The sequence below is a fragment of the Phoxinus phoxinus genome (assembly GCF_949152265.1).
Source record: "Phoxinus phoxinus genome assembly, chromosome: 10".
Lineage (NCBI taxonomy): Eukaryota > Metazoa > Chordata > Actinopteri > Cypriniformes > Leuciscidae > Phoxinus > Phoxinus phoxinus.
The window spans coordinates 5,120,481-5,192,569 of record NC_136885.1 but is presented as its reverse complement, the minus strand read 5'-3'; the positions used below and the strand labels follow the sequence as shown (position 1 = coordinate 5,192,569).

The window sequence follows — 72,089 nt, the reverse complement described above, 5'->3', positions numbered from 1 at the left end:
ATCATTCACATTGTTTTATGCAAATGGTCAAAAAAACAGGTTGCTTGTTTCAATTTTCTGATTGGTGACTTTCTTTGCAGGATCATGGATAATATAGTATATAAAAACTAATTCCCCTATAGGGAAAATTAAGGATGTGGTAGGATATGGAAAACCGCACTAATAAATAATGAGTTGATATGCATATTACAGGTCCCTATCATTTAAACAATTCTGAGCGATTAGGAAAGGAAGTGTGTTTTCTAGCAGGTGGTGTCATTGAGTTCAGATCCCCTCAAACTCTACAACTTTTGCAACTATATTTTAACAGATGCTTTCTTTGAATAGTTTTTTTTTTTTTTTTGCCACCAGACTTTTCATGTTCAGTTAGATTTCATCATTTCCGACATGTTATATTCATCATAGCTGAAATGAGAATTTAGACAGAGAGAAAGAGCAATCAGTTTTTCCATTCTCTCACTTATGCTGAAATTGGCCTGGGCAAACAAGGGGGCACGGGATGTTAAGGAAATGAGGCAAAGAGGGAAGCTAAAAAGAAAATGGGGAAAGTGAACTCAACCACAGTGGCTTTCAGGCTTTTTCTCATGTTACAGATGATCCAAATGGTAGAATCCTGTGTTTTAAAATGAGTAACATCTTCAATCCAATACATTAAACCAGTGGTCATGTGGTTCACAGTGATTAAAAACTATGCTAAAACCACATTTTTAAATGCAACTAACCAATTAATCATGCACTGTTAGGATCGCAAATTAAAGGGACTTGTCAACTCTGGACTTGAGAACACTTCTCTTTTATTTACATAAAAAAAGGCTGTTGACCGACAACACTCTAATCATTCATTGTTAAAGCTCATACAATTTAAAAAGATAATGTACAGACATGGATAGGTTGCCTGCAGTGTTATGTAAGATACTATTATAGTTTTATTAATAGGTTGATATAATAGTTATTTTTTATTTTTATATTTTCTGGTTTAACTGAATTATAATTTTTAACTGTATTTTTAATACATTAAAATATATTTTTTTCATACTGAATGGTTTTGTTCAAAAATATATTTTTAATATACTAATAGTGGGTCTTATAGTACTAATACATTATTAATAACCTTATATTATATTTAAAATATACTGGGAACACATTCATATTATGTTAAAAATATATTTAAGTTGTATTTCGAAAGTACATTTAAAATGTATTAAAAATACAATTTAAAGAAGTGCTATTAAATTACACTAAATGTACTTAAAATAGTTCCATTTTAACACAATTAAGTATATTAAAATATATTACTATTACATTAAAATTGAACTTAAATACATATAAAAGTACATTTAGTATACTTGAAGTTGTTCCAAAATAACACATTTAATACATAATTAATACAATACACTTAAAATACATTAAGTATATCAAAATAAGCACACTTTAAATATATTTCCTTTTCACCTGGGCAATCAGAGCGTCATCTCACATTCCCATTTTTCTGTGCATTCAGGAAGTGCTCTGTCCTTTGTCCTTGTGTATTTATTGTTTGTACATCCCATAGAAACAATACAAACCTTTAGTAATGGGGACAAAGCAGTTTAGGTCATGCGTTCCCTCTTGCTTATGCTATCTTACTGGTGGGGATACATACAACCTCTGTGAAATCTGCTTGGGAGTGGAGCATGCACGGTCAGCTCTCGAGTGGGCTGACTGTGCACACTGAGACCGTCTTCTGAGGAGATCGGTCAGGCTCGCACAGGCTCGTGGTTTGGGTCCGGTGTGACGCCACCTCAGATCATAGGGGTTACAAATGGAGCTTGTGGATGAGCTTGTCCTGTTCTCAGCTCTCAGGTTCCGATGTTGTCGCTATCCAGCTTTGAAGGAGGTTGATATCATCATCTCTCTCCTTTGCTTACAAGGAGCTAGTGGAGGTTGTGACTCATGCCGTGGTCAAGTTAAACATCGATTGGCTGGCTGAAAGGCAGGAACTTTGTAAGAAAAGTAAAAGAAAGTTTACTTTCTAAAAGTTTCCTGCCCAGTAAATCACAGTCTTCTCAACTGGGCCTGCCATTTTTTCAACAGGTGTTGAGGTCCTGGAGCAAGCTATTTTGTGCTAGGCTTTTTAGTCCCATTGACTCAAACTATTCATCGATCATTGAGCTGAATGAGCACAGCTATGGGGCATTGCCCCAGTTTGAAGAGACAATTAAAAGCTATCTCTCCCCTGAGGCTTTAGTGCACCATACTCACCACTCAGAGAGCACCAGAGGTCAATCTCAAGAGAATGATTTCCTTAGTAGAATATTTGGCCGTGTGGAAACTTCTGCCAAACGTTTCTCAGTGAATCCTGCAGATTATAGAAAATGGCTACAGAATTCAGTTCGATTCTCGTCCACCTCAATTCAACTAACTATCAATTAACTATCCACAATAGTCAGACCAGAGCAGGCTCAAGTGCTGGAACAGGAGGATCAGTATCTCTTGGTGAAGGAGGCTATAGAACGCATTCCTCCTCTAAGAAAGACTCCAGGTTTTACAGCTGGGACTTCATAGTTCCCAAGAAGGATGGGGGGTTGCGTCCCATACTAGCTCTTCGGTAGTTGAACCATACGTTCAGGTTCAAGATCATCTTTATCGTGACTCAAATCAGATCTTAGGACTGGTTTGTCACAATAGATCTAAAGGACGCATAATTCTATGTATCCTTTCTCAACACAGGAAGTTCCTCAGGTTCACCAATACCAGGTTCTTCCTTTTGGCCTAGCATTGTCACCCCACACCTTTGCATGGATGCGGCTCTGGCTCCGTTGCGACTCCAGGGCATCTGTATTCTCAACTACATAGACAACTGGCTGATTCTAGCTCAGTGAGAGGAGATGTCACCCTCGCCCACATGAGGTTTCTGGGGTTAAGACTACAGAGGACCACTTTTTTAGAAGTAGTTAGTCACAACTGTCCCCTGCTCGTATCGAGTCGATCCTTTTGGCCGTAGGTAGGATCAAACTAGGGCCTCATCACAAAATTAAAGACCCTTACCATGATGAATTCTGATCATAAGTGGTTGCTGTTAAAGCATTTGTGAGAAATGTTAAAGATGAAGTGTGTATTTTCTGAAGATTTCTAAAACAAATTGCTCCATGTGTCTTTCTTCTTATCAGCTTTCTTTCTTATACTTAATCAAAACGCTGCTGATTTGTGACAAATATGAATCTAGATAAGCTGTCATGCTGTTTAAATTTTTTCCCCATTGATTTCTGTCTTTTTTCTTTGTTTGGAGCAGCTTCCCAAAGGCCTTTCCAAGATGTTCTGCACCATTCACAGAAGACACTGCTTGCCCTGTGGATTGCTGCTCTATATCTCTCAAACATAAACAGAGAAATTACATCACTGGTCAGTAACACAGAGATCAGGACTGTTTTGCAGAGCAGCAAGGCACTCGTTCACCCTGCCTTCATGAGATCTAGGGGGAAACGGGAGGAAACCACCAGACAGAGAGGACCAAACTTATCTTTACTTTGGGGACTTTTGCAGAAACCCGTCGGCACACAATGGTAAAAGTTGTTCCACACACAATGTCCCATGCTAAATAACCTGACAATCTCTCCAATTGTTGATGTTAGCAGATGTGCCCTTTTTCCTTCTCCACAGCTAAATCTCTTTGGCAAAAACACCCGTGTATACACGCACAGAGAAACATTGCATCACAAAGGTTCTCCTTTCTTCCAAATCCTGAGCGAGGGAGGGAAGAAAAACACAAGGGGATGATGTAAAGATATCACAGCGCTCCATGTTGTCTTCATTCCTCACGGCGTACATCAGATCAGATGAGGCTGAGGCAATCGCATAGAAAAAAAATAGAAGGAAAAAAGAAACAATTACTGAGCCTCGTGTGTTTGAAGCCCACTTCTGTTGGTCATAAATGATTATACCAATCATTGGTGTGAAAGGAACATTTTAAAAGCTGCTAATTAAGTCGATTTGAACATAACGTTTGTTATTGTTGCTCAGTATGTGGGTATTTCAGCAAGGGTGTAGAGATTTTGTGATATAAGAGCTACTTTGAACAAAGGAAATACATACAGTGGATCAGAAAGAATGTATCATGTATTGTTAATAATGAGGCATGTAAATAGTTGTACTCTAAATTCACCAACTGTAAAAATATATTGCAGTATTAGGGATCTGTTTTTGCTACCCAGAGCTGGTCTGAACAATGCTTTATTTTAAACAACAGTTAGTTTTAGACCTGCAATCTGATTGGTTGAACAGCGCTCTAAGAGTCCAATTGCACAGGGACTTTTCACTGCTTGTATCACACTGCTTGTGTGTGTTTGTTTCAGACAGACTGGGTGCTTCTCATTTCTTATTTGTGCATCCTCACTTCTAATCTCCAACCCCCTTAGGATGCGAGGGAACGATGCAAGGAAAGAAAACGAGGAAAGAGGAATCGAAGGACAGCTTATTTCTACATTGGAATATTCTTGATCAATCAAGCATCACCAGCTGTGCTCAATGGATCTACCATTATGTTGTTTAAGTTTGGTTATCTAAGAAATTAATAATAAATATAAATAAAACAAGATGCCCTGTTTAAATATTTGAGATGTATGGTTTATTTAAACTGCAATAGTAAAACATAAATAAAAATTATTGTGACAGACGTGAAGTGGAGGAGAAATTGATGTGCAAATTGAGATTGCTTCAAGATGGCTTACTTTGATTGGTTTCCGGGTCACAGGCTGGAGGACGGTGGATTCATCTGAGTATTCAGAAGCACCAAATTTCAATCTGTCATTCATAGTGGAATTTTTCATCATGCCAGTAGGTGGTGACAATCGACCGTCTTTAAGAGTCATTGAATCAATCATTCAACCAATTTGCACAAAAACATGTAATCATTCAGGTAAATGATTCATGTAATCATTTACTCACCCTCATGCCATTCCAAACTTCTGATTTTATTTTTTCTGTGACTCTAAAGATGATGTTTGAAGAATGTTTTTGTTCATAGAATTACATACAATAAAGTCAAAGGGAAATTTTTAAGCTCCAAAATGGACACAAATGTATAGTAAAATTAATCCATGTGATTAGACTGTTATATTTGAAGTTTTCTGAAACAACACATCGCAATACACATGCAGGCTACATCAAACAGCCACCTTCACACTGTGAGCCTTATGTTTTCCTGTAAGATTGGGTTGGTGATGCATGTTTTGGTTTTAACTTAAAGTGACTCCATTCTAATATGTAGCCAAATAATCCCTGTTGTCTACCAAAAAAAAAAAAAGTCTTGCATTTTAACTTTTTTGGATATCCTGTTTGACTTAACAGGCATTGCAAGTAGTACTGTATCATTATTCATAGTAATCATAAAATTAAAATTTTTGTGCAACATAAAACACAAAAAAACTGTTTCATCATCATATCATCAAATGTAAAATTGGCTGAAATGCAATCATTCAAACATACAAACATCACAATTAAAAGACCATCATCATCAATTGTTCCTAGCATTTCATAAGGATGTCCAAATCTAATCTGTTTCTTCGTTGCATAGATTTCGAAAGGACTTCCTGTTCCAAATGACTCTCATCAGTGCAATGCCCTCAGTGCTGATGAAACTTCTCTGCTGGGGTCTGTGATTTTACAGCTCGGACCATCAGTTTTTCCTTCCCCCTCACTGAGCTCTCTCAAATGATGATGGTAGTTATTTGTCCGTTCTGTACGAGGGGTGGGCCGCTGGGTGTTGGGAGGCACTGCGATGGGGAAGCGTCTCTGTGGCTGGTTTTTCTGTGGATCTGATCCAGAACTTTCACAATGGGCTCCCTGATGGAGATCCTGATTGCAGATAAATGCAACACGAGCAATAGGGGCGAGGTTGGATGGAAGCGTTTGCCAAAGCTGTGTACAACACTCTTTCAGATTTAGTCTTCTCATGTTGCAATGACCAGCATCTCATCATTGCCTGTTGTCTTCAGCAAGTCATCATCATGTCATATCAACAGCTTTCATTTAATTCTTCAGTGGGGAATTTTCTGTACTTTGAGAGTGAAATGATTCTGCAAGTCACATTCACCTGAGCATAACACTAACAGAAGGAGGAAAACATTTTGTTTTTCTACTGGCATGATTGGAAGAGGTATAACGGAGACATGCCTCCTGCCCTCCTTCTTTAGAACAGTAACTGTTTTTAAGTACAAGTAATGCCATTATTTGGGATTAATGGACGACTTCCCTGTGCATGGACAAGATCAGTTTGACTGAGAGAGAGAGGCTGCAGCATGAAAGTTCAGTGTTGAAATTTAATTGCAAAACTATTGTAAAGTCTGTAAACAAACTTTGATGGATCGAGAAAGCCTGTTGGGCTTTATATAAAAAAAAATAATAATAATTCCTGTCACTTTTTCCACACAGTGTTACCATTCCTATCACATTTTTGCATGTTGCTGGTATGTTGCTTGGATGTTTAGGTATGATGAAACCAGTTTTTAAAGCAGAACTATGCAGGGTTTTTTTTTAGCATAATTTACCTTAACTGAAGAGCTTCAGAGTCATTGGAATGGTTATATGACTTTTTTCGAGTTGAATGGTGGATGTCTCGCTTCCCCCTGGTGCCTGTGAGTGGAAAAAACACCCTTGCAACTTTGGGCCAGCGGGCCGTCGGCCTCAGCATCAGGAAGTATTCCTGAGCGCAATAATGACAGAATTTTAGCAGATTTTTCTTTGCCGTAAAGCAATTCATTACATCGCGTGACATCAGGTCTCGCGATGTAATGAATTGCTTTACGGCAAAGAAAAATCTGCTAAAATTCTGTCATTATTGCGCTCCCTCACGCTGTTCGAACCCGAATGAAGAAGACGTTGTAAAGAATGTCCCGTCTACTGTGATGCCGTTGATCTACTACTCTCTGGTATCTGAGAGTCGCCAATGAGTTTTTACGACAGTGTTGTCAAATATCTATTCCGAAGCTGTAGGGGGAGCTCTATAGAGAAATCTGCTGAGTAAAAAGCGAGAATACAGCGAAGAAATTGATGTTGATATGTGTTAGCACATTGTTAGCATGTTTCAGGATGTTGCTAGCATGTTTTAACACATCACTAGCATATTCACATTTTCATCTAAACGCATGTGGTTAGCGCCAGGATGTTCACTGTTACGTCCCCAGATTTCTGGGTTCGTTTTATAGTAATTTTGATCTGGTATTGCTTGTGGTTTGTGTGTTTGTGTTTTTTCTACCATTTTGATTGACACATTTGACAATAGTTTTAAACTGTTTTTTGTGTGTTAGTAAACCTAACTTGTGTTACATTTGTTGGAACTTGTAGTAGCAGGACGGAGCACTTGTTTGTTTGTGGATTCTTATAATTTGTACTAATTACCTTTTTTCTCTGTTGTACATAGGGAGTTGGGGAGTAGATTTAGAGCTACCCCGGGGTATACATACATCACCCATAGGGATACTTCTCTGTCTAGAAACACCAGCTAGACCTGGGCGGACCACCAGCTGTAAGTTTGGTTAGGGCGCCTTGATCGTGTGCCAGATAGGGATTGTATTTTTTTTTTCCTATTTTTAGTATAGGTTAGTGGTGGGGTTTTGTTTCGTTTATTTCTTTGTTTTGGTCCGTCCAGCCCTCCCCTTTTCCCAGATAGTTATTATTGTTTATTATTTACACTATTACCGTGGCTAAATAAAAGCTTCATTTTTATACGGTATTTGGTGTTTGTGTCCTTTTCTCGCACCGCGACTCCACACCTCCTTTGCTGGCATCGGCGGGCCCGAGCAATGGGTTGTCAGGCTCTCCTCCCTTTGGGAGCTACAGTAGAATGTAACATTCACTAATAGTATACTGCTGGCAGAACTTGTATTTTGGGCGGGCCAGTGAAAAAGTGAGTGGGCCTATAGTTTTTCCAAGAAAAACAAAAAAACGTAATAATTAAACCACACCGGACGAGAAGCACAGTGTAGCGTCGAGGACAACTCGAGACCGGACCTGCACTTTCTCAGTTTATGGCCAGCAATATTGTTATGTTTACATTATGGAATTAAGATCATGTCTGTACTTTGTTATGATTGTACTGTACAATTAAATACAATCGTTGCTGAGTCTGCAGTCTGAACACTTTACCTCAGAGCGTTCGTTAACTGAATGAATTGAGAAAATCTCCTGAAAATCCGATAACATCAGCAATTTTCATTCTGCTCCTGATTTTTGTAAATGAATGTAAAACTAAATGTCTATTGCAGCACAGGGTGAAGTCAGTATATACATTAACAACGATTTGAGACAAGTGTAAATTTAATATTAAAAAAACTATACATGGCGCATTGGCACTCTGTGGCGCAGCAGGCTTTTGAACAAGGTCCTGCAGCCGTTTCTGGGCGCCGCGGACAGACGCCGAATGGCTCCGCCGGTGTGTACATAGAGAATAATGTGTTCAAATTTTAAAGACGAGGCGCTACACTGCTCTTCTCGTCCGGTGTGTGACCCCCTTAAAAGGCCACCAGAGCCCGCCGCCTTCCTGTCGGAACCCGTAGCAACCGTAGCTAGCAACCAATTACGTTCCGGAGGGAGGCTTTCTACACCTTGCTTCAACAGTTCCATTTTTCAGAAAACAATTTAAACACACACAGACTAGTCAACAATAAATCAGGTTTATATTTATATATATTTTCTTAAATACATTTGAATAATAAAACTAAACTAAAAATGTATTTTGATCAAACTTGCCCGGGCGGGCCAGTGAGTAATGTGGCGGGCCAGTGAGTAATGTGGGCGGGCCAGTGAGTAATGTGGGCGGGCCAGTGAGTAATGTGGGCGGGCCAGTGAGTAGTGTGGGCGGGTCAGTGAGTAATGTGGGCGGGCCAGTGAGTAATGTGGGCGGGCCAGTGAGTAGTGTGGGCGGGTCAGTGAGTAATGTAGGCGGGCCAGTGAGTAATGTGGGGGGGCCAGTGAGTAATGTGGGCGGGCCAGTGAGTAATGTGGCGGGCCTGTGAGTAATGTGGGCGGGCCAGTGAGTAATGTGGGCGGGCCAGTGAGTAATGTGGGCGGGCCAGTGAGTAATGTGGGCGGGCCAGTGAGTAATGTGGGCGGGCCAGTGAGTAATGTGGGCGGGCCAGTGAGTAATGTGGGCGGGCCAGTGCCGCCCTGGCCCATTACTGGCTACGCGCCTGCCCTGAGTACATATCTTTAAAGTAGTAGCCTGTATTGACACCAAAATTTTTGCTATATATTTTTTGTGCCATGCCTATCATACACTAAAACTCCAAATCTCTTTGGTGCCCCACATCCACTTATGGCTGCATGTGCCTAAAAATCATAGGCCTGGGTCCAGACCCAGAAGGACCCAAAAGAAGACTTCAGTGGCCCTATCATTGTCACAAGGCCTGGGAGACGGTTTCCAGTTGTACCCTGAACTCATCAATCCCCCTGCATTTACGCAGCTACATAACTCTGAATTCTACCCCTATTTTGATGGTCGACTACACTCAGCCTTCCTGAGGCCCTGTGTGTAGAAACGTAATCTGACAGCACAGTAAATTGCTGTAGGTAAACTATTCAGTGAATAGTTTCATCTCTATATATATATCTGTGCTCAGTGCTGCTTCTCATTGCTTTGTTACACAATTCCAACATTCCAATGATAACTTGGATGAAGGGCCTCCTCTCCGCAGAAGCTTTGGACCATGGCACAGGCGATGATCTAATAACATTGGGAAAGATTTCAATAGCTGTGTCCAAGGTGAGAGGTCGGTTCCAGCACGTGTGGCTTGCTTGGGCCCACGGGGACAAAACAGGTGGGAAACAGCAACACTGAGAACATTTGAAGTCGTGTCAGCTCAGAAGTGATCTCATCATGACCACACAGCTGAAGAAGCATCCGAGCTGCTGGCCTTATCTGGGTGCTGGTGCTTGTTGGAAGAATATTTGGTAAGACTTTACCAAAAGCCTTTATATAATACATTTTTAATGCATTAATTGTGCCTGTAATGCACCTTACAATTAATTGTATGGTTTAATGAATAGTTGTGTAACCACGGTTATAATTCATTATAGTACTTAACATGTGTTTTAGAGTAGGCTATAGTGCATGTAAACACATAACAAACAACCAACTTCAGATTTAACAAGGAATCTGCTAATATTATAATGCATTTTACCTTTGGTTACAATTATTTATCAGAATATAATGCATTTGTCACGTTTGTTTTTCCTGTTCTGTTTGAATGTCTGTGTTTCTAGGTTATCAGTAGAAAACCTGTAGTATTTTCAAATTACCATGCTTCCCTCCCTCATATCCTTTATTACTTTCTTTATTTCACACGTTATCATTTTGAAGACACATACTAAGTACAATATAGAATGGTTATTGTGTGAAAAAAGGGAGAAACCCCAAAGAAGCTATTAAAGCTTTTAGAAGGGGGCTCAATAACAACATACAACATATAATATACAAACAAAAAACTCAATCCATAAACACAGATAAACAAATATATAAATACAACAAGACACAAACACTACAAACAAACAGACGATATCCCCCTGAGACAAGAGATTTATGTATTTTTTTTGTCCGTAAAAAATCCTCTGATGACGCAAAAATCGTCATTTTGTGTCATCGGAGGCTTTTTTGGCCAGAGGCTAAAAACTCTAGCCAGTAGAAGGCGCTAGATCTGCATGTTTTCAACCCGCCCATAGAGGGATCTCACTCACAGAATGTACAAATAGTGTCAGCCATCTTTTATTTGGAAGCTAAGCTAACAGGTTCTTGTTCTGAGGAGAAAGCTGAGTAGTAGGGGTTACCATCCTCTTTTTCCCGGACATGTGCGGCAGTCGAGATCGTCCAAAATGTCCGGGATTTGGCTTTTGCTTTCTGCAGTCGCCATTCATTGTTCACATGCACACCTTTTGTTTAAATCTGACTGAATTCATGCCGATTGGTGAATATGAATGTAGTGTTTACATGAACGCTAAACAAGTGATCGGTTAATGTGCGTTTTAACATTGCTAAGAATATTACCGCTCCTCCATGAGATACAAGACCGGTGCGTCTCACAGGTGTCGCTAATCAGTAATCACGCCACCGGCCTCGCGTCGTTCTCCCGCGGCCGTCAGTCTCGTCCTGCTCGCCGCAGTGAACATGATGAATGGCGACTGTAGAACGCAAAAGCCGAATCCCGGACATTTTGGGCGGTCTTGAAATCCTGGGCAGACTCGTCACGGAGACTCACTAGTTGCCTAGCCTTGTTGTTTAACTGCGCTCTCTTACCGGTAGGCGTGGCTTGGGAGTGGCCTCCTAGGGCAGTGAAGCAAGTGCATTCTGGGAGTTGTTGTCTTTAATCCACATGAGCCACAAATACATTTTCTGGCTTTTCTCAGTCTAGAAGGCTCCAAATTCAAAAATAATTTCACATTTCTACTACATAAATGACCCATTTTAATAACACATTTATCTTTACAGAGGTGAATTATCCCTTTAAGCCCTCAGTTTCTGTCTGTTTCTTGATTGATGTCTATGTGTTATGCGGTTGTACGTTCTCCCTGATGTGATCAGAATTAGATTAAAAGTTTGTTGAGCATCTCCTTTGTCGTGCGCTTCATTACAGTCACCAATCCGTGACAGAATTATAACGTACATTATAAATATAATGCACTATACATAAAGGCTTTAAGTAAAGTGATTCTGAATATTTTTATGGTGATTATTAGGAGAATGTATGTTTGAATTAGAAATGCTAGTGAAACATTATTGTTTCATTATTGCCGCGTCACTCCCAAAAGAAGTGAACTTTCATGACTTTTTCCTCAACTTTTCTTTAAAAATTGCACCTTGTAATGATGTCAAATTAAAAGATTTAAAACACATTTTTATGTTTTAATAACATTGCTGTTATTTACTGTTAATTAATATCACATTTAAAGTAAATATATAGATATCTTAGATAGATTAACTAGATTGCAATTTCACCATTACAAATGTGTGATAACATATTTATTTGTTGAAAATCAAGCGATGTGGTGTTTTTAATATGCTTTATGACAAACCATGTGCTAATTCATAAGTCAACACTTATAAGTCAACACATTTTCTCTTTAAAACTGCAGTGAAGCAAAGACAGTCTCAAAAACGCGGTTTGAAATCGCTGGTGTTTCTGACGCCACAAACTACCTTGTAACCAATCAGATCAACGTGTGATCGTCAACGAGTGGATCTCTGAGCTGAGTGAGTGAGTTGAGACGGGGCTCATTTACATATTAATTGAACCACGTATAGCCTACTAAATAAAGCAAGGGTGTCGAGTTAGATTCAAGCTTTTTTCAAGCGATCAAATATGAGTTTTAAGGGATAAAATTATTTACAGTGGGACTTAAAATACATGACATATACAGGTTTCAATATAAGTGAAATTAAAGTATATTTTAGTTTACCATAAATGTGTAACGATTTAGTCTAAAGATGATGAAGATAGGCAAAGGATTTCAAAATGGAAGTCTAGTTATTTAAACAAAGAAACTCAGGTAATCTCAAATAAACTTTTTCACAAGAAAGTTTTACACAACCTTCTCTATATCTGTCCATTTACTAAATACTGTAGGTAATATGATTATGATTTTAGTACTCTTATCTCCATTTAACTTGTTTAAACAATTCAGCAGAATTTCCCCCATAAATGTACATATAAGCTGTTTTAATTCCCACCTGTGTGGTCTTTATATAGAGCAGATTATAAAATGTCAATTCCTGTACCTGGCACATGCAAACAATCAATTGTGAAAAGCAGCACAGAGAGTGTGATTCCAACCCGATGCTGGTGAACAAATGCAGCATGTCCAGAGAGAAGACCTGGTGGAAATGACTCTAGACCTCATCAGGATCGGTGCAGAAGAGCTAAGTAGAACCAGGCGTATGAAGCATTTCGGAGCTTCACGCATATATACCAGGATATCCTACTGTGCCTCACAGCGGCTGTGAAAACACATCATATCCACATTATGGAATAGCATGACTGTGTAAATGCAGTCTTCCGCAACAAAATTCCTTTCACTCAAATGTATATATTGCACAAGCACATATACATACGCGTGCAAAATGGACAGTGTGTGCTCTATTGAAATATATGTACATCCATTTTATCTGCAGAGAGAATTGCAATCACAGAGAAGCGAGGAAGGGTCGGATCAAAGAGGAGCAGTAAAAGGAACTGCCGTTTGGAGCAGGAGCGAGCCGTTCCAGGATTGATCGTCCCACGCTGATTATGGTGACCTCCTGAACTGCATTTAAATATACTGCAACTTGAACTGTTTCCTGTGTAAAAGGTCATCAGTGTAAGTCTACGTTTACACAGAAAACAGGTGTCCTGTGGAACATTAGGACATTGGGAATGGATTAGGATTAGATCAGGAAAAGGTCTGTTTTGTGTGGACAGGGAAAATAAACACATTTTCCCATTAAGCTACAAAGGTCATCTTCATCAATCCAATCCAATAATACATAATAAGAATCCATCAAAACAGGTCATTTGTGTCACTCACTTTTGTTTTGTTTTTCTTTATGAGGATGCTTTTTTTGGCTAAATACATTTAAATTATGACAACTCTTGAAATACTTTCAGCATGTTAATGAATAGGGCAATGTTAAAGGTGCAATGTGTATTATGTGTAGAGGATAGATTGACAGAAATGCAATATAAGATCCATAACTATGTTTTCAGTGGTGTATAAAGACCTTACTTAATGAACCGTTATGTTTTTATTACCTTAGAATGAGTCATTTATATCTACATAAGCGCGGGCACCCCCTTCTATGAAGCTCGACATATTGTGACGTCATGTTTCTACCGTAGCCGACAGCGAACACACACAGCGCTACAGAGCGCGTTTCGTCACTAACTTGAATGAGAAGCAGCGATGGAAGGGTCTTATGAGGGAAAAAGGCTTTCAAAGCAACGCCGAAGTTACCTTTTTTTTCTGCTGGATAGGTAAGGTATTCCAACTTCAACAATGCAAATGAAAACTGTTGTTTCATAATGTTAGCATTAGAAGCTAGCCATAGACACCGTGAGAAGTGACTTTCCCCTTGTCAGTGGTGTAAAATATGTAGTTATATTGTTTCATGTAACTTAGTTATTCTCCCTTGCTGTGTTATGGCTTTGCTATGTGGGGATAAATGTGCTGGTTACGTTTGTGAGACAATCAGCTGATTAGTACTCTCTCTATGGCCGTTCATGTCGAGTGCGACGAACTGCTTCCCGTTTTGATCCAAACACATGCACAAATACCATCATCATCCTCATCACACACGTTGAACTGCTCCCCTCTCTTCCAAAAATGACTTGTAGGCCTCCTGAGAGTTCCTGCGGCCGTTGTTAATTGTTGCGCGCCAGTTGGGTCTGTCATTTGCAGGTGCCTCCCAGTTGTCCAGGTTGATGGAGAAGGCCTGAAGATCCCTCTTAATAACGTCTTTAACGTAGATGGGGGCGACCATGTTTGCGGCGGGCATTTGCCAACTCGCCATATAGCAAGATTTTTGGGAGGCGAGTGTCATTCATTCGATAAATATGCCCAGTCCAACGGAGGTGGCGTTCACGAAGGATGGTGTACAGGTCACTGGAACCAGTTCTCTCAAGTATGACAGAGTTTGGCACATGATCCTTCCAGCATACACCCAGTATGGAGCGAAGGCAGCGAAAATTGACCATAAAACACTAACGTTACAGCATAACTTATTAGCCAGCTAAACTTTTACTAATCTTCTCCCTCGCTGTGTTGTGAGTTTGCTATATGGGGAGAAATGTGCTGGTTACGTCGGCCACCGCTTTAGGTTTACTATAGGATATTACTATTTTAAATATGTAATGAATTTGGGTCCACCGGTGGGCCGGTGACACTTTTAAACATAATAAAAAAATACATACAGTACATGGTGTAATATTTGTGAATTTGATTATGTACTTATCTATTTTCTTGTGTCAAGATCACTCTCTGGTGCTGTGCGCTCGCCGCGAGACTCCGCCCACACACTGTTCTGATTTGCTGTTGGTGTCTAGTGTGGACAGACAAAATATTTGTCGCTGAAATCTTATCACATCGCGTCTGGTTATGGACATGGTGTAATACAATACAGATTGTGTCAAAGCAGCTTTACAGTGATAACAGGAAAACTATGCATTTCGGCTGTTGTTCAGCTGAAGCCAGTTCAGTGTTGATTCATTTCAGTTGTAAAGAATTATTCTTTTCACCCATAAAGCAGTTCTGCAAAAAATGTCATTGTCCAGCTCAGTTCAGTTCTCATACAACAGCGTCAGTACAGTCAGATCAATAATGTTTAGTGAATATTAAGTGTCCCCAACTAGGCAAGCCAGAGGTGACAGTGACAAGCAACCAAATCTCCATCAGGTCACAGAAATGGAGAAAAAAAAACTCTGGGAGAAACCAGGCTTAGCCGAACGAACAGTATGTGATTATGATTCAGGCTGCATCAAGTCAGAATTCAGATCTGGATTGGTGGCATTCAAATATTCATGGGTGGCCATTCAGCAAATCCACCTCTCCACCTGCGGACCTTTATTACCCATAGCCACTAGTTCTCTGTGACCGCAGGGATCCTTTAGAAGACCTTGACTCTCAGTTAGTCAGTCTCAAAGGCTTGGAGAACACCTGCGCGCTGCGACTGATCCGCAATGAAAGCAGGACTTGTGCTGGGAACGCTGCAGGTCCGATTGTTCTCACAGACTCAGCCTTCAAAATGCAGTGTGCATCAAATGACGGCAGCAGAACATGTGCGAACACATGCACAAATACCATCATCATCCTCATCACACACGTGCACAAGAACACAGGCCGAAGGAGCCCCTCACATCCTTTATTTAGGATCATGTTCTATATGACTTTGGAACGGCACCAACGCCTGTTTCTTCACTCAGCGCACACTTTTTCCACACAGTCAAAATGGCTTTTACACATTCGCTGATTCCTAAAAGCTGGAAAATAACGGAGCTGAAATTGAAGTCAGTCAGTGCCTTGTTCACACAGGAATATTCATTACCACCAAAAACCTTTTCCCATCTATGCCAAATCATGTTTCTCTCCAATGTAAAGTGAAAGCATATGTTGTTTGTTAGCCGGGAAGTACAGTATCACCATTCATCACATTATAATACCTATCACTTTCCCTTGTCCAGGTCCAGGCCTGGAATAATCTGATCAAGATTTGTTTGCTCTTTGCGTTTGATCTCATCCTAAATCCACATCATGACAACTGTGGAAGCTGCTGTGCCTTTTCTGAAGCCATGCTAATCTTAAGAGCTACTGTAGCATGGGATTTTTTATCAAGCCATTATTAAATCATGGTCACTCTTCTTTTTTCTTTTTCTAAGAGTGAAATAATGTTATAGACATTGCACTAAAGCCTTCTTCCTTCAATTCGCTCACCCATAAAGACTATAGCACAGCAGATCTGCAATATCTACAACTCATATTTATTTATTTCACCCATATTACCCTAACTTTTAATTTTTTCTCTATTAATATAAAGGCATGAACAACACATCATATTCTGATTCTAACAGGGTTATTATTGTTAAAAACTGAAACCATAAAACACTTTTACTTAGTTTTACTAATTTGTTACATTGAATCAAATAAGATAAATAGAAATAAAAAGATTTAATAAAAAGCTTTCAGCTATTTGCCAATACAACATTTCTCATTTTAGTTTAGTTTAAGTCTAAGTACAAAAATAATAAAAAATAATAATAATTGTAATAAATAAAAAAGATTAAATACTATATAGACAGGGTTTTTTCAAAGCAAAAAATACGATTTGACAAAAACAGAAAAAAAATACTAAAACTTTAAAATGAAAGTGAAAATATACAAATAAAATCTAATTAAACATATTAACAAAAACTACAAATGTACATCCAATGATATTAATATATTATGAATGGATTCTAAAAGTACCCATTTTGTGTTATTCTCTTTTATGTGAAACACAAACTTAATCTTATGCAAAGTATCGAAACTACATTTTTCCATTAAAAATGAAAACAATTAGAAATTATATATATATATATATATAAATACATACATCATATGAAGTATTTTCATGATACATCTGGTACTCTTTGAAGCTTTCAAATCTGAGATCTTCTTTTGTGTTGCAGTTCCCAAACATTTTCTCCAATATTAATATACTGGTCATTTATTCAGTGAAAGTGCTTTCCACATAATATTCAGTATGCTTAAACTTAAACACACACACACACACACACACACACACACACACACACATACATCACCTTTATTTCCAAAATAATACACACATCACCTTTATTTCCAAAATAATAGTAATACATCCTTGTGACCAACAGATCACATTGTCCCAAACTGACCCCGACCCCTCCTTTTTGACAGGCTCTTTGACACTTGACCCCTGCTTTACGCACCATGAAGAAATGTGCTGAACTTGAGCTTGACTATATGAGAGTGGGCTTCCCCAGGGATCTCATATGTCAGTGACGCATCAATAACAGAGATTTATGACCCTTCCCCCCCTCCCCCCTCCCCCCTCCAGCCGCCAATGAAACGGGGAGGAAGTTTATAAGCCTGGCACTCGTTTACGAAGAGGTTCATCATTTCATGGGCAAAGACCAGTCACCCCTTCAACATGATGTGAGTAGACTTCAGTTCACAACTGTGCTAATGGTTTAAAAGAATAGTTGATATTTTGTCAAAATGTACTCTATGACGTTCTAAAGCAGATCTTAGGGAAAAGGTTGCTCTTTGCACTTTTCCACACAACAAAAGTGTGTATATTGGACAAAAGTCCATACAACTTGAGTAGTATATTCCAAATATTCTGAAGTATATATTCATATATATGAATATATTCAGCTGTATATTTCTTCAAAACCTAACGAAACCTACGAATTCACAAAATTAACGGAATGCATAGCCGATATAAAAAATTGGATGACTAGTAATTTCCTACTACTAAATTCAGAAAAAACAGAGATTCTAATTATTGGACAAAAAACTTCCACACGTAATAACCTAGAGTACTGTCTAACACTTGATGGCTGCTCTGTTAAGTCTTCGTCGTCGGTTAGGAACCTGGGTGTGCTCTTTGATACCAATCTTTCATTTGAAAGTCATGTGTCTAGTATCTGTAAAACCGCTTTCTTCCATCTTAAAAATATATCTAAATTACGTCATATGCTCTCAATGAATAATGCAGAACAATTAGTTCATGCGTTTATGACCTCAAGGCTAGATTATTGTAATGCTCTACTGGGTGGTTGCCCTGCACGCTTAATAAACAAACTACAGCTAGTTCAAAACGCAGCAGCTCGAGTTCTTACTAGAACCAGGAAGTATGACCATATTAGCCCTGTTCTGTCAACACTGCATTGGCTGCCTATTAAACATCGGATAAATTTTAAAATATTGCTGATCACTTACAAAGCACTAAATGGTTTAGCTCCGCAGTACTTGAGCGAGCTCTTAACGCATTATAGTCCTTCACGTCTACTGCGATCTCAAAATTCCGGTCAGTTAATAATACCTAGAATATCAAAATCGACTGCTGGCGGTAGATCCTTTTCCTATTTAGCACCAAAACTTTGGAACAGTCTTCCTACCATTGTCCGGGAAGCAGACACACTCTGTCAGTTCAAATCTAGACTAAAAACACATCTCTTCAGCCTAGCATACACATAACACATTATAGACTTATATAATTAGGCTGCATAGTTTAGAACAGCCGGGACCGGGAACACTTCCCGTAATCCTGATGTACTTGGTACATCATAAGAAGGACGGCGTCTACGCTAATATTAGTCTCTCTGTCTATCCCGAGGTTTACCGCTGTCCACTGGAACCAGGCCGTATCCAGATCTGATGAAGGACCAGCGCCAGGACACGACGACGACGCCGCTGACCTGAAGTGTCAACCAGTCTCTCCTCCTCTCCACTCTGACTTCAAACAACCGGAACTGGACAAATACTCTGATTCATTCTGAACTTCATACACTGTTTACTCATTGGCCAGAGGAGAACTGGCCCCCGACTGAGCCTGGGTTCTCCCAGGGTTTTTTTCTCCCTTCTGTCACCTGATGGAGTTTTGGTTCCTTGCCGCTGTTGCCTTACCTTCTGGCTTGCTTAGTTGGGGACATTCAATATTCAACAATATTATAGATCTGCCTTAAAGGTGGATGATGATGAAATTATTTTTTGTATTATTTTCATGTTATCACTGTGAAGCTGCTTTGATACAATCTGTATTGTAAAAAGCGCTATATAAATAAAGATGACTTGACTTGACTTGACTTGAAGTCAAACCATTTTGATCGGTTACACAAAGCTATTGTATAAGTTGCTGTTATTTTGTCCTTTTTCCCTTGCCAGTTTAAATCACGATCCGCTTTTGTTGTATGGAAAAGTAAATGGAAATTCTGCCAAGCATCTCCTTTCGTGCCTTGTAGAAGATGAAAATAATACATGGTCAGAATGAGGGTGAGTGATGACAGAATGCTCATTTTTGGGTGAACTATGTCTTAAACACCTGAAAACACAAAACCTCCTTGCCCCATCCAATGGAAATGGATTCTGGCAATTAACTTAAATCTCCTGTCTTAAGTTAAAGCACTTCACATCACACGTGAGTCAGTAACCCGAGAGCACAAACCTCTGTATCTGACAGAACATGAGGCAGATCTTGAAGAGAGCTGCTTAATCTACTCAGAGTGTCAGTTTAGAATGAACATTCTTTCTTCAATGTGATTATGTATCGCACGCTTTGCCCAAACTGGTCTTTCAGATCTCTTCTATCACATAAATTTCCACATCTAGAATATATCTTCGTGGATAATGAGTTTATTTACTTACAAAAAGTCCAGAACAGTCTAATATTTATCCTCCTCTAAATCTGGATTCAAAATACATTTTGGTATAGGTTTTATTCACTAGGGGAGGCCAAAATGTATTTAAAATACATTTATTTCATACTAAGGCCCTGTTTACACGAGAACGCTCGCGGGTGAAAACGTAAAAATATTTTATCGGATGTGCCTTTCGTTTACACGGCGACCGCGTTTTTGGGGCTTAAAAAACGCTAAAAAGTGAAACCACCCTCCAGAGTGGAAATCTTAAAAACGCTCCACCGTCGCGTTCCCGTCTAAAGGGTAAAAACGGTTAAAACGCAAAAGTCTGCTAGACAGTGAAGGGGTCGCGTACGCGTTTACGTCACATGCATGCACCACACAGGAAAATAACAAAACATTATCAAACTAATATATATCATTAATATCATTAATTTCAAGTTTTGGAGGAGGCGAGAAGAGTCTGAAGAGGGACAGGAGACAGGAGGGAAGAGCAGAGAGGAACACCAAGGCAGAACTGGCGGAGGGAGGAGCCAAGGCAGAGTCCTACAGGGCGGAACCTGGGCATCGGCCGATGGCAGTGGAGTGGGACGAGCTGGAGACCATGCCGAAGTCGTAAGGATGACAGTCCAGGGCGACATCGCAGGCTTGGAGGGGTGAGGGGCTATGAGAGACCAGTGGGGTAGGTAGGTCCAGGGAATATTAGGAATCAGTGGAGATTGTGACAATGGGGTGGGCAGGATATTTGGTGGGATTGCGTCATCCATGATAGAGAATGTAGTAGGCTGGAGAGGGATGAGCTCTGTGGTAAAGTTGATGAGCCAGCACTCATTTGAGAACTGTCTCACCGGAACATACTTCTCGCTGGATCTGGCGATCGACTCCAGTCTCGGGACGGGTGCGGAGACCTGCTCAGGCTCCGGGGTGGACTGTGTGGCTGGCTCTGACTACGGGCATGGAGGTGGATCAAGCTCGTGGTCCGCGGCGGACCCTGGCTCGGGTTCAGACTCCGTGGCGAGCATGGGCATCATCATTGGATCTGTTGCGGAAGGTATCTCGGTCTTGCCGGGACACTGGGTTGGGGCGAAGGGTTATCTCTGGAGCGGGGAGAGAGATGGCTACTGGAGGTGTTGATAGTCCTGGGGAGTTGGAGATCATGGTTTCGTTGTCCTTGACGACTCCCACAGTGAGGGAGGATCCGCACACCTACAAGGCGTAGTCGACGAACTTGATGAAAGGAAGGTGATCCCATTCCCAACAGCAGCAGCATTTGGCCAAGTATATCCTCCATCCCGTTCCATAAAAGCTGTTTAAATGAGTTTTATCGTCTCAGCACGCCTTGTGATAAAGTTCAAGGTAATCCTCCACGTAATCCTCCAGCGACTGGCTGTTCTGTAAAACGCAGTTCTCCTTGTCCATTTTGTTGGTCGGTTCTTCTGTCACAACTGATGTGGTAGTTCTCAGAATAAAGACAAGGAAGATTAAATGCTAACTTTCTTTAATAAACATGAAGATAATACATAGAGTAAGGCAGACATAACGATCATATAGACGAGAACCGACAATGAACTGAAAGAAACAGGTGATACAAATACACAGGGAACTTAACGACAGACAGCTGAACATAATCAGTAACCAAGGAGACTAACTACAAGGTGAGCAAGACTGAACTGAAGCCAAACCAACACACAGAAATGAAATGAACACAAGACACAACATAATACTGACAACTTGCAATATTTTTACTTCAAATCAAATAGCACAATCAAATATACTTAAGTATATCTTTAGTTGGACCTCAGCACTATTTCACTATTGAGTACATTAAGTACAAAATTAGTTGTTCCAGTTTAGCTGACTTTAAGTAGGCCTATATCAATTTAGTATACCGAAAGTACAATTGCAGGGTATTTATATTAAACACATATGTAAATGCATTTGTAGTATACTTAACATTAAAACAAATGTATTTTAAATACATTTTAGTATTTACATTTTTCACTAGGGTCTGCTGATTGCTTTTGCCAAATATCAAAAAGGCCAAAAGACTTATTTTTGCTTGTTCTACAGTGTATCATGACCTCAAAATACTTTTACCATGTAAACTTGCTCGGTAGCTCACCCGGTAGAGTACTTGTAAAAGCAAGATAAATGGCATAGTTGCTTCAGCAAATGCGTTTATATCTCACGTTTGCTTTTGTTAACACTATCTGTTTCGGTTTAGTGAAGGTGGTACATTATTTTCAAATGTGATTCGAAAATTTACCTTTTAGCGCCACTCACCGGATATTTCATTCCCAAACTGCCGTGATACAACCAACGTAATAAAACATTGCCAGATTCATGTTCATTTGTTTAAGATAAAACTAACTCGCTTTTCACTCACTTTGAAAGTGTCGCAAAATGTGCAAGAAGCCACATTATCGTTTTGCAGAAATGCCTTCCAATGAGCCTGGGTTGACTAAACTGAATAGAAACTTCCGTCTGTAAGATCTTGGGGCACTTTGGTTGGCTGCAAATCCTTGAAATGCCCTTGAAATGCCCTTCAGATCCCTCCGCTCTGCTATGACATTGGTTGCCAACAGCTGCTGCTCTGACTCTTCTGAAAACCATGGCCAAAGTCATCAAGTTAGTTTGTGCCAAGCCACATTAATTGCTTTACCACCATAGAAGATGGATCAACAACTGAAATAACATACAACTCATATGCTATTACAAAATACAGACCACACAATCTTTTTGACTTCGGAGAAGAAAACTGTACTCTTCAGAGGTTGCTCTTTTAAAGCTCCAGAGAATGAATGGAGTACTCGGTTGTAATTCATTAAATTCTCCTAAACATCCTCAGAAGAAATAAAAATAGGTAGGCCTACCTTTGAGAAAATTCTTGGCATCCAGTAAGTGTGTGGAGCTATAAAACCCATTTGCAATTTTGCTTTGCTATAAGGAGGCCAGTCAGAGAAATCCCTGAAACTTGATATTTAATTAAACAAAGCTGGCTCGATGTATACTCGAAACTCTCAAAGTTTCAAAGGGTCATGTGGTAGCAGAAATTGGATGATCTCAAAAAGGTCTGGATATGTGACATCGTTGTTGAAAGTATGGCGGTATAAAATAACACAGGCCTGACTTCAAGGTCTGCTTCTGTGGGAACAAGTAGGTCTCTATGCTTTCTTCATGCCTTTACTTTGCATAGCCGCCAAGTCAAGATTTGGCCACTGTGCGTTCGGTAGCTGGGCTTGGATACTTATCGAGGGGAAGAACGAATATCATGTTGACAGAGAGAGAGGGGAGGAGATTTCAATAACTCCCTTTTCCACCAAAGCCTCTTTTCTTCTCACTCTTCGCTCCCCCTTTCCTTTTCCTCCAGAGGAGAATGAGTGGGGAGGACTGAGAATAATAAATAACTTCATCATTCCAGTGTCTAATTTCAAAGCGAGGTGAAAGGCAGGGTCGGGATTCGATGAAGGAAGTAGAGGTGGACCCATGGGAAGAGCCATCTAATGATCTGGGACCCAAAAGCGAGCATGGGGTGGAATGGGCCTTGCAAAATTAGATCTGGAGCCACCCAGCCTTTCCTCTCCTGGAGACTATAGCGTTTCAGATGAAGACAAAGACTCTTGCATCCGCGGCTCTACCGGCAGTGAACTCGAGAGAGGAGGGGAGGATGAATCATCTGAATTTTTGAATGTGAAACATAAAACATTTTCCAGTAAAGATTTAATATTTCTGGTGTTTAAAGCTAAAGTATAGTTGTTGTTTTTTAATATGCAGTCGAGTATAAATAAGCCATTTGCTTGTCAACTTCCTGAAGATCGTGAAAAATGTGGCCCAGTGGTGCTTTCAGAAAATTGCTCTGATTCAGCAATCAGCCGTTGTAAAAAAAAAGAAGTACACTTTAGCCTACTTTTAAAAACCTTAGACTCTAATATGTCAACAAAATGTAACAAAAAATTGTAACCTGGTTTAATCCAAAATTCATCTCTATTGAAAATTGTATGTCATGTATATTAATATGTAATTACACACTTGTAATGATGACGTTGGAATTTTATTTGATTTAAAATATAAAATGCAATAACGAAAAACCCTACAGTTAAAATGAATTACTTTAGTACTAATTCATATAAAAACAACTAATTTGACCTTATTTAGTACTTTAGGAGTCCAGAAGACACTCCTTCCGACTGTTGTTCTCCCATTATGAACTACATTCCCAACAATCCTGTGCCTGGACTCATGATGGTTTAATGTCTCTCGCCTGTTGATCATTTACTGGCTTTAGTTTGCCTATTTAAGCTCTAGTGTTTTAGTTGTGGGGCATGAGTCCTTGTTTGTATTTATGTCTCCATTGGAGTACCTGGATGTCTTGTCCCTTCCTTCGTGGTCTTTGGATTATGTTAGATATGTTCCTGTTTCTATGTGGACTATTTACCAGTTTCCAGGTTTGGAGTGTATTTGTAAATGTAAAAATAAATAGGCCTACTGAAAACAATAATACAAAAATAAAAATATTTTGCAGGTTTGGTTCTCCATGCATGTCAGCCACTCATTATCACAGCATAAACCCCAACAAAGCCACCAGGCCCTCGACGTGAATCTCAAGCTTTTGGAATGTTTCATTTTTCTTCTGTATCTTTTTATATCCCTTCTCCTTGACCTAGCCTTCAAATTGCGGCTGTTTTTCTTACTTTGTTCATTCCTAATTGCAGGTCTATGAAAACAAAGTGTGAAGATCGAATCCAGAGTGCCATGGCACTCCAAAGTCAACTCTAAAGTCCATGACTCTCTCATGCAAATATTTCTGTAATGCTTTTTTTTTTACCCTCATTTGCCAAAAATAGAGTTACGTTAGCAAATATGAGAGAGATGAAGAGTGAAGGAAACATGGGTTCCCACCTCCCATTGTAACTGATGTCTCCTGTTGCGTTCCACTGAAAAAATAACAACACATGGGTGTGGAACAACATGAAGCACATAATGACAGAATTTTTATTTTTGAGAGAACTATTCTGTTAACCTGTTAAGTTGAACTAGGTTTGTCCAAACTGCTGACTATGCATTGCCTTTCTGACATAAATGCAAGTTCGATAATATTTACAACCAGATGTTGTATTTTCATTTCCATTTGACACTTTTATTTTAAACTACTTACAAAGGAGCATAAGCAGTTAGTCAATGAGACAAAGCAATATGCATAGTGTGCAATGATAGCTTTATTAGAAAGCTAGACTAGGAAACCAACTAAAGAAGAGGTGAAATCATTTTTGGGAATGTGACAATGAGAAGTGACAACACATGGATTGTGATAAAGTCCTGTATGCAGCCCAGTCGGTTGAGGTACCAATAGGCTTCCATATCGACCTACAAACAGCTTGTAAGTGCCATTTAATGAAGTTCCTAAACGTAAGTTAGGGAGGAGTGAGCCAATCTAATCTTTCAATCATCAGCCGAGTACAGTATATAAGCAGCCGCTTACCTCTCCCTAGCATCAGCTGTTCCAGTATACCTCCACCTCCCCAAACTCCACCTTCATCTTAGGTACCTTGCCCCTTTTTATTATCATATCCTACATTTTAGCCACTGGGGGGGTATATCAGAGCTCGAATTGAAGCTGCTTCATCGAGCCCCTCTCCAGTGGACAGCAAGCCAAATAAGTTTAACCTAATATCTTAAAGATTTTATGGGCAAACAAACTCGTTAATTCAGCTTAATCAGCTTAATGAAAGGTATTATAACTTGATTATGAAACTTAAAGCGTTAAAGGAATACTCTGTCATTAAAGGTAGAATATGTAAGAATTTTGTAATAAACTATCAAAAAATCCCTTGCACAGTGTGATATATTTCCTGCAGTTGTGTATTTACAATATCCCAAAAGTTCCCAAAGATTTTTAATTTCATAGAAATTCCGATTTTAAATAATTGGCCTTAATAAAGCCGGAAAACCTGTTCACTTATCGCCTGTCAATGACGTAATATCCGCGTTATCCCTTCGTTTCCGCTCGTACTGCCATAGTAACCATGGCGACAGACGTGGACAACTGCGTAGTGCGTAACGTCTAGCTGCACGCTGTTGTTGGTCGTTCAAACATTATGGACCATGGCAAGCAGACTTTGGGAAAAAAGGAGAAATAAACCGAGGATCAATATCGGCGTGGCGTTTTCGAGACGCCGAGAGCTCCACGTCTGTGACAAACTTCGACTTGACAGAGACGCCGCTCTTGCACATACTTTATTAGACAGGTGAGCAAATGTAACATAAAACTAATCAATGTTATATAGCTCAACATGATGAAATGTTAGAATATGATATGTTATTCTAATGTTGATCTAGCTTACTGCAAGTCTCATATAGACAAACTAACACATAGAATAACATTATAACTTTCAACACACTCAAATGCAGTTTAGTGTAAGAGTGTAGAGCGAGTGTAGCAGCGCTGCGTTACCTCACAAGTTTCATTCGTCTAATAAACTGACCTGTGTGAGTAGTAATTCAGCACTTGCGGGTAGTTCGGTAGAATGAAATGTCCTTATTCCTATATATCCGCGGGACTCGTGTGGCGCTGATCTGTCTCTCATTAGCAATCGCGCCCTGCTTCACACCACAGTCATGATAAAAACGTCAATGTATTCACTCATCCATAAACATTATTAGATCCATCGGCATGACAACAAATTCCATAATCCCGCAGGAAATTTTGCGTCATCAACCTTCGCCTTTGTTATTGTAATAGGTTAGCGACAGATTGTATCTTTAATTGCTCAACCTCATATCGTTCCAAACCCGTAAGACACTTGTTCATCTTCGAAACAAATGAAGATATCTTCAATGCAATCGGAGAGATTTTTGTCCCTCCATTGACAGCTACGCAACTACCACTTTCACGGTTCATAAAGTTCATAAAGAGATCGTAAAACTAATCCATATGAATTGAGCGGTTAAGTCCAAATTTTCTGAAGAGACTCAATCGCTTTGTATGATGAACAGATTGATCAGCGAACACAAACAGAAGCTCAAACGTGCTGCGTAACACGAGAATGATCCTCATTGGTTCTCGCACGTATAGGAAAACAAGCTTGAGCTTCTGTTTACCACAACTGATGTGTGAGATGATGTATGTTTATATGTGAATAAAAGCCTAAATTAAATCTGTTCATCATATAAATCGATGGAGTAAACCACTCAATTCATAAAGACTAGTTTTACGATCTCTTTGTGAATTTTATGAAGCGTCAAAGTGGTAGTTGCGTAGCTGTCAATTGAGGGACAGAAATAGCAGATTTCATTAAAATATCTTTATTTGTGTTTCGGTGTGGAACGACATGAGGGTGAGTAAATGATCACCGAATTTTCATTTTTGGGTAAACTAACCCTTTAAGCCAAAGAAAGAGAGTGGTACATCTTAAGTCACTGCAATATTTGCTCGTAGATATTGTTTTATAGGCTTATTTAACAATACTTTGTAGTACACTTTCTTCTTTGACCCTTGTGCTGACAGGCACCCTTCCAATTTTCCTCTATAAAAGAATGAACAGAGAAAACGCTGACCAACATCAAAGTCAAACTAGAAAATAAAATCACATTGGCAAAAAAATTCCTTGGCTCCTCCATGCGCATTCCTAAAAACCCAATATCTCGTCATAACTGGAAGTTTATGGAATTATGACCGGGGCATTTACGGAAAATGCTGCTAAACACAGTGAGTGAAACCTGCAACAGCTGACGGCACGCACCAAATATACAAGCCCAAAAGGCAATGGCATTGTCCTCCTACTTAATAAACGTGTTTGGCTCCGGTATGTTTGTTTCAATTTTTTCACAAAATTTACGACAGGCTTTACTTTCATGTTGGCTGAGTTATGTGGTGCTCTCTGGCAGAGTTACAGTAGGAGCTTTGAAGTGGAGCCATAAATGCAGCGAGTATACGCGGCCAACATTGCATGCTGCTGTAGAGGTGGAAGCAGGACACCGGTTTGAGTAGTCAGTGGGGGGGAGAGGAGTGTTAAAGCCGTCCTGATATCACCAGCTGAACTCCAAGCGTTTGCAGACCACATGAGAGATAAAAGTCCGCCGTACTTTTTAGCCACGCCAGAACGCCTCTCAAGGAGTGTAGCACACTGTTCCACACAAAAGTTTGATCTGGATCACAAATATCAAAATGAAAGACAGGTGGAATAATCACAATAGGATCTGTAACTGCTTTGAAACATGCGCTTATGTGACTGCAATGCACTCTGTTTACATATTAGCAGGTGTTTTTGTGGGTTTAAATGTTAGTGCATGATTAGTTTTAAGTAAAGCTGCCAGATTGAAAATGTGGCTTACTTTCCACACTTGGAAAGCAGTCGGTAAACAGAAATTTATCTAAAAGATATGGTAAAACTTTACAATAAGGTCCCATTTGTTAGCATTAGTTAACATGGAAAATGAAATATACTTCTAAAATATTTCTTAATCTTATTTTATGGTAATTTCATACATTATTAAAGGGGTCCTATTATGCTTTTTCACTTTTTCAACTTTAGTTAGTGTGTAATGTTGCTGATTGAGGATAAAAAAAAAGATCTGCAAGGTTACAAAGCTCAAAGTCCCTCCAAAGGGAAATATTTTATTTAACCGAATCCACTTTCCAAGAACTACAACGAACGGCTTGTTTGGACTACTACAGGATGTTTTTTTTCCGGATCTTGTGAAGTCACAATGTTACTCATTTAAATAAGCTCCGCTCAGAATATGCAAAAAAACTGGCTGAGCTGCTGCTGTCAAAGAGGCGCTGTTTTACAAAACTCATTTGTTTGACCTTCCTAAGGCTGACAAACTTAGAGTTGTTAAAAGGTATTTTAAACACTGTTCCAGAACATTATAACCCCAACGTTTATCTGTGTGCTAAGAAAAAAAAAAAAAAAAACCTTCTCCTAAAATATAGCAGTTCCCACTTCGTCATGACAATCGTTTGTTTATGGATCACAACTTATAAGTATGTCTTTTTATTTCTAGTTGCGTTTTTGAGAATGAATATTTATTAACAGTTGCAATTATAAGTTGTATGTTGTTGCTACGCTCGCCTGCTAGCTAACATTAGTGTTGATATAGTGTTTACTGTAGCTTTTGTAGGCTCTCGCTTTTGTAAGACTGTTCACCGCCTCTTAGGAAAATTAACCATCGTTTTGTGATATTGTTTGTATCACCATAGTTTTAGACAAATATCATGATTAAATGGTGTATAACTTTCTATCTAAAATGTATAAGATTGCCAAAAAAAGGCGTGCACCTGAGACCCTCAGTGCTGGAGTGATTGACAGCTGCTGTCAGACTCGCTATGGAGAGTGACGCAAGTAGCTTTGCAACAGAGCGGTCATTCGAAGTCGAGGACTTTTCTCCCCCACCTTCACCTGAAGTGGAGGAATTGTCTGTGGACACAGGGCCAGAGCCATATCAATTCGAGACGCTGGCTCAAACTGCGATCTTAACTCCCGCATCGCGATCGGCATCCGACGATGCTAGCGAAGCAGACGCGCAAGAGAGAATGGGACCAGCCTCTGAGTGGATAATTATTACTATTAACCTACGTTAAGTATATTTTGCCGCTATGTGAAAACAATATCCAGCAAAATGCGCCTGCGCGTTTGTCGACACCAAATATAGGCCTATCACTCACTGGAGTCCATGCAGGAAGAGCAGCGTTTGGCACACAAGTGCATGCAACCACTGGCGCCTAATTTCCAGGTCTGGTGGAAAGTTATGCAACCAGCAACTACACCTACGTACCAGCCTAACCACTAAACACAGATAAAGCTAATGCTAAGAAACTACACTATCCTAACTGATGCAATACTACTAGTACTAACTAACTATGCTTCTAACCATAACAACACTAACAACTATGCGAATTAACTACCTAGGCTACACAAAATAAATAACTATATAAATGGTATGCTAATATACGCTACCCTGGTCATTTTCAATACTGAACCAGATGCTTTTATACCTGGGGCTGCCAAGGGCGTGGTGAGCTTGCATCAAGGGCGTGGCAGAGTACCGTCACAGAGTACCCCTACTTCAGGAGATTCCGTTTAACCTGAAGAGGGCAGCGTTCAGACGTTTTTACACCATATATTTTAAAATTAAAACACTTTATACCTAAATGTCAAAAAAATTACTCGAATCAATGAACAGCATTTATGAAGCCCCATTCTTACAGATCATTAACTAAAAAAATATGTTTTAGGGTTTAGTTACCCTTTAAAATTTACATCTGAGAAGAGCTCACGGTTAAGAAGGGGCGTGACATTTCCCAAACACACGCCAAGTGGTGCCAATCACAACACATTGGGCCAGCAAACCAATCACAGCATTTCATATATCGAATGGAGGGGCTTCATCGAAACAGAAACTATAAGGTGTGTTTGAGCCAGACTGGGGAGAGAGGTGCTGTAATAATATAAAATATGTAAAAAATAATGTGTCTTTTGAACAATCAAGCATAAAAGCATATTCTAGTACACCACAAAAACTAAATCGAGACTTAGTAAAATGGCATAATAGGACCCCTTTAAAATCAAAAGTTGTATCTGTTACATTTATTTCACCAACCTTAAGTTAACAGTTGTATTTTTATTAACCAAACAAAGATTAATACTGTAACAAATGTGTTGCTTATTGTTAGTTAATGCATTACCTTACGTTAACTAATTTGACCTTATTGTAAAGAAGGTGAACTCAAAAAGAAACAAACATTTTCTAGCAATCATGGCAGCATTATTCAACAAATTGAGGGAAAGAATGAGCTTGCAGAATATTTTGGCCATGTTTGCACCATTACCTGATTTCCATAATTCTTTCGCAGAATCACATACTAAATCAATTCAGAAAGCATGTGCAAATAAAAGACGCAATCCTTAACTACTTAGCGAATTCCTCCTTGAAAGTCATAATACATCGTGATTACGTGCACTTCGTTTGAAGAGAGACTTCTAATGTGTGAATGACCAAAGGATGACCTGTGAGCTTTGTCTCTCTGGAACAGGAACTTTGAGAACTCATCTGGAGGCTATCATCCCTATTCGCACTGCAAATTTAAATCACCTCAGAATGGGCTGACTCAGAGTGGTCAGTTGTTTTAGTCATTGCTATGCTTAGTATGAATGTGGCAAGTCTTTCATCAACACTGACTGATGAGCACTAAGTGGTGCGCCATGAGAGTCTCATGGGGGATGAACCAGTGAGATCATGTTTAAAAAAAGAACAACATGAAAAGAAAACTCAAAGAAAAACAATGTGATGAAAAATCACAGCCGTCAAAGTGCAGTTCCTCCCCTCTTAAACTTTTCAATATGATAAAAGCAGACAAAGGTATTAAGCTAGTTGACGTGATATGCTTTATTACATGTCCAATGTGTCATTTATAGTTCAAAATAGGTATTTGTATTGGATTATGAATATAGAATATATATAGTACAATACATAAATTCCATTAATAAAGCAGTGCATCAAAATGCTTGTACAGGATAAAAATGGCATTTATCATATCCTTTTTGTTTTTAAGAAAAGCATGCTATTATCCCACTTTATATATATATATATATAAAAAATTCTAGGATAAACATGTTTAAAATTTTTGAAAGAAATGTCAATATCATACATAGCCATAGGACCAACCCGGTCACACTAAATGTGTCTCTATAGCACGCAGTGTGTTTATCGTGCAATTTATATGCGAAAATTAGTTTTTACGTGCATAGGATAGGTTTAGTAGTGGCTTGGGGTGCGTATGTGTAGCCTATTATACATTTGGTTAGGGTTAGTGGTGTGGGGTGCGTGTGTATTACACCCAATGAAATGCGTATCAAATGCAGGCGAAAACTGCGTATCATATGCACTTAAAAACTAATTTTTGCGTATAAATTGCACGATAAACACAATGTGTGCTATAGAGATGCATTTTAATGAGATCAGGCTGATAGGACCCACATAAACCCTCATGACTGCATCAAGGTCAAAGCTGTCACTTAAGAAAATGTCACCTTTTTATGGCATGGCATGATTACTGTCTGTAAAGGATGCGCAACCCAACCTGACAAAGATCTCTTTTTACCATTTCAATCTTGGCATCTGCAATGTATTATTATTTGCACCCTCCTTCTCGTCGTTTTGTGAGGTTTGAAACGCGTAGCTCCGCAACTGAAATTTGTTTAAAAGAAACCCCACCACTTCAGGTCGACTTTGCACTGGGGCCATTTTTTTATTACAGACTTATTTTAAATATTGTATATGAAACAGAGTTCCTATTAGTTATCCAGATACAGAAGCCGCTTGATGTTGACAAGTGTAAATGCAGTGTGTCCTGAGTGGCCGATAATCCAATCTGCTTGAACGGATCATGGTGATCACATGTAAATGCCAAGTGTAAATGCAGCCATTGACTCGTTATCCAGGAAAAGGGTAACACAGTGGGACAGGACACTGTGGCCGCATTTACAGTACATCGTTGAAGTGATCCAATTCCGATTTTTTCCTCCCATGTGGCACAGATCAGATATGACCGACGAACGTGTAAGCAGGAAAAAAGCACATGGATTCCGATATGCTCAGTATGGTTTCAGGTCTCATTCATGTGTGGAAAGTGTAAATGCAGATATTGGATATGGGTTACTTTTTAAAGAAGTTGTAAGCTAGTCATCAAAAAATTCAGATATACACAACTATTGAGAATTGAAGACCTGCAGTGTAAATGAGGCCAAAATTACTTTTAATGTGGTGTGGTAACATATTCTTTACTCAACCAGAAAGAACAAATAGCATCCCTAAAAGACATCTGGAGGTGATTTGTGCCTTTAAACTGTTTCCGTGACAGTTTTTGCCAATGCTACTGTACAGTAATTTCACTATTGCAGTGTGTCACTGTTGCCATGCTTCACGGCTCCATATTAAAGTTTTAGAGAAGCATCCTAATTTATCCCCACTAATCTCAGCGCAAAGATATATAAACAGATGCTTACCTTCTTATCTTTCAAGAACTTTTCTGCCAACCATGAACCTTTAGTCACAAGTAATGCACAAGACATAAACATGCATTGTTGTTATGTGCTCCATCCGATATCTAATGGCAAAGTGGAAGTCTTGAAGCATGTCCTCATTCTTGGATTTGTGTCACCTATACCACTGAAAGCAGAAGTGGATGTCCAGTATAAACTGTGACCAAGTACAGTATAGCTCCAGGATTACTCAGTTAATTGCCAGGCCTTTCTTCCCGATAGCTGAATACTCTAACTCTATGGGAGACCTGAGCTTCTGGCCAATAAAGTTCACCAAATGGGAAATGACAGCTTTGACTCTCAATAGTTTGACGTGTCTTTTTTTGGAAGATGAAGGAGAGAGAAGCCTAGTGCACCCAGCACAACTTGTTCTGAGGTAAATGCCCCTTTTAACATAATGAACAGTTTTTCAGCCTCTTGGGTCCATGTCACATTTTCCAGCTGTCTTTTCTGTGTCAGGACTGTAAAGGGGCAGGCCAACAAGAAAAAATTGGGACAAAACAAATACAGTAGTCTTCCATCCAATGGAAAGCATATACTTGGGTTCCTTTCAAAGTGGAACTCAACACTGCATCTTGGATTGACACTTTGGGGAACGTCATCAGTGTGACCGGTGTCTGAAGCACATGTGTAAACACAACAATTGTATTTACAACAGTCCACGACGTCATTACTGAAGTGCCCATGAGTATAAAAAGGGCACCTGTAATGTACGTCATCAGCATTTTTATCTTCAGGAGCCGTTTGTTTGATTTAGTGCATGTTAAAGGTGATTATTATTGATAAACCCTCAAGTAAGCATTTCAGGAACTCTGTCCCTATATATGTCCCAGGTTTTTGGCACCTGAGGACACACACAAACTGTGTTTTACGTTTTGGTTGAGGAGCACATGCATTCAGTTCTCGAGGGATCTGAATGTGCCAATTGTGAGAAATTCACCATGAGTAAGCTCTGGCCTTATTCTCTAGGGATGTGAGACAGGCGTCTGCACCCCGGCACAGCGGAGACTGAAGTCATGAAGATCATGATGAGGCAGATGTGGTTAAGGGTGAGGATATCGCTTGTAGTAATCCCTCTCAGCCTGACAGCCCGCCAGTCGGCATAAGGGGAGTTGTTGGAGGTGATGGCCCATGCTGCGCTGGGCTAGAATTCTCGCTCACCTGCTTCTGTAAACATATAGCTTGCCTAATTTGATTTGATTGGTCATCTCAAATATTTTGACATTAACAAGCGGTGACAGATACTTAAACTCCTCCACTTGAGGCCTTGAGGAGGTCATGACCGAAAGAATAAGATCCCGGATACAGGCGGCCGAAATGATCTTTCTCCGCAGGGTGGCTGGGCGATCCCTTAGAGATAGGGTGAGAAGCTCGGTCACTCGGGAGGAGCTCAGAGTAGAGCCGCTGCTTCTCCACATCGAGAGGGGTCAGCTGAGGTGGCTCGGGCATCTGTTCCGGATGCCTCCTGGACGCCTTCCCGGGAAGGTGTTCTGGGCGCGTCCCACCGGGAGGAGACCCCGGGGAAGACCTAGGATACGCTGGAGAGACTATGTCTCCCGGCTGGCCTGGGAACGCCTCGGTGTCCCCCCGGAAGAGCTGGAGGAAGTGGCTAGGGAGAGGGAAGTCTGGGCATCTCTGCTTAGACTGCTGCCCCCGCGACCCGGCCCCGGATAAGCGGAAGAAGATGGATGGTTGGATGGAAGCAGTTACAGACCTCTGCAATAATAACCAACTCCAGAACCTGAGGCAGCTCAGATGAGAAGCTGTGATTGGTGCTTTACAATCTCTTTGCAGCATGGTTATAGAGACAGGACTTTCCTTGTCACGGAGTATAGAAGCTTGGGTAATTGGCTGAGGGAATATTACCACTTGACAGCCTATATGAGTCCTATGATGCACCCTGTACGATTGACACATCTGACTTCGGCTGAGTAAGTCTGTAGAGTCAATATATGCTATGCCCATATGGCTGTGCATAGATATTTGTTAACCATACAGTCAATCCAATCCAGTGTTGAGTTCCACTTCGAAAGGGAACGTCTCCGGTTATGACTGTAACCAGGCCCGTCGCGACAAGGCAAGCAAACCAAGCAATTGCTTGGGGCCCCGAGCTGGCCTGGGGCCCCAAGACAACGACTGGTTAAGAATAAAATGCAACGACAAACTGCGTGAGCACCCCTTTGATAGTCAATGCAGTAAAGTGCAATGACACTGTTATCGGGATACCCCTCAAGAGGGCCCCTCTCACTGACAGCAGCCAGCCAACCACGCGATCTCTGCGGCCGGCAAAATACAAAACCTCCTCGGTAGTCATAATGAAGCGGAATTATGCTTCAGGAAGCCAGAAAAGAAAAAGAAAAACAAGATAGTGGTAAGTGATAAATTACACTGGATAAAATAGCTCTACACTGTAAAAATGAAAACATAGATTTTATTTACTAATTAATAAAAATGAGGCAACAGATTACAAGCAATTTTATTAATTAAATTTAAATAAAATCTATGTTTTATTTTTTACAGTGTACTTGTCTTGTACAAATGGTGTAATTTTGCAGCAGGTAGGCTAGCAAAAATATGTTTATGTTAGCTAACGTTACCTGCCTGACGGCAAACGCTGCTGGTAACGAACAGTTAGTGCAACTTTTCTTTTGCTGTAATATGTTTTTTTAACGGGATAAGGAAGACGCAGATCTGTTCCAGAATCACTGTTTATCGTATTTAATGACATGACATTGCTATAGCTTGTAATAGGTTATGATGAAAGTGGCATAGCATATAGCCTACTAACTATTCCACCGTGATAATCTATTTATGGGTGTTAGGAAAACCACACAATACATTCTGTGCATCAAACATTAGCTTGGGATGATTTTAAGCATTGGTAGGCTAGTTGTGAAAGCAGCTGCATCCCTTCCCTTCTAATATCAAAATATGGAAATGCTAACATATCTTTTCGGTAACACTTTATAATAACCATCATTAATAGATGGTAAATTGTTAGTTATTTAATCTTTAGTTAATTGTCATTTAACAGTTAGCAAACAGTCTTTTTACCCATCTATAAACAGTATTTAACCAGAAAGAGGCAGAGGAACATGATTTTTTCATAGCTTATCTTAATGTGCTAGTGTCGTGTGATATATGGTATAGTAACAGTTTTATAAGTTACCAATGGACCTTGAATAGTTACTTTATTCTGTGTGGCAATTTTTACACTGTTACATTTTAAAGTACAGTATCAGGACAACCCACGTGTTTTACTGGTACTGTTTATTAACTATTTAACAAGGTATTATAGTCACCTGTCGCAACTTTATAATAACCTTCCAGATAATGTTTATAGACAGTTTACAAACCAACTAGTAACCCTTAACAAAGTGTTAGGAATATCTGGTCCGTCTATCTATGTAATGTTTATAGATGTTTAAAAAAATGGTTCCTTAAAGGTTTACAAACAGTTTTTTAATCATTAACCAATACCCAATATATTATATGATAGACATAATGTGTGTTACAATAAACTGTTAATTTACAGCACTATTAATAATTATTAAACATTATATAATAATGGGATGGGGGGGGGGCCTCCATGTCCATTTTGCTTGGGGCCCCCAAATTCCTTCAAACGGCCCTGACTGTAACCATGGTTCCCTGAAAAGGGGATCGAGACACTGCATCTCATTGCAATATCTACGGCCTGCCTGCTCGTCTCCTTCAAACAAGGAAGTTGATGACATACAGTACTTTGCAGATGCCCTCTTATACTCACAGGCGCTTCGGTAATGATGCCATGGACTGTCGTTGGCCAATAAAATTGTTGTGTTTACACACAAGCTTCAGTCAAGGAAAGTGTCACGAGGTGACGAAAGAGAAGCGGAACTGAGTTCCCGCTGGAATTGTGTTCCGCCCGGAACGGTGTCGCTGTAACACCGGCCCACTTCCGGGTTGCGCGGTATGTCACAATAACAACACTAATGACCGATTGACATCTGGTGTGGAGAGTTTGATGTGGCGATCTGCGAGAGGATTATGGAGGCGGGGCAACCCTATAAAAAGGAAGTACAGAGGCCATGGCAGTGTTGTCGATTCTTCCTGTGTGTTCTTCCCTCGGATGTTGTTCTTCTTCGGGTGCTGTTCTACCCCTCGGATGTTTGTCTTCTTCGGATGTGTTTTCCTTTGGACGTGTTCCTCGAGAGAAGTGGATTTCCCCTTGCTACTGGGCTGATGTGTGAAGGTAACTGAGGATTATTGTGGGGTTGGCTGTTCGGCTGTGGAATGGATCTAGTCACGATTAAGTAGCCCTGAATGGAGATGTGGGAGAAGGAATGAGATTTTGTTGTGAGAGAGTCAGTGAAGATCAAGCCGCGCTTTATCCTTGGAGGACCGATAAGTACTAAGATCTGAATATTGTTTGCATACATGCACCTGCACCGAGATTGAACATTAATTGTAAAGCGAACTAAGCACGAGTGTCGCGCCGCTTGGGAGAGCGTGTATTGCGTGATTCATTGAACTCCTGTCTTTCTCTTCTGAGTGTGGGTGAGGAAGTGCTGATTCCCCGTGCTAGTGACAGAGTACCCTGACCGCCTCGCTACTGGGTGTGACCTGATCCGGCTCGACATTGGAGCTGGCGATCATGGGGTGAGTGTTGGCCTTAATTCACCGAGTGTGGTTATGCAGTGCCTGAAGTGGAGAGTTTACACGACGATTGCTTGAAGTGGGGTGATAGAGTGGATTGAAAGTTTCATTACCTTAATTCGCCGTACACTCACCATTCCGAAAGCCTACCACTGTCTTTAAATTAACAACCCGGAGCCCAGTGAGAAGATTTATTGTTATAACTTGGAGAGCTGTGCATGTTGTGTTGAATCACCCTGTTGTACAGAGGACGGATCCTTCTGCTGAGACTTCCTGTAACGCCTGTGGAGGAAGAAGGGGACATTAGCCGCATCTTTCATCGGTTCCACCGAAGCCTCCCTCTCAGCCGTAAGCCCCCACTAACGGATAAAGAGTACGTACCTGTCTTGATCATTCTCTTTGTCCTATAGACAACCGATCCCTCTGCTGAGACTTCCTGTGACGCCTGTGGAGGAAAAAGGGGACGTTAGCAGCATTCTGTCATCGGTTCCACCGGAGCCTCCCTCTCAGCCGTAAGCCCCCACCAACGAACAAAGAGTACGCACCTGTCTTGATCATTCTCTTTGTCCTATAGACAACTGATCTCTCTGCTGAGACTTCCTAGGACGCCTACGGAGGAAAAAGGGGACGTTAGCAGCATCTTTCCATCGGGTCCACTGAAGCCTCCCTCTCAGTCGTAAGGCCCTCCTACCTGCTTGGAGTATACCTACCTTCCTGGTAGAAGGTCCCGCCCGGGCCAACAGCCCGTCCGCACAGTGCTACGTCCCTCCGGCCCTTCGACAGAATCCAGTTCTACTGGAACCTCGGGAAAGTATTACTTACCGGAATACCCACCCACCTAGGAGGACCGTTGATCGGCTCCTCATCTTGCGACACGGCCCGTGCGGCCCGAAGAGTACTCCACACCTTCCTAGGTGTCCAGGGCCCGGTCCCGTCCTGGTGGGGGGAACACAGAAGAAACTCTTGAGACTTTCCTTTTAGACTGATTTTACTTAATAAAACTTGTTCAACTTTTATCCCTTTGTCGGTCTGGTTCCTTCTGGTACGCTCCTCGGGGTGGTCCTGGGTTTCAGGGGAGGGTGCAGCCTGGTTTTGGCCCCCCCGACCTGTGACAAAAGCTTTTGGAAACCCAGAAGATGCTTTTCGAACACACAGAGGGAATCAGAACATCACCCAGATGGAAGGTACCCTAAATGAAGTGTTTAGGATTAGCATCTAAGATAAAGAGGGCCACTATATTGAGATCACAAGGCCAGTCGTGCTGTGTGAAGTTCAACCATTGTAATTAAACATTCCAAACAAACTGTCCCTGCTGGAACAATGAAGCAAACCACGACAGCCCACAGAGAAAGGACAAATGCCATAACCTCAAGTGTCAAGCTCAAACACACGATATCCACAGCCACTCCCTAAAACACAGCCAGGAAGAAATACCAACAACAGCAAAACGTCACTGGGGTTGAATCCAAGAGTCCATTTTAACCCTTTAGCTGTCACCCCCCTTTTTGAGAATGGACATTAAAATGCACTATTCAAGCTTAAATGGCTGTAATTCAAGAATGCTTTGGAGTATAGACCTAAGTTTGGTCTTGTTTTAAAGGGAAAAAATTGCAGATTATTGCTGAAGTGAAAGAACTTCAAAAACTTAAAGTATGAAAAAGTTATGGAAGTTTAAATTTACATTAAATCAAATATAATTTATTTAATATTTTTCTTTTATATAAAATATATATTTTACAAAATATTTTTTACTATAAAATTACTATAAAATTAAAGCCATAAATCTAACCAAGTTGTGTTCCAAATTTGAAGTTGATATCATAAAAATTGAAGTTCCCATGAGATTTTGTTTAGGCGTAATACCAAAAATAGCCTCCGGGTGTCATTGAATTCCATTGAATTTAACTGTATGCATTCTGCCATAAAAAAATGTATACATTTCTGTCCAAATATCACTTCTGTCACAAAATATGGAACCTTGAGACTCAGACCTTTCTGACAATATGTGTTTTGTCAAGATTAGAAAATATTTTGATCATAAATTATGAAACATAATAATGCCCAAAAGGGGAGGAGCCTGATAAAATAATTTAGAGTAATGTTTCTATGGTAACACAATGTCCAATTTCAAAACAGTTTTCACAGGATGAATTCTGAGATCGTAAGCTTTCAAATGATACCTAATTTATGATAACTACTAAAATATGAAATGTAATAAAAAAGGCGATAAAAAAAGATAATATTATATTTTAGAGGATAATATATATATGATACTTTTTAGAAGCTAATATTATTTTATCATTTTTTTTATTGACAAATACTAGATTATATGTTTTATTATAAATTTTTAGCATGAAAACCAACATTTCAATTATTAAAAGTGTGTGCGTCTACTTTTTGTGACAAAGGTCAGAACTCCTGTTATGATGTCGATTTTTTTGAGGTGCGCTCTTGTCATAAATTCATCTATTACTGTTCCTGCATAATTTGTAACAGAAAACAGTGCTGAAATATCTATTAAGGAGTCTTAGACCTTTCCAACGATATATAGTTTGTCATGATTAATTTAGGATTTAATTGTAATATAGTGAGGTAAACGTAGGTGTCCCGTATACGGGACGGTGACAGCTAAAGGAGAAAGTATGTGAAAGTATATGTTTTGTATATGCAATTGTGTAGTTTTTTATTTTATTTTATTTCCACTTTTATAATATAATTTTTATAATAAATTGTCTCATTCTGTTAGTATTATTGTGATGTCACATACAACACTTCTAAAGCCAAAGAAATTATACATCTATAAACAATCATAGACATGACCATTTTTCTTCGGTTGCAATTGAGATGAATTATATTATCTCAGTCAATGCCGTATGATTTTTTTTTTCTTACAGTATTTGATGTACTTGCGAAAACATTCAGTTCCGATATTATGAAAAAAATAAACAAATGTTTCCCATTTTTTAAATGTAACAGGTCCACTATCAGGCTGCCTATAGAAGACATAAACAGACAGCGTGATACAGGATTGATTTGTGGGGGGATCTCCTCGAGTCATTTGTCAGTATTGGAAACAGAGACACTATTTTAAACACAAATGTAGCCCATCCCTCCCACACAGTGAGAGGAAAGGTGGAAGGAGGTGAGATTTAGGACGCAGAATGTGTGGTCTAAGCATTCAAAGCAAATGAAATGTACCAGAATCAAAGTGAAACGGCACTTAGTTTATGAAAGATAAGACCCAGTATGTGTTTAAAGTAACTTGTAGACATCCCCTAAATCTCTTTGAGTAAACAATGATGTTCAGTGTAACAGAGCTGTAGAACTTTTTATTAGACAGGGATTTTTATGTAAGTACGTAGTGCTTTCTTCTTCAGCTAAAGGGTCCTGAGCAGGTCCAGAATTTACTTGTTTAATAGGTGTGCATTAAAAAAAGTATCTACCTTTATATTTCTTAACACCCATACAACTATATTCAGCATTATTTTAATATACGCTACATTGTGTTATTCTTGTAATAACAGAAATATTCACCTGTCAAAAAATTGAGAACAGGTCAATGCCATTTAAACCATGTATAATGTTAACCATCCAAATGTCCAGCAATGTCAAATCTACTGGCCAAAGTCATTTTTACTAACACTTGGGGCCCTAGCTTGCACCCAGCGCAATTGACTTTGAACACCGACGCATGTATCATTCCTATTTTGCACCAGCGCACAGCGGACTTTTCCCTCCACAGACGCACGTCGGTAAATTAGGGAATGAACTTGCGCTCGCGGGGGTGGTTCAGCGCAAAGAGGAGGCGTGTTCCGGCGCAAACGTTCCCTGGTGCTATTTTCCAGTTTTAGAAAGCAATTGCGCCACTGACCAGGAAAAAAACAGTCTAAAGACAGCGGCACGTTGCGCGTTAGTGATATGGTATTTTAAGGGCGCGTGCTTGGCCATAATGTAGCGTGTTAACGCGCATCCACGTTGATTCTCTAATAATTATAAACAGACGCAGCAGTTTTCATTTTTGCAAATCATACATTATTACAAGGACAAATATTAACACACGAGGGAAATCATTGTTGTGCCCGTGAAGATGTGAAAGAGATCTATCTAGATAAAAATTAAATAAAAATCTAGATTAGGCTACACATTTACCCAAATTATACACCTGTTTAACCGAAGCTAATTTGGGTGGGTTTCTCCCATCATCCCCAATGTCACTTCTCTGTGTTTTACGGCCGTGACGAGAACGTCGGTCTCTTCGGCTGTGAACTGCTCCCGGCGTGGACCATAATAGCGATCCGCCATGGAACAAGCATGCCGGCTCTTAAAGGGAATGTGTGAGGACGCTCTGATTGGTTTATTTCACGTTACGCCCAAACCACACCTATGAATAATGAAGCTATTCAGACCAACCCCTTTTTAGATTTGCGCCAGGCGCAAGAGTCGTTTATCCCGCCGGGAAAATAGCAACAGCGCCGGGATCCGCCCACAAAGTTACTTGCGCTTTGACACTTGCGTTTCAGAGCGTTAAAATAGGGCCCTTGGAGTTTAAAAAAAAATGCTGGTCCTGACTCCTGAATAGAAGTAGCCTCCCTAGTGAAAATAAAACTATCAAAATGTATTTCAAATACATTAACACATATTTACTTACATATCGCTTGAGACTTTTTTGGAGAATTTCTTTATTGCACAATGCACATTTCTTAATATTAAGCCTAAAATGTGTTTTAATATCCCTATTAGCAGGATAGTATGACACCTGTCTTAAAATGCAAGATATTTAAAGTGTGCCTAAGTATAATTACATTTGCAGTAGTTCCATTTTAGCACAATCAAACATAGTATATCTTTAGTTGGACCTCAGCACTATTTCTGGATAACTAAATTGCATTAAGTTAAAAAAAATTGTTGTTCCAATTAGGCAGACTTTAAGTATATCAATTTAGTATATCAAAAGTACAATTGCAGGATAAAATAAATGTATTTCAAATACATGTTGGTATATTTATTTTTCACTTGGGCTATATCAAAGATAACACATAACTGGTGTTCAGTTCACCTCCCTTACTTAAAGTATCCTCAATGTATTGAAACTAAAAACTTTTTTTAATTATAGACCTGTTTTCTCGCCAAATTCCGACAGCCCTGAATCAGTATTGACATGTAATTAATAATCATGCCATAAGACTATGACAATTACTTAAGTAATTTTAGAACATTTGATTATTTTTGGATTTCTTTTTTTCAATGTCTGCAGTCAGTTGGAACACCCTTAATTATAATAATAATGGTTTTCTTAAAATAATGAGTTTGTTGAATCTTAGCCATGATAAACTCCAAACACCTGTTTACCTAATTTGCATACACCCATGTTCTGCTGTTTTTTTATTTATTTTTTATTTTTTCATAGAAAAATATGATCATAATTCTTTAGAGACTTCTTGTTATTGTTGTTATCAGTGAGTTTAAGAGATTTTATAATAAAGGAAATAGAGATTTAAACGTGATAAAGACACGTGTCTCTTTTCAAATGTTTGAGCAATAATGACTCAGAAGAGTTATTATAAAATCATTCTCATGCACATTGTGGCAAAGTCTTGAGAAAAATTGTTTTTGTGAAAAAAGTGTGGAGTTTAGTAACCTAAAAGGTGAACGCGATCTGTGACGTGGATGACGTTGGTATTGGTAATATCGCGAGATAACACGGGATGAATATGGCTGCAGTTAAACTACAGAAGAGTGTTGTGAGTCAGACTGGAAAACACACTGCTTCTGTTATCTTTCTTCATGGCTCAGGTGATTTGAAGAGTTATTAAAATATTCCTCATGCAGATGCATTGTGCTCATACCTTTGAAAAGAGAAGTTTTACAAACCGGAACAGCGCACCGGGCGCAGCTCACGCATGACAGCTCTGAATGAAACGCAAGAGACGCGGTTTACAGTATCAATGTCGTTAAAACGCACCGATTGATGTGAAACTTCGTCTGACTTGTTCAAAGACAAGCAATTAAAAGAATGAATGCAGACAGAGTGCAATAATTTAATGAACTACGCCTATCTCTCTCTTGCATAGGTAGCCTGTGACCACACACTGAAAGCGTTTTTCCCTCTGTTCACTCTCATTGCATGTGTATATCAATCTAAATCTGGCTTACTCAACTTCGGAGGCCAAGAGCTGCATTTTAAACCACATAAAGTGCATAGGGCCACACACTTGGACCGTAATACTTTTATTTAGGCCATACTTAATAAGACAATAGTTGTAGTTGTACATGGTTGTCCTGTTTAAAGTGTCACTGAACATGAAAAAAATAGCTATAGTTTGTCTTGCTGTATTCTTAATGTAAAAATGCATTCATATGCAGAGTATGAAAAAAAAATGCATAAAGAAAAACATTGAGCAAAGAAACTTAACAAGAACTGATCAAAAGAAGCCCTTATTCCTAGTGAAAAATCTGCACTGTTTTCACAAGTCATTTGGGGTCTGGCTGCTCACTGGCTGATCTGAGACATTATCATACTTATCATAATAACTTATCATAATAACCAATATTGTAAACACAATAAATAAAAGATCCTCTGTGAGTTCAATAAAGTAACGACAGCTTGTAATGGTAGCGCTCTCTGCTTGCTCTCTGTTTATAACACATTTACATTCAGAATAAAAGTTTTGTTTTTCATGCTCCTAAGAGGACCATCAACCACTAATACATTGCAAAGTTTCAGGAGTGTCAACTGCATTAAATGATGCAAAAATAAAGTTACTTTGTTTGTAACCTAGGCACACAGTCTCACGCATTTGATATTGTGCGTGAACAGGTGCTCGACACACTAAGATTTACATTGAAGGGAACTTCATATCTAGAGACTCGTGTGGGTTCTTTAGACTTGGGCCAGTACCACCCCAAACACTATAGCGGTGTCCCAATTCAGAGGCCACGAAGCATTATAAATACGCATTGCAACTCAGACAACCGTATACTCATTCAACACGCAACTCATATTTTCTTGTAGATATGTTTTCATGTAAATATTGTGTTTGTACTGTTGTGTGCGTCTATATAATATATATGCCTATAACAGTGTGTCTGCGTATAATAACTTTCTTCAGTTTCATTTAGGAGACACAGGGCCAGGTTTGCTCAGCTGGGTTTGTGATGTTTTGGGACAAAACCTGGCATTTGAAAACATCCGGGTGATTTATCCCACAGCGCCATCCAGGTAAACACCCTGAACATTATAATTCATACAACTTTTTATGTCAAATGTCAAGCTTATTAGACAATAAGCCCACTAAGCTACTGTAAGAACTTTTATATTAACAGCATTAACTGAATTCATTGTTTAAAAACTTACTACATATTATTAAAAATGTATATATATATGGATGCGATTAATCGTAATGTTTTAAACTCTATTATATATTATTTTTTTAACTCTACATTTGTGCAGTACAATTAACTTCGAACTTTCATGGAGGATTTCTGTCATCTGGTGGAAAACAAACACACTTTTAACATGAAAATGACATGAAATTACCACTATAACCAGTAGATGGCTGCAGAGGAAGACTCATTAGCTCATTTGCCATTTCCACTCTCTTTTACAGGCCTTTTCGCGTGTTTTGGATTTATTATAAAATTAATAAAATATTATAATATTATAAAAAGTATAGCAAGAGTAGGAAAAGTCACAAAGTCTAATTCCATTTAGATTAAAGGAATTTCATATAATTGTACAGTGGATGGGAACCGTCTTGAATTGCTCCTGCATCATATTATGTAAACTCTGCATTTATGACAAAAAACTATACAGATGCAGATATCATAACAATCCTATCAATAAATGCACACACGACATTGGATTGACGAACACACTGGAAAACGCTGATTAAAATACGGGGAAGAGCCTGAGGCGGTCACGAATATTAGTGTACGGAGTTAATCGCAGATATTTAGGGGGGCTGGGTGGAAATTTAGGGGGGATAAAGCCCTCCTAAAATGGGCCTAGTGACCCCCCTGGGTTCAACATTGGGCAGTTTTGATTCATATGATGTTGAATTTTTGATGATGACGTTAGCTTACTTGTGCGCGAGCAATGCCTCTATCCGCTCCTGGCTTTTGCTGGTTTTTGAATCTGGAGATGCTGTACTCTTTCAGAAAATGTGTCATAGCCCCCTTTCGCATAACAGTATTGCCGTCAGTTTGGTTTGAAATGTGCTGGGGACAGAGACGCATTCGGAAGTGCATTTTCAGAAGTGCTGGGTACAATGACACATTCATCGCTCTTTCGAGCAGGTCATGTTTTGAAAGACGATGTCCTGTAGCTTACTAATGCAAGCTCTCCAAGCTATGCTCTTCACAGAACATAAAATATTCATTTAAAAAAAAAATTTGTGTTCGCATTTATGAGGAAAAAACGATGTTACGGACGTGACGGTTCTCGGTTACGGACGTGACCACTCTGAAATCGGCACTATAAGACTGCTTTAAAACTTTCACAGAGATCTCAAACAGAAAGCACAAAGCCTTTCTTTAAAGGGAATTTCGTTTTGTATTAATTTAATCTTAATTTTAATCAATGTTTCATCAACCAATTGCCTGGATTTAATAAATAATAAGTAAAGATATCACAACAACACAGAGGCGCCGGCGCATGAACTGGAGCTCGTCTCATAAATGAACCGAAACTCAGCATAGCCTCGCAGACCTGAGAAATATATCTATTATCTACAGAACGCTTGAAATCATACTTTTAAACAGAACAATTCAAAACTAAAGAAAACTTTCCGTATTTTCCGTATTCAGTACTTTAATCGGTATTAAATGTGCATTTCTCTCTGGCGCGTTCACTAGCCTACTGCGAAGATCGCGAGTCAGCATCGTCAACTTCATCTTTGCAGCCGACACAGAAAACACTTGTTTATTAATAAACAATTAAAATGTCTCCTTGCTATATTTGACATATTCATAATCATTACTTTTGCCGGTTCTTTGTGACAGCTTTTAGGTGCTTTATTGGCAGCGCCACCCTTACATGTTCCATGAAAAAAAGGTACGAAAGCTGTCACCCCTTTTCAAAAGGTACACTTTTGTATCTAAAGGGTGCATATTGGTACCTTGGTACCTGATGGAAAATCTCGGTACATATTAGTACCTAAAAGGGACAAAAGTTTACCTTTTGAAAAGGTACAGCCCCAGTGACAGCTTTCGTACCTTTTTTTCTGAGAGTGAACTGGTCACGCATCAGCACCGAAAACATAATGACTCATGACGAAATCTGGTGGGTACGCGTCCCCACCGAAATCGACGCCTAAACATAACAGTGAAAACAGGAATTTTCGTTAATGGTGTGGAAGCGCTGTCATAAATGATGGAAAATCTCGTCAATTGCGGGGAAAGAGTTAAATGAAGATAAGATTACATTTTCTGAACAGTTAAAGCTGAAATTCAGTTAATTCCAAACATTTTACAAAGCATTTTCCACAACTGTGTGAATGCCATAATCAACATAATTCATTTCTCTAGCATTGTTTTATTAGAGTTATTACTTTGTCTGTTTTACTGCTGTAATTGATTGTTTTTAGGCCGTACACACCTATGCGAGGGGCTCTGTCTCATGTGTGGTTTGATCGTCACAAGATTTCCCAGGATTGCCCGGAACACTTGGAGTCTATAGATTCCATGTGTGATCATTTAAGCGCCATTGTCCAAGATGAGATCCGAGCCGGGATACCTAAACACAGGATGGTTATCGGTATGGCTACTGGCTTATCTCTCCCGTGTCCTCTCCACAACTCTCTCTCTTCTCCCCATCCATCTATCTCTCCCTACCTTATTGCTTTCTCTGTCTTACACACTCTCACACTCCACTTGTTCCAAATTAAGCAGAGTCTCAGACCACTGCTCATAAGTCTCTCCCTCGTTGTGTAAAATGAAGAATGAAACTTATCAAGTTTCTAATTCCTTTCATTTGTTGCCAGAATGGGCCAAAAAGAATTTCTGGATGATTCTCAGGTTTCTGCTAAGCTTTATCTCAAAATATTTGGGTTATGGGGTCCACAAATATATCACAATGAGATAAAAGTGGCAGAAAATCATTCAGTAAAAAGAGATCTTAGCAAAACCCAGGCAAATTCCCTCAGGGCATGTGAAGTAGGCTGGATAGACCATAAAGGAAGTTACGTTTAGCTCAGACAGTTAAACCCAATGGCAACAGTTAAGGAAGGGTTAACCGACAAGCCAATAACACATAAATACCCTAAAATAGTTGCGAATAAAATGTGAAAAGTGCAACAAAAAAAAAAAAAGTCTTTGTGTGAAAAGGCTTGTGTGGAAGGACAGAAAAGCCCCTGAACTCAGTTCCAAAGAAACTGATTCAAAAAACACATGTTCCTGTGAGACTGCTGAAATATTATCTTCCTAAATCATAACATTTTGTCATTAACTATAAATACTCATTGGAGTCACTCTGCACGCTGGAGAAACGAAGTGGTCTGTACGCTGAGTCCACTTCCCAGACTGACGGACTGACAAGCGCCAGAACTTTCCATGGAAAACGCTTTCATATATGGATTGTGTTTTTCAATCTTTTAGGTGTCGTAGTTAATGGGAAAAGCCCAAGTCAAACATGCATGCACAGATTATTTTTAGCCAAACAACTACAGTATGTGGCTTTCTCAAGTGCTGGTCTCTTTGATTCGATGAGGAGTGGATAAAGGGGAAATTGGTCATTAGTCCTGGAGATATACGCAGTCACATCATCTCTACGAGAGGTTTAAAGAACATGTGAACTCCATCTATCCTCTGTCTCAACATGACTCCTCCCATCTGCTCTGACAGACTGATGGGTACTTGTTCACTTTCCCAGATGTAGTGCCCAGATTTGCCCAGATGTGTAAGATTAAGCACAGGCATGAAAGAAGAAAAATGGAGTTTTGATGATGTGGAACTCAAGGCTAGCTTTCTTTTCTCTCTCTTTAAATATTTAATTCACGACTTACTGCGTTTTTGGCTTGGTTGGACTGCAGATCGTGGGCTACTGAAGACCACTTTAAATTACATACACTTATTAATGCCGTCATGATTTAATCGCTCCAGAGTGAGAAGGGTTTCATAACTAAAGGAACAGTTCACTCAGTTGACTGTTTACAATGTGCACCAATAATGACATTTTTGACTACAAATAGTGTATACATGCCTGTATAATGCCGTTAATAATTCACAGATTTTAATGACAGACACTGACAAGAGTGGAGTGTTAAAAAAAACCTAAAAAAAAACACCATATAGAAGTTGTAGTTTGATAAATCAATGACTCATCGAGATGAGAAAAGATGGCTCTACACGGAAAAGGTTTACAAACAATGTCTGCACGCTACTAGCAAAAGCACCTGCGATTTGCCACTTGTTGCATGCCTTTCATTGAAAATGAGCTAAATATGAACGCCCATGTCAACTATAACACAAAAATGATACATTTACAATTACAGTGATTCCTTTCCCATCTAAGAAGTTTAGCTCCATAATCATGAAATGTTAGGGTTTCACATTTCCATAGTCTTTCATTTTGAGACCCTGGCTCTGTTTCATGATACAAGGTAAATAGTTCCTTCTGTACACTTATTTTACTATGAGTACTTATTATGGAAATAATATACTTTGAAAGAATATACTTGAGTGTATATTCTTTTGCAATGTTTTTGGACACCTAATTGCAATTAAATGAAATTGTATTTTAGTTTAAATTTATATTATGCAGTTAGCTGAACTTTAGAGTGCTTTTTGGATCCACTCAAGTAGGACAAATGTAATTTCATAAATATGTCTATTGTCTTTGAAATATGGTTAAAGTGCACTGCTGACTGACAAGCACTTATAGACTAAAATATACTATAATGTAATTTCTATTGAAACTTGTATGTCATGTATTTAAATGTATTTGTAATGATTGCAATTTGAAACATTTAAAATATATTAACTTCAAATGTAATATCACGTTATACATTACAGTTAAAATTTTAATCAAGTATTTTACATGTGCTTTAGTATGTTAGTCAACACATCAAAATAAGTGTACTTTAAAGCATGACAAAAGTTTATTATGACAATGATTTAAAACATACTTACATTTTGGCATTATTACAAAGTGCACTGTAAAAGTGTACTAAAAGTGTTAGTTCACCCAACTATTATCCCATGATTTACTCACCCTCAAGCCATATAGGTGTATATGACGACTTCTTTCAGCCAAACACAATCTGAGTTGTGAGATATTACAAATACAAAATACAATCTGAGATATTAATAAATATCCTGGCTCTTCCAAGCTTTATAATTTGAGTGAATGGATTTTGAAGCCCAAAAAAACTCATCCATCCATCATAAAAAGTAATCCATGTGGTTCCAGGGGGTTAATAAAGGCCTTCTGAAGTGAAGCGAAGCGTTTTTGTAAGAAAAATATTCATATTTATAATTATGTAAACTATAACCACTGGTTTCCGGTATCAGCAGTACACGAGTCTAGTTCCGGTGGAAGAGTGACCTCTGACCCGACACATGATGTTGGAGTAGTGTAAGCTCAGGTGAGCGTAGACGCCTCTCGCGGTTCAAACAAATACTGTAGAACAAATTCAACCTCCTCCGCCATTTTTCTTTAAAAATTCTAGTTTTAGACTTCTAATTCGTGACCGGTGTTTTGTTTTGCTCTATCTTCTGCCCTTCCACGTTCATCAATACGTCATGTGTCGGGTCAGAGGTCACTCTTCCGTCAGAACTAGACTCTTGTACGGCCGTTACCGGAAACCAGTGATTATTGTTTATAAAGTTACAAGTATGAATATTTTTCTTACAAAAAAGCAAGGCTTCGCTTCAGAAGGCCTTTATTACAGTTTTTTTCCAACTGCTTACACACGTTTTCAAAACTATGTCTCCTTTTTTCAAAACTCTACACACAATTCCCAAAACTGCACACACAAAATGCAAATTGCCTCACATCTCCTTCAAGATGTAACACTGCATTCAAAATGCCATAAACACAAGTCAGAATGAAGCATTTGCATCAAATGGCAAACACTTCTTTCATAATAGTAAATTTTTGGATATATCATGCAAACACTGTTGTTCTAAATCTAAAGCTCTTTGGTCTTTCATAGCCTTATATCTACATTTCAATGTAACGTTCTACAGTGAAAGTAATCTGCTGAGAGGGGACCAAGTACACTGTAAACCTTATGAATTATCTACACTGGAAACACCAATGCAATGTAGAAACAGAAAATATTTAACATTACCGTTGTTTACAGTAGCATACAACAAAACCATAAACATATGTAAACCAAAACAATATTCTAGAATACAGTAAAGAACCCAATTGTTGTGTGTGTGGGGTCCTGGGGGGTCCCAAGAATACATTGTTCAAAACAGGTAATCTGACCTGTGAGCTACTGTATTCATAGGCCTACTGTATACAACAGTAAAGCAGTGATTGTGTGATCAGCAATTACTGTAGTGTTTGCACATGTGAGGAGTGTGTGTGTGGCCTGGTGAATAAGTGTAGCATTTTGATTGGTTGTGTTTGGAAAAGGAAAGCAAGTCACTTCATGTTAGATTTTTGTGTTTTAGGTCGAGAATTGTGTGTAGTGTTTTGAAAAAAGTGTTTTATGCAATTGAAAACCGAGTCAAAGGCTGAGAAATAGCTCATGGTTTTGGAGATTTGGTGTGTAGTTTTGCATTTTGAGTGAGAGGTTTCAAAAATCGTGTGACATGAAAAGATTTTGAGTGTAAGCAGTTGGTAAAAACGGTAACTCCCTGGAGCCGTATGGAGCACTTATATGATGGATGGATGCACTTTTTTGGGCTTCAAAATCTCAAGCTCTATTCACTCCTATTATAAAGGTTGGAAGAACATTTTTTAATATAACTCTGTTTGTGTTTGGCTGAAAGAAGAAAGTCATATTCACCTACATGTAGGATGGCTTGAGGATGAGTAAATTTCGGGATCATTTTTATTTTTGGGTGAACTAACACTTTAAGTCATGAAAGTGTACAGTTATTTCATTAACTTTATCTGCAAGTACAGTTTTTTCTGATAAAAACAAACAAACGTTTAAGTAGATCTACAAGTGTACATTACACATTCAATACAATTAAGGACTTCCGTTTCACTAGGGGACACTTTCTAAAAGTGATGTCTCAAAAGCAGTGTGATTGAGACTAATGTCTCTGTTTGACACAAGGTGGCTTCTCTATGGGAGGTGCCATGGCACTACACCTGGTTTCCAGGTACCAGCAGGAGGTTGCTGGCTTCTTCGCTCTGTCCAGCTTTCTTAACAAAGACTCGGTTGTATATCAGGTAGTAAATATTCTTCAGAATGCATGTTTCATATCATGAAGTCAAACACCAGAAATAATCTATATTACCTTATGCACAGGCAGTAGAAAATACAACACAGCGCCCCCTACCTGAGCTCCTCCAGTGTCACGGCTCAGCGGATGAGCTGGTTTTCCACAGCTGGGGCAAGGAGACGAACTCACTGTTGGAGAAAGCTGGCCTCAACACCTCTTTCCATTCCTTCCCAGACCTCAACCATCAGTTGTGTCGACCAGAACTGGAGTTACTACGGTCCTGGATCCTTAAGAAACTTTCCCATTAGAGCATCCTTAATGCTGGACAATGACCACAGCTTGCCCATATACAACCTAAAATAATCATAATTTACTAATTCTTATGTCATAATTGTTTTTTGTTTGTTTTTTCATATTTAAATATAAACAAATATAAACAGCAATTGTGAAGCATACACTACTGTTCAAAACTACTGTTTGGGGTCGGTAAGATTATTAAATGTTTTTAAAATAATTATTTTCTGCTTAACAATGCTGCATTTATTTAATTAAAGTAAAAACAGAAATATTGTGAAAAATTAATACAATTTAAAATAACTGAATTTTCAGCATCATTACTCCAGTCTTCAGTGTCACATGATCCTTCAGAAATCATTCTAATGTTCTGATTTGTTTCTCAAGAAACATTTCTTATTATCATCAATGTTAAAAACAGTTTGGCTGCTGTTTCGTTTTTTTTTTTTGGGAAACCCTGATTTGTTTTATTTTTCAGGATTCTTTGATGAATAGAAAGTTTTAAAGAACAGCATTTATTTGAAATAGAAATCTTTTGTAACAATCTAAATGTATGCTTTCACTTTTAATCAATTTAATGCATCGTTGCTGAATAAAAGTTTTTTTTTTTTTATTAATTAAAGAAAAAAAACTCAATCTGGTCTCAGAATGTGAATTTTGAAGAATATCCTGGCCACACTTTATATACTGTACAATGTATATTTGTCAAGCTCCAAAATGAGAAAAAGGGGTATAAAAATTTGATGGTGAGTATATGACATAATTATTAATTTTCGGTGAGCTGCAGTATAACTTTTAAGTCAACCATTAATCTTTAATTGCACTGTTTTCCAACTTTGGCCTTTGCACCTGTACTACTGTGTTTACTGTGACAAATCTGCAGTTTTTGCCCGCAATCCACATGCTTAATCAGAGCTAATATAGCTGTATAAACCTTGGATTCACCCGCATGTGTTCCACCTCACAAAGACTTGACTCTTTGTGCACATTTCATAGCCTGTAGCGCTAACCACTTTAAAGTGTTCAGTGAAGCACATTCTGCAGGCTGTGATGACTGTTCCATGGAGTCTGGTTTGGCCCGTACGTAGTGCCTGTGGTCGGGCTGAAGCGGCAGGTAGAACTATCACACCGGAGGGGAGGAATGCCACTCGGCTCTGTGGTTTGGATCCGGAATCCGGTCTGTTTGGCACCGTCCCGTTTCCTGTAGAGCGAGGTATCTCTCACTCCTGTTCTACCCCCTTTTTCCCTCCACACCATTATTGCTCGCCATGAAATCTGCTGTACATGTGTTTGGAGGTTCGCTCGGTTTACTTGCTAGTTCCTAACAGTAGCTTCATTAATGGTTATTGGGAGGAAGTGGTTAGCAGGTCTAAAGTTCTGTAGATGTTCTGCTTGGGTTGTGTAGTGGGGCTACAGGCCAGTACCAACATGCACCATCTGGACTTTGACTTACCGACAATGCTAAATGGCCTTAATTCATTCGAAGATACTGCAAATATCCCACTTGCAATGGGCACATCTGAGTCAAGAGTTGCACTTCCAGTCAAGAGTGCAAACGCACAGACTCACTCTTTATTATGACAATTTTCCACATGCTAGAATAATAGCTATCAAAAGTATGAAATTACACAAATGGAAGCTTGGAAATTATGTAGTGACCAAATTTCTCATATTATCTGAGCTTCCTCTTTGTCTAGTACCCAGCTCTGCTCACTGTGGATATTATCTTAACCAACTTCATGAGTTGCATCCTGGGATGCTTTTAAATATTTTGGAAGAAGTTTACATGAACACTTCCATTCAACGGTTTGGTATTTATTTCGCAAGGATGCATTATATTGATCAAAAGTGACTGAAAACATTTATAATGTTTCCAAAAGATTTCTATTTCAAATAAATGCTGTTCTTTTGAACTTTTTATTCATCAAAGAATCTTGCAAAATAAAATGCATCACAGTTTCCTCAAACGTATGAAGCAGCACGACTGTTTCAACATTAATAATAATCAGAAATGTTTCTTGAGCAGCAAATCATCATATTAGAATGATTTCTGAAGGATCATGTGACACTGAAGACTGGAGTAATGTTGCTTTGATCACAGCAATAAATTACATTTTACAAAATATTCAGATAAAATAAAGTTAATATAAATGTTAATAATATTTCCAGATATTATTGTTTTTACAGGCAGGGTTGGAATTAGGGGGTTCAAGGGAAGGCTATGCATCACTCAAAATTTGTTGGCAAGAGTAAACGTATGTTCAACTGCACTGCAAGCGTTCACATCTGAATTTGTGTACTTGCGTAAAGGTTGTTTCTGGCGTAATGGAAATCTCGCTGTACTTTTTTTCACATAATTTCCTCCACACATGACAGTAATAGAGCTTGCAGTTCTCAGATTGCACAGTTAGCTGGATTTTTTGCAGTCAGTACACTTATAAAACAACTCCGTGTGTTTGATTTCCATATTTTGCTTCAGTACAGCAACACCGAGAGCCATAAGCTGAGCACAGGAGAAAGAGTTGGATAATCATAAAGCAAAATGTTTGTAAACATTTGCATTTCTTACTGTATACATTCCCACTTTCATTTCAACATATCAATTGTATATCCAAAATGCTTTGGCAATGGGAAGCCATTTCTCACTCTGCCAGTGAGGCTTATTAAATTCAACTGAGTGCCGAAACTTATGTAACATCCTGTTCTATTCAGTAGCATTTTAAAAGCTGCGTCAGTTGCTCTGAAAAAATCCTGCACTCGACAATTTTTCTGAATAATGCAGAAATGCAACAGTGGGTATTGGTGGTGGACAGTTTTTTTTACTGTTGTTCACATACAGTACAGCACCCTTTCACGGCATGTACGGTGGTTGTTTGGGGGTTCTGCTGACGAGAGATACCAGCAGGTTATAAGACCTGCCGTTATGCAAGAATACTGTTCTGTTCCCATTATTATGCTTTTTGTAAGTTGACTACTCCAAAAAAGTGTAAAACCATAAAGCACTGTCCAAAATAACATTGCTCTAAACATTACAACCAGCTTGACACAGCAACATTTACTCCAATGGCGTAAGTTTGGGGAAGAACTATAATTTTTGTCTGATCAGATTCTCCTGAAAGTATTTTTGCAAATCTTTATGACGATGCGGTTACACTTTAATTTTTAGACATTCTACTAACTATAAATGACTTTGCAACTACATGTCAACTAACTCTCATTATGATGTTTTATTAACAAAGTTCGGGAAATAATCAACCAAATTAGCACAGGAGGAGCACGTTCAGTTAATCAACTCAATTAGCATGACAGGAGATATACATACAGCAGACTTACCTCTGTCCCATGCCAGTTTTCCAGCATCCCTCCAATTTCCTATCTCCTCACTCCTAACTATTCCTTTCCCAGCCTGTTACTCTGGTACATAATTTGGTTCTGGACAAACTATGAGATTGGATATCCCCCCGGTTGCGATGTGAAACAGGCATAATAGACATAGCTGAATCGTTGTTCTGTCAGGACCACAGTCGTCGAATATGATTGGCAATTGCATACAGTTAGGATTGGCAGTGGTTCTGTTCTGGGCAAGACCTTCCAGCGCATCCATGCAGCCATAACAGCAATAACTTTAAATATAGGGTAAATATAACCAACATGCATGTATTGCAGATATCATTAATTCAAGATTTTAAAGTACAACATAATTTGAGGGGAACATGATTCAAGGGGAATCAGAATGCCAAATCCTGACTGGGCGAGGAGGAGCTGGGGAGGGAGGAGGGTAATTAGCTTCTGAGAAACGCGATAGCTGCTGATAATACTGAAGGAGCTTAAATATGTATACAGTGATAGGCGTCGTATTCCTATTGGTAGACGTGGATCAGCTTAGTGTCAGCTGATGTGAGCTTGACTAACATGACCTACCAGAACTGACGCTACGCATAATTTATTAGAAATAAGATTGTGTGGGTGTTTGAATCAAGATCGCAATCTTTTAACGATTAATAGTGCAGCTCTACAGCCTAAAATACAGTTCCCTCATTCTCTGGGTCACACACACAATGTTTATGGCCCTCGTTATCGCGATGACTGTACATTTGCACCCTGAACGTTATGGACTACTTTGCCTCCTCACATTCGGCGGTCAGGTAAGTGTGACGGGTAATGAGGTTTCGCAGCCTCCTCCCTCAGACCAGCTCTATTGTGGGTATGCAGAGCAAGGTAGGGGTTTCAACACTTCTGTTGGCACAAACATCTGATAGGGACGCAATATCTCCCGACGCGGCACATTCCCGTTCCCCCTCGCCGCGAGGCTCCCACTGCAGGTGTGTCAAAAACTATTGTCCTTTTGGTGCCCCTTGTGTGGAGTTTGAAAGCATGGCTAGTGCTCTCCAACCCAGTCCCGCCCAGGTTCAGCCACTTCCTTTTTACCTCAGTAGTAGGTAAAGATTCCCCTCGTCCTGCATGCAGAGATCACAGTCCTTCTGGCAATGGACGCGATAGAGCCTGTCCCTCCAGCCGAGATGAAGAGAGGGTTTTACAGCCCCTACTTCATTGTACTGAGAAAGTTATAGTCAGTCTTAATTTTGAACTGGGCCCTTGCACAAGTTTCTGTTCAAAATGTTGATGCAGAAACGTATTCTGACATGCGTTCAGTATCAAGATAGGTTCATGGCGATAGACCTGAAAGACTGTTTGCTTTCAAGGGTCAGACATATCAGTAAAAGGTCCTCCCTTTCTGGCTTACCCCGTGAAGGGAAATAGGCATCCGCATCCACAATTATCTCGATGACTGGCTAATTCTAGCTCACTCTCAAGATTTATTGTGTGCGCACATGGACCTGATGCTCAGACACCTCAGCCGATAGGGGCTTCAGATAAACTGGGAAAGCAGCAAGCTCTCCCCGGTGCAGAGCATCTCATTTCTCAAGATGGAGTTGGACTCAGTCACTAAGACAGTGTGTTTCACAAGCGAGCGCGCTCAGTCTGTGCTGAGCACAGACTAAACTTTAGGGGGGAACTTTAGGGGGAAACAGGGGTCCCACTGAAGCAATTGTAGATGCTCCTGGGGCATATGGCATCTTCTGCCGCAGTAACACCGCTCGAGTTGATGTATATGAGACCACTCTTGGACAGACCTTGTATTTCTACGGGAAGGGGTTCCCTTAGAACAAGTGTCAAGGCATGTTGTTGTTACAACAGACGCGTCCAAGACAGGCTGGGGCACTATATGCAACGTGCACACAGCTTTTCAGGCTCCTAGACTGGGTTGGCGCATTAACTGCCTACATTTTTTGCCAGGTACTAATGGCCCTGCGGAGGTTTCAATCGCTGTTGGTCCGGACGGACAATACGGTGACAGTGGTGTATATAAATTCACAACTCGCCCGCCCTCTCCTCCTTTGGAGTTTGACTGAAGTCACTGCAAGCCACTCACATCCCAGGCAAACTCAATCGTGGAGCGGACGCGCTCTCATGACGAGTGAGGCTTCGAGGAGTGTGGAGACACCATGAACCATGAGACACCTTGCCCACTATGGTACTCCCTGACCAAGTCTCCGCTCGGCATGGATGCACTGGAACACAGCTGGCGCCGGAGCCTATGCAAATATGTGTTCCTCCAGTGAGCCCTAATTCAAAAGACACTGTGCAAAGTCAGGGATGACAGAGAGCAAGTCTTGTTAATTGCACCGTACTGGCCCACCCGGACATCCTTTACGATGATGTTAACCCTCTGGGGTTGGCAATCACGCGGCGTGATCTGCTCGCTTTTTTTTCTTATCAGTGCAAAATGGACTCAAAATACTCTGTTGATTTTTATCTTACATATAAGTTTTACACATCATTCAAAACTGTTAAATGTCTTCTTTTATTTGTGTACACTCATAATAAAAACAAAATGTTGTGTTTTTCGTAAAATAAAGAAAACAAACATGATGTGCGTTCTCTCTCAATGTGAGGTTCATTCTGAAACGCGACAGAAAATGACCTGTAACTCAGCGAATGTTTGTCACACACAACTGAAACATGTCTTTACAACGCTTGGAGTCTCTATTTTTTAATGATGTAAATGATATCAAAAACAAATATTCTCTGTTTAAGTAATCCGTATGAAAGCCAGGACATGTACAGTTTCTCAAACGCGTCCTAATTAACTCTACTGTGACCAGCTGTTCACATGCAAATCTCCACGTGAAGGAACGCAGAGCTGTTAACGCCCTCATTACCTCAAAACAAAGAGTAAGAGACTTCAGTAACTTTTCATCGAGTTTGGAAGACTGTGTTTGTGCTGTGCTGTTTACCTTGGATTACCTCAGAAGAATTAGAAGAACGCAATTTGAAGATGAGAAAGATTTTTAAGGTAAGACATTCTCTCAGCATGTTATTGTTATATACACTTTAAATTGTAGCAACTAGTCAAACTGTGTATAAAAAATGTTTGTATATATAATGATTTGTTTTCTTTCTTTTTTTCTTCGTATATCAATTCCTAGTAGTGAAGGCAATCATAAAGGGTTAAACTTGTTATGACACATAATATCCGCACATTTGTTCTCTTCTCAATACTTTCCTCCTGGACTTTCTGTCCTTTTCTTTTCTGTCCTTTTCTTCTTCGATTTTTGTCACTGTCACTCTCTCTCTCTCTCTCTCTCTCTCTCTCTCTCTCTCTCTCTCTCTCTCCTCTCTCTCTCTCTCTCTCTCTCTCTTCTCTCTCTCTCTCTCTCTCTCTCTCTCTCTCTCTCTCTCTCTCTCTCTCTCTCTCTCGCACACTTCCAGCTGTGTGTACACAGAATGGTACAGTACGGCGTCCAGCTCTTCCCCGCCCCGCCTCATGCCTCACTCCCTCATCCCTCTCCCACACTCCCTCAGCTCCTCCTCATCCAGCGCTGGAGCCAGACTGCACTTCAGGCATTTTATGATTTAACTGCAGGGATAGATGACGGTAATGAAGACGGCTCCTCACCGTCTGCCCCTCATGGGGTAACATCAGGTGAGGAAATGAACACACATCAATGTCTATTAAAGTTGATGTCTTTAAAGGAGTAGTTCTCACAAAATGAAAATTCTGTCATCATTTACTCACCCTTATGTTAAAACCGGTATGAATTTATTTTTGCTGTGAAGAATCTTCACAGTTTTTGTCAATACAAGGACAGTTCAAACATGGCTGACAAACACCATTAAAAAGGACCTATTATGCTTTTTTACGTTTCTTTCTTTAGTGTAATGTTGCAGTTTGAGCATGAAAAAGCTCTGCAAAGTCCCAAAGCACAAAGTCCCTCCAGCGGGAGTTATTCTCTATATCAGTGTCTCTGAATTTCCTGAAACGTCTTCATTGTAGTCTTTGAGTTTCTTCCGGGAATTCAAACACATCATGATATTCCTCATTTAAATAATGGCTGCCCAAGGCATATGCAAAATAAAGGGATGAGGCCTGGTTGAGTTAGTTAGTAGTGTGTTGAAACTGGTGGTTATGGTAAGGGGCGGGACATTTCCCAAACACACTGGAAGTGGTTGACCAATCACAACACATTGCTCCAGCCGACCAATCAGAGCACATTGTGCTTTTCAGAAGGAGGGGCTTCATAGAGACAGGAAGTAAACAGAGCGTTACTGACAGACTGGGAAAAGAGGAGCTGCAACAATGGAGAATATTCAGAAAAGAATGTGTTTTTGCACATTCATGCATGAAACCCAGTTCTAGTAGAGCCCAAAAACAAAATCAAGACTTTAAAAAGCGCATAATAGGTCCCCTTTAAGGCATAATAAAAGAGATCCATAAAACCTGTGTGCATAAAAGTCTTCTGAAGTCATAGTCACATTTGTAAACAAATTAATCCGGTTTATTGAACAGAATTAGTTCAGAAGAACGACTGAATCAGTGGTCTAGTTACAGAAGATCCAGTTTCCCCAGAGACTATCCAGGTCTGTGAAATCAAAGACAAAGCGGACATATAATATTTTGTATTTATATTGTGCTTTTCTCATACCTAAAGAACTATAAAGATCATAAAGTCAATTTTACAGTTTTAAGACGAACACTGGTAAAACATCTACTCGAACATAATGGATTAAATTATCAAAATTGTCAAAATACACAGATCCTTTATAATAAAGAAAGATGCTTTTTGCCAACAGAGTTATGTAGTTACAACAGTTACCAGTATGAACTAACTGGTCCATGCTATGCAGCCAATCCTTGAGCTGTTGATTGCATATATCAACACTTCTCTCTCATGTAAACTTGTAATTTGGTTTTAGTTTTTTTTTCTGTGAGCTATGCAGTGTACAGAGGCAGCATATAATATCAATATCATCTTATGCACTTAAAAAATATTGTGCACAGATAAGCAAAAGGCAGTGACAAAGTGTAAAGTAGTGTCAGATATTATTTGCACCTCAGTAGTAAAACAGTATGCAATAATAACAACATATTGGATACTGCCTTATTAGGACATTACTTGTCCCTGTCTCTAAATCCCTTAGCTACACCTACCCCTAACCCTACCTGATAAACACCTTATTCCCACTGTTACCGTAAATACCCGTTAGGGACTTCATTTACACTTTTCTGATATGTTCTTAATTTTATTTAAAAGCAGTGCCTCTTCAAGCTGATTTGCGATGGGAAATGGAGAATGAGTTCAGAAAAGGCGGATTCAAACTCGGGTTGTCACGTCAAAAGCTAAAGCTTTACTCACCAGGCCACTGGTCCCAATGGTATGTCTTTTGTAATTTTGCCAACAAGGTGGGCTATTTGCACTTGGTGATCACAAAACAATGCACACTGATCGTCATTAAAAACCAGAACCAAAGTGGCATCAGCCTCCTGTGATACAAGGATCATATTTTTGAACGGCGTTACGTTCGCATCAGTGAAAGAATGCAGACGTTCCAGAACTGTTCACAGAAATGAAAATAATTTGGTTCCAGGTTCTGAAAAAATGTCTTCCCGACCTGAGTTTCAACTCGGATGACGCGTAATATTTACATTCCAGAAACTCCCAGTGACCATTTCCCAAATCACATAACTGCTTCATTTTCCCATGGTGCAATTACCCTCAGTGAATGGTGTTGTTATAAGGTACCTCCTCCTCACCCTGCCTTTGAGATTTCCACCTTTCTCTAAATTGTGCTTTGTCCACTTAGATGATAATCTGCTTCACAGCACATGTGTCAGATGGAAGGAATGCTAATCTGGAAGAGGTGCAGAGCTTGGACTTTTTGGCAGCCAGTTTCCACTCTGCACTTACTTTCCATGTGGTGCCGCTCCAGAGGCTCCGGGCAGGAGAAGCCTGTTTGGGAGGCAGAGGTGTTGACAGATCCCAGATCAGCCCTTTGGCCACACCCCCCATCTGAGGGTCACGGCTCTGCTGGACAACTGACCTTAACTTCTGTACCAATACAGGATCCAGATCTACAGTTCAAATGAACGGTAATACAATCACACTGTGTGTTTTCCCAAACCCAGAGCTTTGAAACCCTAACCGTATTTCATCCAAATCATCTGTCTATATGTATTATCTTGTTAAATGTACAGTATTTTGATCAGCATCTGCTGTTTTAAATAGACTAAATTAAGCTAAAACTATACTTTCAGTACAGCAGTTTTAAGTGTGCAGAGAGTTTGTTGGAATCAGTGAATCAGTTTGACGATTTGGTTTGGAAGGTCCAGTTGGTAGGTTACGTTCATAAAGTAAACAAAAAAAAGTGTTTTGAACGAATCCTTTATTTGAATGAAATAAAGCTTTGTTGTCATTGTTGTCATTTTCAGTATTTTTGTCATTTAAGTGTTTCACGACAGCGATCCTGGATTCACGTTATAAAAGTCTGTTGTTGCCATAGATACGCAAAACACTAACACAAGCAGGAAATAGCCCCCGCAACCCGGTGAACCACTCTGCTGACAGACGATTTATGAACGTGGAAAACATCTCCGACTATCGTCTGAAAACTCCCAGTTGCAAAAAAACGCAGTGCTATAAGCAGTTGTAACACCGCAGGTAAAGAGTGGTTGCGATCTGTGACACGGTCAAGGTCGCCGTCTAGTTTGTTAGTGATGTCAAATATTGCGCGTCGATCAAAACGGTATTCATGCAACAATATGGTTCTCCCTATCCCTAAAAATTCTTCTTGGCACATAATTATCTTCATCTGGTTCCATAAATTCAGCCATGTCGTCTAATTTTTTGTCCGCGTTACTCTTAAGGTTACGATTTCCAAACCTTAAGTTATACTTAGGGAAATGACCGTTAAGGGGTTTTATGCAACACTTAACGCTTTTTAAGGGATTATTTAAGTGAAAAAACAGCATTTAAGGGAAATTCTAAGTGTTTATGACGTTTCACTTAAAAAAACAGTTAAGTAACACTTAAGGGTATTTTTCTGCAACACCCTTAGGTTTAAGGGAAACATAAGGGCGAACTTAAGGGAAAATTTCAATTAAGGTGCTTTATGCAACCGGGCACTGTACTTTACTTGAGTATTATTTTTTCTGGAAACTTTTACTTTAACTTCACTACATTTGAAAGACAAATATCGTACTTTTTACTCCACTACATTTCTGTCAAGGTCCTTGAGTAGAGAGTAGTAACGTCAGGGATGATTTGGGTTGGAAATGAATGTCGGGTTGACGTCAGAACTCGACTGATATTGGTTTCTGACGTCAACCGGTTTTCAACCACAATACAACGTCTGTCCAACCATTGGGTGTACGAAACCATTGTGGATGTTATTGAGTGACTTATTCAATCCCACTACAGGAACTGTGTTCTAGAAATAAATGTGATATTGATATGAGGTTAGGCAGGCATAGATTCAGAGGCATAAGGTACTGTAAATGGGTTATTACATGCAACAATGCAACAATAATAAAACAATGAATTGACATTTACTTTTAAAAATGAGTACTTCTGTACTTTTACTTAAGTAAAAATCTGTCTTTACAACTTTTACTCGTAACGGAGTAATATTTGACCAGTAGTATCTGTACTTTTACTCAAGTAAGGAAGTTGTGTACTTTGTCCACCCCTGGTAAAAAGTGCTATACAAATAAATCTGACTTGACTTGAATTCATGCATACATGTGAAATTATGGGGGAACAAAACTCTCAGTAGTCTTTTTACACTCATAATGATTATACCCCACATTATTCTTCCCATGATCCCATGCACTCCAAACCCCCAGTGCTGACTTTGCCCTCCTATTATGGCTCCATTTTCACGCTATTACAGTCTTGAGTGCCGACGTAGCAGAGCTGTACGATGTTCCTGGGACTTGCCATATCCAAGGCAGTGCAGTGTAGTCATAGCTGGCACAAGAAGGCCACCCCTGAGCTCAAAGACATCTATGTTTTTAATTGTCAACCTCTGTTTGTCAGTGGGCTCACAGGGCCTCTCAAAATTATGTAGTGGGAGTTCCCGTAGGGTATGTTATAGAGTACGGTATATGCACATGATGAAAACATATTACCTCCAGCTTTCTCATGAGCATTTGAGAACTACCATAAGTGGACCTCCACACCGACTTCTCTCCCTATACGAGCGCCCACCTCCACCTCTCCCTGAGGAGCATTATAGCTTTAGCTTAGCTCATCTTAATTGTCCTAATTCAATTGGCCTTTTCCTGTTTCTTACGAATAGGCTTTATAACTATGAGTACAACATTAACAAGCTCTAAAAAAAACTAGCTGGTTCCATTATGCATTTAGTGGTAACCACATAAAGAAGCTAATATTGCAGTTTTACTGTGGAGAGAAACTATGAAAACAAACCCAAATGTTGATCTTAAAGGGACAGTTCACTCAAAATGTTCTGTCATTATTCACTTATACCCTCATCGTTTCTCCAACCGGTATGACTTACTTTCTTCTGTGGAGACTACTACAGAATCTGCACTAAAAGGATTAAAAAGCACTGTAAGGTTTCATAACAATAGGGGCATTCGCACTGGAGGATCGTTTTCATAGTTCCTAGAACTATTGGAGGAAGTACCCGCTTTTTGACGTGTTTGCACCGCATGAACTGGGAATGATTTTAGTAATAGGACATTTAAATTAGCTCCTACTTCAGAGTAGGGTCACACACAGCACAATAGGAACTACCAGTGACGTAAGTATACATTGATTGGCCGAACGCATGAGAAAAACCGGCACCCGCCATTTATAAAAAGTAGTGTAAACATACATTTAGCATATGTATTTACTCCACAAACATGGAAATATTACAATAGATGGACCAATGAGAGCGCTGTGTGCTCAAGTTCTGCCGTTCTCAGCGCCGTCAAAATAAAAGTCCTACACAACAACCAGAGCGGCAGGACATAAGTGTCGGGTTACGTCACTTCCTGGTGGATAGTTCCTGTAACTATCTGGTGCAAAAGCCCGAATAGTATAAGTTTAGTGTCTTCTGAGAGCTTATAGCTGAATTGAATGCACAAGCAAATTACAGAATTTTCTAAGTCAACTAACGCTTAAAAATGTATATTTTGTGTTTAGCTCAGTCGACAGTATTTGTGGCTTAATGCTTATTACATCAAAAAAACTAAATTTGACTAATTAAAAAAAAATACCTTGAGGAAAGGCTGGTCACTGTGGTATGCTTATGATAGAAGTAATAGTGGCCAATTTTTGATGATTTAAAATCATAAAATGTATTATTTATAATCAGTGTTGTTATTTTTAACTAAAACTGTTAAATAATTTTCGATAATTGAAAAAAAGCTGGAAAAAAATACAATTAAAAAATGTATTAAAAAATATATATTTGAAATGTTGCCTGAAGTTGGTAACTAACTGAAATAAATTAGTTTAAGCTGAAGTACTAAAATGTATAAAAAATAAAAATAAAAGTCTATAAAAAACTATAAAAACGAATAAAATGTCAAAAACACAAACAAAATAAGTTACTTAGACTAAAATATGAATATATAGAAATAAAAAGTATTGTAGCTTTTAGTTCGGTTCACTGACTCTTGCTTGTTTACATTCATCACGTGTCTCTTTGTCTTTTTGTTCCCGCAACTGATCATTGATCAGTCACCATGGACACTATACTATTCAGTTAAGTTATCATCTTTGTGTTACAATATTGTTGTATAAATCTTGATGATATACTATTGAAACAGTCAGTATATTAATGTTTACGAAGTGGCCACATTTGCCTCCATTCCTGCCTCACTGTGTGTTTTTTTGGAAACAATTTTTTGAAGTAATCAACATTATGCCACAAATGCTGAAGATTGAGCTTAATCCGGAGTATTCCTTTAACGAAGCCTAAATGAAGATCATGCAGTTTTGATTACATTCATCAGTCAGTTGTGACTGTTTAGTGCTAACTAACTACCCAGTGCAATCTATTCCCTGCCATGACTTCAGATCCTGTGTGAGCGAACAGCTCAGGAACTCTTTCAGAGATAAAGCATGCAGCAGACGTTCTCAACATGATGATGTCACACTCAAATTTACTCGCATCTACCTTGAGACCGTTCGATTTCACTAGTCATAGCACATATATCTCATATGTGGTAATGTCACGACTAAATGACTCATGTTCTGTCTGTCTGTCTGTCTGTCTGTCTGTCTGTCTGTTTTTCTTCCCTCAATCCTTTTTGTGTGTGTTTATGTGAGTTTATATCTGGAAAACATTTGCACATGCCAAGAGAACACTCATCCTTCTTTGAGACGGCCAACACATGGTATAAACTTCTGGAATTAAGATGCGAATACCTTGAACAGATCAGACTGCTCTTACAATGATGATGATGATGTCACACAGTATGGCACCGGTGTCGACGAAGATTAGTCATGCAGCCTTTTTCAGACTCAATGATATCATTACAGTTTTGTGAATCACTCACTGTGTCAGTGCTTCTGGATTTTACCGGGAGACGGGGAATATGCTGCTTTAAATAATGAAAGTATAAACACGAGTGTCATCGTGAGAGTTTGGGGAATTTGTGAGCGCACTTAACCAGATGACTCACGTTAGTCTACGTGGACGGAGTCGTCCAGCAGTCGCCAGTCACGTGTGATCTGTAGAATCATTTGTGTTGGGGAAACCGCTTTGAAATTGTTGCTTGTCAAAATTCAAAATAATTTTCATTTTAAAGCTACACTGTGTTAGCCTGGTTCTACCAGACTCTCGTACATTTAATTTGTACAGAGAGTCTGGCCTCTCTCCATTGACAAGCGTTAACTTCCTTGTAGGCGGGTTCTCTGTTGAAGTTTAAAACTATTGGATCTGCCCAGAGTCACTCTGGATCTGCCATAACCAATCGCTAACGTTTGGTCGTGACGTATGACGACTCAAACTAGCACACGACCTCAACGTCATCGTTCTCAGCCACTCCCTCTGTTCGCTGATTGGACCGGTTAAAAATTGGCTGGAGAAAACCCAAGAATACACCACAATCCCAGACGTAGTTCTGAAGAAAAATTAAAATTGAGTGGAAGCACGTAAGAGGGCGGATCCAGGCGTAATAGGGATTACTCCCATCTAGCAGTGAAATTGTATATGACTACCAACTGAATATTACTTTCTAGCCCCTCCCATTCCGAGGGCGTTATAACTCCTACGGTGGCCGTATTAGTCCAAATCTGCTGGCAGTCGCGAGTAATCTCCCCCTCGCATTCGTCATGGTGCCACTGAGTGTAAAAACACGAAAGGCGAAGCTTGAATTTCCAGATATGTCCCTCTTTGGCTAATGTATTTTCAAGATGGAGGCGCAACATGGCCGCCGCCATTCGAGCAGCTCACCCATATGTATTATAAATAGCAGATTTTACGCTTACGAGAATACTTGATTAGTTGGTAGAAGTAATTATACATATATTGAATAATTATGAATGTACGACTGCTGGGCACAAGAACAACCGTGAGCTGGCATGCCGACGGAGGGCCGTCTGGGTCAGCTATGCAGAGGTGGTCACCAACATGGACGACGCCCCCCTGCGCGCCCACCTGTTCAACAGCACCGTCCTACCGGCCATGCTCTACGGGGCCGAGACCTGGTCGCAGACCGCGGCCCTCAGGTAGAAGCTGGCAGTGACCGAACGCGACCTTGAGCGGCGGATGTTCGGCGTCAAGAGGACGGACCACATCAGCAACAAACTACTGAGGAAGACGAGCAAGGTCAAGGACGCCGTCAACCAGGGCAAAAAGCACTGGGCCGGACACGTGGCCAGGAGTTCGGACGGGCGATGGACGCGGGCCGCAACCCGATGGCGGGACTCGTTTAGAAAAGACATCAGCAGAGACTGGATGAGTCTGGCCAGGGACCGAAAAACCTGGCAAAGTTGTTGTGGCCTGCGTCGAAAGACCGAAATACAGGCCGATGAAGATTGAAGATATAATTTTGAAAGAACAAAGTGTTTTTGCTAAGAATCAACTTAAAAAATTACACAGTGCAGCTTTAAGTAGTTCAGCTACACTTTTAAAAAAGTAGATTAAATATATTGAGGTATGTACACCTTGAATGCAACTTATTTATTCATTAGCCGTTGTAGGTCAATGAGAATAACAAAGTTTTGTAAACGGTAGAACTATTTACGCTCAACACTGTTAAGTTACAGATGGAGCCACTATTACATTAACAATAAGGTGGCTATAAAAGGGCAATATCTTTTCAATGTTATAATTGGCATATTGTATGATTTGACAAGATCAGGTCACACTTTTATTATTTTTTGTCTAGTTTGGTCACACTTTAGTTTAGGGTCCAATTCTCACTATTAACTACAACTTTTTCCTCAATAAACTCTTATTTATTGTTTATTAATAGTTAGTAATGGTAGTTGTTAATGAAAAGGAGTAAGGGGATGGTTAGGTAGCTAGCTTGAAGCCAATGGGGCTGTCGGTAAGAACAGGTCCAGTTTAGTCACCCAGGTATCAAAGTCTTTATTTTACATCAAAGCAGGTATTGTATGTGTGTGTATGTAGTTTGTGTGCGCGCATAGTTTCTAGAAAAGAACAGAGAGTCCTAATTGGCTTGAGATGGGCTTAGGGACACAAAAACTTCTCAACAGTTAAGTTTAGGTATTGGGATTAAGGGATGTAAATATGGTCATGCAGAATGAGACATTAATGTGTGCTTTATAAGTACTAATAATCCTAGTATGCTAATGAGCAACTAGTTAATAGTGAGAATTTAACCCTAAACTAAAGTGTTACCCAAGATCAGTATTTATTTTGCACATACAAATAACATTTTTAATATATAGACGGAATGTTTGTACAGTAGGCTATAAAAATCAAAAATCATTTAGAGTCCCCACAAAGATAATAAACCAGACGTGTGTGTGTGCGTGCGTGCGTGCGTGCGTGCGTGCGTGTGTGTGTGTGTGTGTGTGTGTGTGTGTGTGTGTGTGTGTGTGAGAGAGAGCGTGCGTGTGTGTGTGTGTGTGTGTGTGTGTGTGTGTAGGCCTACACTTTGTACTGTGAGTGTGTGGATGACCATGTTCAACCACCACCACCGAAGAGTTTGGACATTTCACATGTTTAATTGAAAGTCGTAGTGCTGCTAATGTTGTCTGGCTCTGGCTTCGTGTGGATGTAGCCTTAGTTTACCCCTAAATGTTAATTAATGCATTAACTAACATTAAGACTGCCGTTTTGTGCATGACTCACAATGCCTTACTTTACTCATTTGAAAATAATAATCTAATTACGTAACTCACATTACTTGTAATGCATTTCCACCAACACTATATAACTGAATCAAAAACATACATTACATATTTACATATTCATTAAATGCACCACAAGGATTTCCAGGAGCACAACTGGAGTGATGATTCAAATCAAGAGTTGCTTCTTTTTTTTTTACCAGTTCATTAAAATGAACCACCCGAACAAACCAACTCACTAAAAATGAATCAGACTTCCCAACAGAGAGACACAGTCTAGACATTGACTGAACAATGTTTGATTATTGCCTCAATGTTTGATTATGCCTCAAATGGCTCACTTGGGAAAAAATAGTTAACTGTTGGAAAAGCCTAATGGTCAAACCACTGAATGAAGTGGTTCAGTTGACAGTGTCTCCACCTTTAGTTAGTTACTCTCCAACCCCGATGATAATATTGTGCATTATCGAGTGTGTGTATGTGTTTGCGACTGCTGGTTCACGTAGAGCTCGGCTGATAGTTTTCCCTGTGATTACAAAAGCAGCTGCAAGCGTCCGCCAGCGGAAGGAGGCAATATTGACTCAGAGCCCCGTGAGGGCGCTCATGTTTTCATTCGGTGTTTGGGGGCCAGGCAGCTGGAGCACTCAGGGTGACAGAAACTTACTCAACCTCTTTTTTTATTATTCATCCGCCGCTTTATTTGGGCTGCGTGGGGCCATCGCTGCCAGAGAAAACCTCTTGCTTGCAGAGACTGTGGCTTAGCACAAGGGTAAACACTCCTCTCTCCAATCACAATACACGCTGCCCGAAGCTGCTTATGTTGAAGACGGATCACATTCAAATGTCACTCGATTAACATTTCAAAGCATGATCAAATGGCTAAACACATTACTTTTAATGTAGTGCCCTCCGGCAGGCCCCAGGCGGGAGGAGGCATTGACTCCATACTAGGATTCTGATGTGACAATAATCAACATTACAAATATATAACAACAAAAATGATTAAATATGAGATCAAATTGTGTGTAAAACACTCCTTTTTCTAGTAACACTATCCAGTACCAGTCGGACATCGGCACTTTCTGTCATTATGGTTTTAGCTCAGTTAAATTAAAAGTACACTTCTGAGCCAATGGCATTCATGACACAAATCACTGTCTGCATTGTTTACAGAGGATTCGGAAGCATTTGGACTTGTACTGTACAGAGCCTTGCAACAAAAATGAGATTTGTGACCATGACTTAAGAATTTGTTACCTATTAATTTGGGGACATATTGTACTCATTTGTTGTCCCTTGTTTTAAAATGTAGTTACATACATGGCTGTGATTTAACTAAACTGAGGAAATGAATTAACACAACGTGGCCATGATTTACTTCAAATGAGGTCACCGTGTCACCTTTGGTTTGCTCAGTTGATTTTAAAAGACAATTAATATTCAATAATATTATTGATTTGTCTGCACTGACACTATCAGATGAGAACAAAACTCGAAATGAATTGAGCTGAATAATGACACTATTGTCTGCTTGACAGCTAAAATTGATTTTGGTTCATAATTGAGGAATTTTACAACATTAACATGTTCTTGTTTATTATTGTGAATATAGCTGCTTCGAACCCATCTTCAGTGTATAATGACCTACATAAATAAATGTGACTTGACTTGAACAAATTAAGTAATGGGAATAAATCCTTAATTCCTGGCCACAATATTTAGTTTTTTCCCCGCATGTCATGAACAGGGTTCGATACTTGAGACAGGACTCTAAAGCTGAATATGTTCACATGACATTTGCGCAAAACCAGGCTTTATTGAGCCTAATAGAAAGCAAAGCATATTTACACTGTGTGAATCGCTCAAAGTCGGACTCAAGACTTGTACTTGAACCCTTTTCTTATCTCAGTCTTGACTCAAACTCAACCTGTTCAGGTCTCGGCCTGGACTCGGACTCGAATGAGCTGGTCTTGACTACAACAATGGCTGGTGGCTCATAATTCAGTGTTTTCCACCAGTTCATTGATGAGTTTTTCAATAACACTGAAGTACAATCAAGGATAACAAAGTCAATTAGCCCCGTTATGTGGTAGTTTAAAACAGTGTGCCGTTTTTATTTATTTTTTGCAATTCAAGACCATCATTGAGATGAATTTGAAATGTGAACACATTTTGGAACGAATACATCATTAGACTGTATAGGCCTATTGCTGAAACGGACCAATGGTATTACAATAAATGTGTAATGTGACAGCTCTAGTAAAGTAAGCCCTGACTTATCCAACAGTCAATCGCCAATTGGTCATCGCCATGTCTTAATGTAAAACTTACTTTGCTCCGCACTGCATTTGCACATCGGCTGGACCTCCTGAAACATACACCACTGGCCTCAGGATGGCCCACTTCATTTCTCAACGTGTTATCATGAAATTCATGGAAGACAATCCCTCTGCGTGTCTATTTCAGACACAATGAGATGGTAGAAGTCCCCAAACGTTTCCATTAGTGCCTGAAGGAGGTTCTTTAACTGTGGGCACTCCTCCAAAACACATATTTTTCTACAGTCTGTGCTATCATGAGACAGTGCCTGCACTGTGTTCAGAGATGCTATAGATGGCCTTCCCCATTTAAGGTCTGTGGTATAATACAGAGCCAGCGCGATCGTATGCCGCACAACCAAATCCAGCGAGGCTTTGATGTGGTGCACACATTCAGCTAAACGCCCATTCATTTAACTCCTTGTTTTCTTTTAACACAGGTTTTTTGTTTATCTGTAGCTCACATGCACTATTTTCCCTTTCCAACGTGCATTTCTAATCTAAATATATGGCTGAGTAAGATCACACCCCTCGCACCTCGACACACACATTCTTCTGATCTCGCTGCCAGTGTAAGGTGAAGTCATGCGGGAGAGCCTTTTTTATAGCCTTGAATTTACACAATGGGAACGGTGCACTCTGTAATTCTACCTTGACTTTCCCAGCAATGTGTTTTTCCATTGATTACTGTCACCTGATGGGGTTTTGGTTCTTTGCCACTGTCGCCATTGGCTTACTCAGTTTGCTCGGTTTAAAAGACAATTAATATTCAGTACTATTATTGATTTACCTGCACATTATCGGACGAATAATATTTGACACCACCACCGGTATAAAGCACTTAGGGCTTGACATTACTGTTTTGCTCACTGCCACTGTGGCTTTTGCTTTTCCAAAGTTACTAGCCACTCAGCATTTTCACTGGCCACAATTTTGACATTGATACCATAGAGAGCCTAA

The 72,089-nt window shown here is 39.5% G+C and overlaps 1 protein-coding gene across 2 annotated transcripts; it reads left to right on the top strand.

Moving 5' to 3' along the window:
- Positions 1-43,217: 43,217 nt before the first annotated feature.
- Positions 43,218-52,808, top strand: lyplal1 (lysophospholipase like 1). 2 transcript variants are annotated; one of them, XM_079625270.1, is made up of 5 exons: positions 43,218-43,345; positions 44,672-44,771; positions 47,137-47,306; positions 51,787-51,902; positions 51,982-52,808. In XM_079625270.1, exons 1-5 carry the CDS (start codon positions 43,258-43,260, stop codon positions 52,201-52,203), a joined length of 696 nt encoding a protein of 231 aa, XP_079481396.1. In that variant the 5' UTR covers positions 43,218-43,257; the 3' UTR covers positions 52,204-52,808. The 2 variants fall into 2 exon arrangements, with proteins under 2 accessions (XP_079481396.1, XP_079481397.1); XM_079625271.1 differs by having other exon boundaries at positions 43,234-43,345; positions 44,662-44,771.
- The last annotated feature ends 19,281 nt before the right edge of the window (positions 52,809-72,089 follow it).

What these genes read in the sequence shown, in the direction of transcription:
- lyplal1 (XM_079625270.1), top strand. Translation starts at nt 43,258, where the DNA reads ATGAATATGGCTGCAGTTAAACTACAGAAGAGTGTTGTGAGTCAGACT. An exon ending in TATCTTTCTTCATGGCTCAG is followed by an intron (nt 43,346 to 44,671) that starts GTGATTTGAAGA and finishes AGTTTCATTTAG; the next exon opens with GAGACACAGGGCCAGGTTTG. An exon ending in TATCCCACAGCGCCATCCAG is followed by an intron (nt 44,772 to 47,136) that starts GTAAACACCCTG and finishes GATTGTTTTTAG; the next exon opens with GCCGTACACACCTATGCGAG.